Source organism: Lolium perenne, chromosome 5 (genome assembly GCF_019359855.2).
Source record: "Lolium perenne isolate Kyuss_39 chromosome 5, Kyuss_2.0, whole genome shotgun sequence".
NCBI lineage: Eukaryota > Viridiplantae > Streptophyta > Magnoliopsida > Poales > Poaceae > Lolium > Lolium perenne.
Genome location: NC_067248.2, coordinates 184,693,096 through 184,764,165, shown reverse-complemented (window position 1 = coordinate 184,764,165; position 71,070 = coordinate 184,693,096). Strand labels below are relative to the sequence as shown.

General features: G+C 46.9%; 4 protein-coding genes across 6 annotated transcripts; 2 read left to right on the top strand and 2 right to left on the bottom strand.

Moving 5' to 3' along the window:
* Positions 1-30,050: 30,050 nt before the first annotated feature.
* On the bottom strand, positions 30,051-31,707 carry LOC127301195 (xyloglucan O-acetyltransferase 2-like). The gene is made up of 2 exons (XM_051331418.2): positions 31,490-31,707; positions 30,051-31,372 (listed from the first exon to the last, which is right to left on the bottom strand). Exons 1-2 carry the CDS (start codon positions 31,656-31,658, stop codon positions 30,186-30,188), a joined length of 1,356 nt encoding a protein of 451 aa, XP_051187378.1. The 5' UTR covers positions 31,659-31,707; the 3' UTR covers positions 30,051-30,185.
* Positions 31,708-35,147: 3,440 nt separating this feature from the next.
* Positions 35,148-39,321, top strand: LOC127301194 (heat shock factor-binding protein-like). 2 transcript variants are annotated; one of them, XM_051331415.2, is made up of 5 exons: positions 35,148-35,292; positions 37,640-37,693; positions 38,014-38,037; positions 38,125-38,167; positions 38,886-39,321. In XM_051331415.2, the coding sequence occupies exons 2-5, from the start codon at positions 37,646-37,648 to the stop codon at positions 39,008-39,010; spliced, it is 240 nt and encodes a 79-aa protein (XP_051187375.1). In that variant the 5' UTR covers positions 35,148-35,292; positions 37,640-37,645; the 3' UTR covers positions 39,011-39,321. The 2 variants fall into 2 exon arrangements, with proteins under 2 accessions (XP_051187375.1, XP_051187376.1); XM_051331416.2 differs by lacking the exon at positions 35,148-35,292 and adding an exon at positions 35,326-36,536.
* Positions 39,322-39,770: 449 nt separating this feature from the next.
* LOC127301192 (enolase 1, chloroplastic) lies at positions 39,771-45,091 on the top strand. Its single transcript, XM_051331411.2, has 7 exons — positions 39,771-40,286; positions 42,468-42,775; positions 42,979-43,133; positions 43,226-43,543; positions 44,327-44,473; positions 44,555-44,605; positions 44,777-45,091. Exons 1-7 carry the CDS (start codon positions 39,910-39,912, stop codon positions 44,840-44,842), a joined length of 1,422 nt encoding a protein of 473 aa, XP_051187371.1. The 5' UTR covers positions 39,771-39,909; the 3' UTR covers positions 44,843-45,091.
* A 42-nt stretch (positions 45,092-45,133) lies between these two features.
* On the bottom strand, positions 45,134-50,572 carry LOC127301193 (protein STRICTOSIDINE SYNTHASE-LIKE 10). Of its 2 annotated transcripts, none has more exons than XM_051331414.1 (3): positions 50,103-50,572; positions 49,747-50,019; positions 45,134-45,770 (listed from the first exon to the last, which is right to left on the bottom strand). In XM_051331414.1, the coding sequence occupies exons 1-3, from the start codon at positions 50,555-50,557 to the stop codon at positions 45,368-45,370; spliced, it is 1,131 nt and encodes a 376-aa protein (XP_051187374.1). In that variant the 5' UTR covers positions 50,558-50,572; the 3' UTR covers positions 45,134-45,367. The 2 variants fall into 2 exon arrangements, with proteins under 2 accessions (XP_051187374.1, XP_051187373.1); XM_051331413.1 differs by lacking the exon at positions 45,134-45,770 and adding an exon at positions 47,274-48,028.
* Positions 50,573-71,070: the final 20,498 nt, after the last annotated feature.

Below are 71,070 nucleotides of genomic sequence, written 5' to 3'. Positions count from 1 at the left end.
GAATCATCCAACGCCAACGCCATAGTCTCCGGTCTGAAGGTAATCCTCAACCGCCTCTTCGCCAATCGAATCAATGTTAGGATTAAACAGCAAACACCTGAATTAATGTCCTATTCCGTTATTAATTTTAGGTTTCAGACATCCTGCTGCCGCATCCTTCTCTCCCAAATTCTATGTGTCTTGGCCCCCGTTCTTCCGAGAGTCCCGCTCACTTAATCTCATGCGAGGCCAATAGAATCCCCTTCGTGAACCAGAATCTAGATCTAACTTCCTGGGCCGACTGCCTGCGAGCCTGGCCTAATCCCCCTGAAGGTTGGGTGGCATGGTACAGTAGAGTGTCTAAAACTCATTACGCCACCTGGGAAACGATAGGGATAGCCGATGCTTTGTCATTATCATTGTCTCCCCTTGGAAAGAATGAGAACATCCTGAAAACCATCGGCTACTTTTGGTCTGATGCACTGAATTGCTTCATGTTCGGCCATGGCCCCATGACACCAACTCTGCTGGACGTGGCCATGATCACAGGCCTGGACATTGCATCTTCAAGCCCCTCTGCCTTTAAGTTGCCAAAGGTCCCTTTCACCCTTTCCTCTAAAACAGAGTGTACAAGCTGGGGCGCCTACCTCAGGCGTTATATGAAAACCAAAGGCCCTGTGACAGAGAGAGAGCACACGGCCTTCTTAAACTTCTGGCTGGAGCACTTCATATTCTGTGGTCCTTCACTCGCCCCAACCAAGAATTACCTTTCCCTGGCCTATGAACTTGCCAAAGGCACTCAGCTTGGTCTTGGCAAACTGTTCCTTGGAGAGGTCTATCGATCTCTTCAACTGATGTATGTCAAACTGTTCTCCCAAAAGACAGTTAAAACAGGAGGCCCCTGGTGGTTTATTCAGTTATGGGCTCAGTTGTACTTTCAGAACCAGATCCCAAATTTCCCACCTTTCGCCACCTGCACCTTCCCAGATGCTAATGGGAGGGAGATCCGATGCACTAGCTATGGCCAAGCTCTGTATGGCCTCCCAGGCAGTAGGCTGGTCCCTAAGGAAGCAGCAGAGTGGTTCAAGATTTTCTTCCAAGGCTTGGGCAACCCCCTGTTCTTTCCTTATACTGAATCGGAGAACTTTGAGAATCCAGTCTCCTTCCGGTTAGACAGCTTTGCCGATGACGCTAGCACCCGGCACTTGTACTCCATCATGATCCGTCCTTGCTTTCTCCCAGTTGGCATGAGTACTTCAAACAGGATCATCAAGCCTGGTTATGAGTCTTACCAACCGGTGGTAGTAGCCCGGCAGTTTGGCCTCGGGCAAGTACCCCCACACTTCTTTCTTCACCACCTGACAGTAAGCAGAGCTGAACTGCCTGACATTCTTACTGGCCAGAGGTGTTATACCTTCTTTGACACTCTGGCCATTCCAATTCCTCACAACCTCTGTTTCACCATCACTACCGATGGTTTCGAGACTTGGTGGTCCATGTGGAAGACCCATGCCTACAGAAGAGCTCTAGGACCGTTGCTGAGGCAACTTGATGCCGAATATGACGTTCCTGCACACCAGGTACCATTACATATAAATTTCTTGCAATGGCTCATGATGATTGTCTGTAACTTGGCTCTATCTCTTGGCAGCAACAAGATGGTCCAGAGCCCACGCAAGCCGATGGCTCCCCCTTCAAATTCCTTCCACCAGCCCCGGTGGTTCTCTTCTGCCAGAACTCGCCTCCTCTGAAGAAGGTCATAATGCAGAACCAGCCGATTTCACCGAAATCGGCTCCCAAAAGTAAAGCATCCTCGGGGCCAGTCGCCCCCCGAGCCTCAACCCAGGCGAGGAAGGCAGTGAGGAAAGTAGCTGCCCGAAAGACCCTGAAGCGCAAAGCTCCTGCCCAAGAAAGCTTGCATGTAAGCCGTCTCGTGCCTTGACTAAACTTATCCGTCCTCCCAGCCTTTGCAACATGCTTGTACTTCTCTTTACAGACTTCCACCGAAGAGAACTCCAGCGGGGAGGCACAGTCCAGCCAAAGGGACTCGAACCCGGGCAACTCCGGGAAATCCACCACACAGAGTCAGACGGACTCGCCAGCGTCGGCTTCCAGGAAAAGGTCTACTCCCGAGCCTGTTGCCCCTCAAGCTCCGATCAAAACAGGGTCACGCGTGAAGCGTCGATGCGTCAAAAGGGCTTGCAAAGACCCACGAGTCTCCTCGCCAAGCCAGGAGGTTTCAAATGTAATTACTTCACCAGTCCATGCCGTCCCATTGCTACTTGGATCAGCTCATCGTTTCTTTTGCAGACTAAGGAGACCTCTAGCGGGGACGTTGAAGAGGTACTGATGCCATCCGCCACGCTAGACCTAACCACCTCGATGAGCATGGCTGACCAAGTGGCTAACCTAGCCAAGTCCACGGAAAAGCCGATTATCACAACAACGGCTGCTCCTCCTACTTTGGGAGAGGTACACTCCACTCCCTTGGCTCTACCCTTTACTTTGTTGTATACTAATACTGCTCTTGTCCGTCTGTCAGGGTTGTGATCTTTCAAGCTTGCTGACGTTCGATCCTGAATCCATCGAACCAGCTACCTCCAAGGCAGGTGAAGAGCCAAGTCCTAGCACGGTCCATGGTCCACTCCAGCGTCTCAAGGCTTTGCTCTCCTCCTCAGTTGAGACCCTGGTTGAAAACCCTGAGGCAGTCAAGGGCATCCTCGAAGACATCCAGCCCCACCTCCCGGTAACACTGCAGGTGAAGCTTTGGCCAGCTGTGACTCTGTCGGTCTTCAGGTCAAGGGTGCAGTCGGCTCGTCAAAGAATCATTCTTCGTCCAGAGTTCGCTGAATTTTCGCGGCCAGGTCAGGCCGCGCTTTTCTTAACGTGTGCAGGTATAACCTTTCAGCTTCCTCCAAACCACGTAGTCGCCGAACCCTACGCTTTTGGGAACGGCTGAGTCCATCAGGGCACCACCTTGGCCGGTGGTACTTATCTTCTTCTTCTTCATCGTCGTCTTCTAACTCCTCGAGATCTTCCACCCGAGAGGACTCAGCGTACTTGTTCCGAGATGGGAGTGGCCCTAGACGTTTGAATACTGACACGTCTCCTGCACCCTTCTTCTTCTCTCTACATTCTGGGCAGTTGCCAATTGTAGGCAATCGGCTCATTCCTGAATCCCAACAGTGTCTGAAGAAGGGACAGTCCCAGTGCCTATCCACGTCGTCTTGTTCTCTCGACTTTTCCTTGGCATGGCGCTCATATCTCTCCTCGTCGCAATCATGCCGATGATGTCTCCTGGCGTCCCTGCTAGCCAGACGATCTCTTTCGTCATCGTCGTCATATCGTTGGCGTTGGTCGTATTGACTCACGTATTTGTTGAGGAGGAGATCAGAGAGAGGTCGCTGATACCGCACATTCTTCACTTCTCCCTCTGTGATGTAGCGCTTGCCATCATGCCGGAGCCGATCGCGTGGAACGGCTTCCTCTTTGTCCTTGTTATGAGAGCGGCTGCCCTCGTCTCTGTCCTTACCAGAGTGGTGTCCAGGTCCTACCATGTTGACGCTGAATGAGAAACCTGGCTGGCACCTCCCAGGTAAAGTGCACTCCACCATGTTAACGGTGGGGAAAGGGTGTGTGTCGACTTTCATGGCGTACTGGCTGAAAATTAGGCGCCCTTGTTCTATCGCCATTTGGATCTGCTGACGCCACACCCTGCAGTCGTTGGTGGTATGGGTGAACGTGTTATGCCACTTGCAGTATGGCTTTCCGTTCAGCTCCTGTGCCGTGGGGATTTTGTGGCCTTCGGGTAACTTTAGCTGCTTCTCCTTAAGTAAGAGGTCGAAAATTTGCTCAGCTTTGGCCACGTTGAATTCAAACCCTCTTGGAGGACCTTGTGGCTTAACCCACTTGCAGGACACGGGGCTTGCCCCCCGAGTCCATTCAGCCACTGCTACCTCTTGATCTCCCGCAGAGCCTTCATCTTCATCTGCCTCAACCAGGACCACCGCACGCTTGAACTTATCCTGGTACAACTCTGGGTGGCGCTGTTCATATAATGACAGCCTCTGGACCATATGCGCCAGTGAAGGGTAGTCTGCTTGGGAAGCCATATCCTTGATCGGTGATGCGAGACCCACCACCGCCAACTCGACTGCTTCTTTTTCAGTCAAACGAGCCGAATAGCATCGGTTCCTAACGGTCCTGAAGCGCTGGATGTATTCTGACACTGTTTCTCCACGCTTCTGTCGCACTTGTGCTAGATCGGCGATGCCAGCCTCGGAAGCCTCTGAGTGATACTGCATGTGGAACTGTTCTTCCAACTGCTTCCAAGTCCGGATTGAGTCTGGTGGCAGCGATGTGTACCACCCGAAAGCTGATCCTGTGAGGGACTGTGCGAAGAACCTCACACGTAGTTCATCTGATGATGAGATCGTGCCCAGCTGCGCCAAATATCGGCTCACATGCTCGATTGAACTAGAGCCATCTGACCCACTAAACTTGGAGAATTCAGGGAGCCGATATTTGGGTGGTAGTGGGATCAAATCGTACTCGTTGGGGTACGGCTTGAAATAGCCGATTGCCCTCCTTTTCGGCACCATGCCGAACTGGTCTCTCAAGATCGTACTGATCTGATCCACGGTGTTGGCTGCAGGAGTCGAGCTCTGAAGATTCGCTGGAGTGGCGTACTTAGCCAGCCATGCTTGCTTCTCAGGCTCTGAGCTAGCTGCAGGAGTTGAGCTCTGGAGGTTCGTCGGAGTGGCATACTTAGCTAGCCACGTCTGCTTCTCAAGATCTGATCCAGAAGCTCCTCCTGCTGTTCCAAGTCCCCTGTTGCGATGCGGTTCGTGAGTGCCCAATTACTGCAATCTGGCACGTATGTGCACGTGTACCCGTGAGGGATCTCCTTAGGCGCCTCATACAAGAACTGGTAATCACTAGGGTCACCACCGATCTTGTAGACGACGAATGCCGGTGAATTCGGCACTTCTAGTGCTGCCAACGCGAATGGCAGCGGTGGTCGGGACTGGAGTGGTATCTCTCCTTGGTGAGTCCCTAGAGCAGGTCCTGATGGAGAGTACTGATGCCTCATGATTTCCTGGATCACCCGCAGGGCGACGCGCTCCAAAGTGTTCACCAGGCTCTCAGAATGGCGGTGCAGCGAATGAGCTACCATGAAATTAATCTCCTGACGCAGAGACCTGGTGCGTTCTTCTGAAGGGGTAGACAGGTCCACTCCATCGAGCGCGCCTTCAGGTGAGAACCCTTTCCACCTAATGCCGTGTGAGCGGGTCCTCTGGAAAGAGCCGATGAGGTTGGCTTCGAGGATAGCCTTGACCTCGTCATATTTCTTCTTGAGCTCCTCAGTCAGATCTTCGTACGTGACTGGAGTACCTTCCGCCATCTCAGATGTAGATGGCGATGCAGTTGATGTCGAAGATCGTCCCACCGGGCGTGCCAGAATGTGTTGCGTTCAGAAACCCACCGGCGAGCAACGACGGGCAACACAGTAGAGCCGGGAGGCTTCCAGAACTGCGGCTGGCCCTGGTCCCTCGAGCGACAGCCCGCAAAGCCTCGGCACGCACGTCCGATGCTGGTGCAAGGGTGTGCCACCTGACCTATACCTGATCAGGAAGGTGATGGATTTGCTTCGCTTAGTTTCCTGCATGGCATACACGTAAACATTAAATACGAGCCTCGATCGGCTCTCAGGTTGTCCCGTGAATCGGCTCAAGGAGCCGATCCACCCATGGTTCGTATGAGGTCTACGATCACATGGTGGTCCTGCTTGATCAATATGAAGCTAAAACGACCTACGACGATTTAGGGTTTTCACCACATAATCGGAACATCCTACGCGTGATTGAGCCTGGCAGCCACGCACGGTGAATAATAAACCAACCCTAGATAAGGCCTAAAAACCAACATGAAGTTGATCCCCGGAACATCCTATTTAGGGCCAGCAGATTACACCCTACGTGCTACTGGATCCTTCAACCCGTTTGCAAGGCCTAACTATGCAGATGTTAAACTAATCCTTGAGGAACAAGGAGCAATCATAACAGATCGGATCTACTAAACAATGATCAAGCGAGGTGTCGCCCTTACACCTGAAATAGGTGTAAGGGCGGCTAGACGTCTAAGGGTTGCAAGGATAAAAGCATGTGATACGATGAAACAATGCTAACCCTAACACATCTATGATAACTACGTTGCTCGCCATCAACAAGGCTTCAGCACGAGCAATGCATGAACAGCGAATAAACGTATACTGCCTAGATCGCAAGATGCGATCTAGGCAGCATGGTGCTTACCCGGAAGAAACCCTCGAAACAAGGGGTTGGCGATGCGCCTAGATTGGTTTGTGATGAACGTGATTGTTGTTTTTCTCAATAACCCTAGATACATATTTATAGTCCGTAGACTTTCTAACGTGGGAATAATCCCAACCGTGCACGAGCCCAATTCTATCTAACCGGCACGTATCCTACTATATTTACAGATACACGGGCAAACTAGCCCAAACTTTGTACACAAGGCCGATTCATGTATATCTTCCGTGTATATCCTTCAAGCCCATCTTAATCGCGGCCCACCTCTGATCCGGTCAAAATCTGGTGATAACAGTTTCTGACCGCAACACATTCTGGCATGCCCGGTGGGACAATCTTCGACATCAACTACATCACCATCTACACCTGAGATGGCGGAAGGTACTCCAGTCACATACGAAGATCTGACCGAGGAGCTCAAGAAGAAATATGACGAGGTCAAGGCTATCCTCGAAGCCGACCTCATCGGCTCTTTCCAGAGGACCCGCTCACACGGCATTAGGTGGAAAGGGTTCTCACCTGAAGGCGCGCTCGATGGAGTGGACCTGTCTACCCCTTCAGAAGAACGCACCAGGTCTCTGCGTCAGGAGATTAATTTCATGGTAGCTCATTCACTGCACCGCCATTCTGAGAGCCTGGTGAACACTTTGGAGCGTGTCGCCCTGCGGGTGATCCAGGAAATCATGAGGCATCAGTACTCTCCATCAGGACCTGCTCTAGGGACTCACCAAGGAGAGATACCACTCCAGTCCCGACCACCGCTGCCGTTCGCGTTGGCAGCACCAGAAGTGCCGAATTCACCGGCATTCGTCGTCTACAAGATCGGTGGTGACCCTAGTGATTACCAGTTCTTGTATGAGGCGCCTAAGGAGATCCCTCACGGGTACATGTGCACATACGTGCCAGATTGCAGTAATTGGGCACTCACGAACCAGACTGCAACAGCAGGGACTTCTGGAACAGCAGGAGGAGCTTCTGGATCAGATCTTGAGAAGCAGACGTGGCTAGCTAAGTATGCCACTCCGACGAACCTCCAGAGCTCAACTCCTGCAGCTAGCTCAGAGCCTGAGAAGCAAGCATGGCTGGCTAAGTACGCCACTCCAGCGAATCTTCAGAGCTCGACTCCTGCAGCCAACACCGCGGATCAGATCAGTACGATCTTGAGAGACCAGTTCGGCATGGTGCCGAAAAGGAGGGCAATCGGCTATTTCAAGCCGTACCCCAACGAGTACGATTTGATCCCACTACCACCCAAATATCGGCTCCCTGAATTCTCCAAGTTTAGTGGGTCAGATGGCTCCAGTTCAATCGAGCATGTGAGCCGATATTTGGCGCAGCTGGGCACGATCTCAGCATCAGATGAACTACGTGTGAGGTTCTTCGCACAGTCCCTCACAGGATCGGCTTTCGGGTGGTACACATCGCTGCCACCGCACTCAATCCGGACTTGGAAGCAGTTGGAAGAACAGTTCCACATGCAGTATCACTCAGAGGCTTCCGAGGCTGGCATCGCCGATCTAGCACAAGTGCGACAGAAGCGCGGAGAAACAGTGTCAGAATACATCCAGCGCTTCAGGACCGTTAGGAACCGATGCTATTCGGCTCGTTTGACTGAAAAAGAAGCAGTCGAGTTGGCGGTGGTGGGTCTCGCATCACCGATCAAGGATATGGCTTCCCAAGCAGACTACCCTTCACTGGCGCATATGGTCCAGAGGCTGTCATTATATGAACAGCGCCACCCAGAGTTGTACCAGGATAAGTTCAAGCGTGCGGTGGTCCTGGTTGAGGCAGATGAAGATGAAGGCTCTGCGGGAGATCAAGAGGTAGCAGTGGCTGAATGGACTCGGGGGGCAAGCCCCGTGTCCTGCAAGTGGGTTAAGCCACAAGGTCCTCCAAGAGGGTTTGAATTCAACGTGGCCAAAGCTGAGCAAATTTTCGACCTCTTACTTAAGGAGAAGCAGCTAAAGTTACCCGAAGGCCACAAAATCCCCACGGCACAGGAGCTGAACGGAAAGCCATACTGCAAGTGGCATAACACGTTCACCCATACCACCAACGACTGCAGGGTGTGGCGTCAGCAAATCCAAATGGCGATAGAACAAGGGCGCCTAATTTTCAGCCAGTACGCCATGAAAGTCGACACACACCCTTTCCCCACCATTAACATGGTGGAGTGCACTTTACCTGGGAGGTGCCAGCCAGGTTTCTCATTCAGCGTCAACATGGTAGGACCTGGACACCACTCTGGTAAGGACAGAGACGAGGGCAGCCGCTCTCATAACAAGGACAAAGAGGAAGCCGTTCCACGCGATCGGCTCCGGCATGATGGCAAGCGCTACATCACAGAGGGAGAAGTGAAGAATGTGCGGTATCAGCGACCTCTCTCTGATCACCTCCTCAACAAATACGTGAGTCAATACGACCAACGCCGACGATATGACGACGATGACGAAAGAGATCGTCTGGCTAGCAGGGACGCCAGGAGACATCGTCGGCATGATTGCGACGAGGAGAGATATGAGCGCCATGCCAAGGAAAAGTCGAGAGAACAAGACGACGTGGATAGGCACTGGGACTGTCCCTTCTTCAGACACTGCTGGGATTCAGGAATGAGCCGATTGCCTACAATTGGCAACTGCCCAGAATGTAGAGAGAAGAAGAAGGGTGCAGGAGACGTGTCAGTATTCAAACGTCTAGGGCCACTCCCATCTCGGAACAAGTACGCTGAGTCCTCTCGGGTGGAAGATCTCGAGGAGTTAGAAGACGACGATGAAGAAGAAGAAGATAAGTACCACCGGCCAAGGTGGTGCCCTGATGGACTCAGCCGTTCCCAAAAGCGTAGGGTTCAACGACTACGTGGTTTGGAGGAAGCTGAAAGGTTATACCTGCACACGTTAAGGAAGGCGCGGCCTGACCTGGCCGCGAAAATTCAGCGAACTCTGGACGAAGAAGGTCGACCACAAAAGAAAGAGTGGCGCCCCAAACAAAGGAAAGCCGATGATGAGACATCGGCTGGCACAAACATGGTGTTCATCCTTCCAGCGGAGTTTTGTGCTCCAGGATTGGACGAAGCACCTGTGGCACAACTTGACTGCGGCCCACGGCCAGTTATCTTCGAGAAGCCACGAGAAAGAAGCTACAGACACCTGAAGGCCCTGTACCTACGAGGTTATATCAATAGGCAGCCTGTCAATAAGATGCTGGTGGACACCGGAGCGGCAGTCAACATTATGCCATACTCCATGCTACGTCGGTTGGGACGCTCTAGCTCGGATCTAATCAAGACCAACGTTACACTGAGCGATTTCAACGGCCAAGCATCTGAAGCACAATTTGTTCTGAACGTGGATCTGACCGTAGGAAGAAAAACCATCCCTACGACGTTCTTTATTGTCGATAGCAAGAGCACCTATGCTGTCCTGCTAGGGAGAGATTGGATCCACGCCAACTGTTGCATTCCATCCACGATGCACCAATGTTTAATACAGTGGGGTGGAGACGAAGTAGAGGTCGTCCACGCAGATGACTCAGTCGAGATTTCAACGGCTGGCATGAATGTTTGGGAGACGGCAGGCCAAGAGCCACTCTCAGGCATCACTTTGGACGACTGCGAGCGCATCGACGTGACAAAAAATGGGGTGAGGTTGGTCTTATCCACCGGCTTGACCGTGTAACAAGAGCAAAATCTATGGACATACGTGGCAAGGCCGATCCTTGTGATTGGCCCCAAAAAATAAAAAAAGGATAATCTTGTCTCAAGCATGTCGCGTAGTTATAGTAAAGCAAGACCAAGATGTAAACCTTCATTGAGCAATACAATCAAAATGGAGGCCGATTCCAGTAATCGGCCCAATATTATCCTTTACTGTACGTTGATGAGTTAGGATATGGGTTTACATCGACTGATGAGCTGGAAGAAGGCAACATTGGTCCGGACAGAGCCGATGTTCAAGTACAGAGCCGATATCTGCAGTTACCTGACAGATTCGGCTCGGGGGGCACCTAATCAGATGAACACGTGCGATACATGGGCAGTGAAATATGGGGGGCCGATAGAAAAATCGGCCAGTAAAAAAAAGTGTACATGCAAGTCACAGCCGATGCACGGACATCGACTTGAGAAGATATGCGAAGACAACAGTATACAAGTACAGCCGAACCAAAGACATCGACTTTAGAACTGAGAAACAAAGCCGATGCACAGCCATCGACTCTAGTACAAATTACACGGGGAGACCCTACTAAAGGAACATTTCGAGGGCATGGAGGGCACCAGCACGAACATGATTCACCTTCGCGATCTCGGCCTCATCATCTTCGTCTTTGCCTGCTACCAGCTGTGTGTTCAAGGCGCGGATTTCGGCCAAGTCGGTCTTCAGTTCAACTTTGAGGCCTTCTGCTTCTTCGAGGGAGTGAACGATGAGAGCTTCCTCAACTTCCTTGCGAACTCTCTTGATGCATCGGCTCTTTGTGCGTAGGCTGCCGGTGCCCCGCTTTGATGGGAGTTTGGGAAACGGCAGGTTCAAGGACTGACCTTTTCTTGGGAGCCGATGGTGGCAAGTCTGGCTGGCTCTGCGTGGTGGTTTTCTGCACTGCCAGGGCTCGAGTCCCTTCGACTGGACTGTGTGTCCTCACTAGAGTTTCTTCAGGGGAGGTTTGTAGAAGGAATACAAGTATGCTGCAGAAGCCTGAAGGGTGAATGGAATCAGCCAAAGCATGGGCGAAACTTACGTGCGAGCCTTCTTCAGCTGGAGTAGGGCTTGGGCGCTTCAGAAGTCTTCATGGCAGCTACTTCCCTCAACGCTGTTCTCGCCTTGACTGAGGCTCGGGGGGCAGTTGACCTAGTGCCGCTTTTTGAAGCCGACTTGGGTGTCATCGGCTGGCTCTGCGTCACAACCTTCTTCAAGGGTGGTGGGTTTTTGTAGAAGGGGACCACCGGAGCTACTGGGAGGAATCTGAAAGGGGAGCCGTCATCATCTACAGGGTCAGGACCGTCCTGTTGCTGCAAGGAGACTGAGCAAGGTTATGAAGGGAAATCATCGCAAAACACTTCAAAATAAATTGCGAGTAGTGGTACCTGCTATGCAAGGATGTCATATTCAGCATCAAGCTGTTTCAGCAATGGTCTCAGAGCTCTCCTGAAGGCGTGAGTTTTCCACATTGACCACCAAGTCTCAAAACCATCGGTTGACGGGGTAAAAGAGAGGTTTTGGGGAATTGGGCGGCTAGAGCGTTGAAGAAGGCATAACACCTCTGGCTGGTGAAGGCAGCAGGAAGATCAGTTCTGCTCTCCGTCAAGATGGTGTAGAAAGAAGTGAGGAGATACCTATCCGAGGCCAAGTTGCTGGGATGCTACTACCGGCCGTTAAGACTCATAACCAGGTGTGATGATCCTGTTTAAAGTGCTCATGCCAACTGGAAGGAAGCAGGGACAGATCATGATGGAATACAATTGCCGAGTATCAGCATCATCGGCAAAACTATCCAACCTGAAGGGGATTGGATTTTCAAAACAACCGATGAACAGCCATCGACTTTAGAGTTGCAAAGTATTATGGTCAGACATTAAATAACAGTCTGAATTGAAGGAGTGCTTGGATGACTGTCTAAATTTGATATTTGAGTCTGGCCTTATGGGCGTTGGAGGGGGAAAGTCCGATACATTGCTATCGGTTCTTGGTACGGCAAATGGAAGACTTGAAACCGGATAAATGGAGAGTCAAATTAGAAGAACAGTTCTTATTGATTCAAAGGAATGACTTTACAAGAAAGAGCCGATGGCTCTCAAAAGGATCATCCAATGCCTAATGCACTACTGCTAGTAGCCCCTAATCTAAGGACCGTTGCTGCCCTCGTCATCGGCATCACTGTCGCCGGCGCAGCTGCTGGTAGGCTCCTCATCGCTACTTCCGTAGTCTGCTACGGGAGCCTCGTCTTCTTCGTCGTCGTCGTCGCTATCATCGTCCCACCAGGCGCGGAGGCGCTTTGCTGGCGGATATTCGTCGGAGGAGGTATCATCCTCCTTTTCCTCCTCCTCGTCGGAGGAGGTGAAGTCGTCCCAGGAGAAGCGGTCGTCTTCGCTCTCCGCCTCCTCCTCCCCGTCGACGAGGAATTGGAGGTCGTCCTCTCCGTCGGTCAAGGATTTGTCATCCTCGGACCATACGGAGGAATCGTGATCCTCCTTGTCCCACGTCGTTGGGGCGAGGATGTCGTGCGCCACCAACGAGCCCCACTCTGGCGTCGGCTCACGAAAGGGAGACGACACGTAGGAGAGACCTGATGTGGCCGAGGAGGAGGAGGAGGAAGAAGACATGGTTACAGAGGAAGGGGGTTTTTTGCCGATGGCTAGAACAGAACAAGGGGATATAGTGGAGGTTCAATGCCACTACGGTTTCCGAGGAAGTGATGTTAAAGCTATCAAATCTTGCGGAAAAGTTGAGAAGGCAAGGCGTCATGATGAAGGATACTGCGACGGTTCTGCTCTGCCACGACATGACCCGACGAAGAAAGAGCAGAGTGATTTTGGAATTAACATTTCCAAAACCAGGGGGGGCATGTGTGTTATCACTAGAATTTGACCGGATCAGAGGTGGGCCGCGATTAAGATGGGCTTGAAGGATATACACGGAAGATATACATGAATCGGCCTTGTGTACAAAGTTTGGGCTAGTTTGCCCGTGTATCTGTAAATATAGTAGGATACGTGTCGGTTAGATAGAACTGGGCTCGTGCACGGTTGGGATTATTCCCGCGTTAGAAAGTCTACGGACTATAAATATGTATCTAGGGTTATTGAGAAAAACAACAATCACGTTCATCACAAACCAATCTAGGCGCATCGCCAACCCCTTGTTTCGAGGGTTTCTTCCGGGTAAGCACCATGCTGCCTAGATCGTGTCTTGCGATCTAGGCAGTATACATTTATTCGCTGTTCATGCGTTGCTCGTGCTGAAGCCTTGTTGATGGCGAGCAACGTATTTATCATAGATGTGTGATGGCGTGTATTTCACACGTTCGTTGGGCAACCCCAAGAGGAAGGTATGATGCGCACAGCAGCAAGTTTTCCCTCAGAAAGAAACCAAGGTTTATCGAACCAGGAGGAGCCAAGAAGCACGTTGAAGGTTGATGGCGGCGGGATGTAGTGCGGCGCAACACCAGGGATTCCGGCGCCAACGTGGAACCTGCACAACACAACCAAAGTACTTTGCCCCAACGAAACAGTGAGGTTGTCAATCTCACCGGCTTGCTGTAACAAAGGATTAACCATATTGTGTGGAAGATGATTGTTTGCAGAAAACAGTAGAACAAGTATTGCAGTAGATTGTATTTCAGTAAAGAGAATTGGACCGGGGTCCACAGTTCACTAGAGGTGTCTCTCCCATAAGACGAACAGCATGTTGGGTGAACAAATTACAGTTGGGCAATTGACAAATAAAGAGAGCATGACCATGCACATACATATCATGATGAGTATAGTGAGATTTAATTGGGCATTACGACAAAGTACATAGACCGCCATCCAACTGCATCTATGCCTAAAAAGTCCACCTTCAGGTTATCATCCGAACCCCCTCCGCATTAAGTTGCAAACAACAGACAATTGCATTAAGTATGGGGCGTAATGTAACTAGTGACTACATCCTTGAACAAATCACAAAAGTTTTAACCCTAGTGGCAACAACACAACACAACCTTAGAACTTTCTGTCACATCGTCCTGTGTCAATGCGAGGCATGAACCCACTATCGAGCATAAGTATTCTGTTTTGGATTTACAAGCATCTACTTGGCCGTAGCATCTACTAGTAACGGAGAGCATGCAAGATCATAAACAACACATAAGCATAACTTTGATAATCAACATAACAAGTATTCTCTATTCATCGGATCCCAACAAACGCAACATATAGAATTACAGATAGATGATCTTGATCATGTTAGGCAGCTCACAAGATCCGACAATGATAGCACAATGGGGAGAAGACAACCATCTAGCTACCGCTATGGACCCATAGTCCAGGGGTAGACTACTCACACATCACACCGGAGGCGACCATGGCGGCGTAGAGTCCTCCGGGAGATGATTCCCCTCTCCGGCAGGTGCCGGAGGCGATCTCTGGATCCCCCGAGATGGGATCGGCGGCGGCGGCGTCTCGGAAGGTTTTCCGTATCGTGGTTCTCGTGCGGGGGTTTCGTCACGGAGACTTTTTATAGGCGGAAGGGCAGGTCAAGAGGCGGCACGGGGCCCCACACTACGTGCCGGCGCGGCCAAGGGGGCCGCGCCGCCTATAGTGTGGCCCCTCCGTGGCCCCTCTTCGTCTCTCCTTCGGACTTCGGAAGCTTCGTGAGAAAATAGGCCCCCGGGCTTTGATTTCGTCCAATTCCGAGAATATTTCCTTACTAGGATTTCGAAACCAAAAGCAATGAAACAAAGAATCGGCACTTCGGCATCTTGTTAATAGGTTAGTTCCAGAAAATGCATGAATATGACATAAAGTGTGCATAAAACATGTAGATAACATCAATAATGTGGCATGGAACATAAGAAATTATCGATACGTCGGAGACGTATCAGCATCCCCAAGCTTAGTTCTGCTCGTCCGAAGCGAGGTAAAATGATAACACAGATAATTTCTGGAGTGACATGCCATCATAATCTTGATCATACTATTTGTAAAGCATATGTAGTGAATGCAGCGATCAAAACAATGTATATGACATGAGTAAACAAGTGAATCATATAGCAAAGACTTTTCATGAATAGCACTTCAAGACAAGCATCAATAAGTCTTGCATAAGAGTTAACTCATAAAGCAATAATTCAAAGTAGAGATATTGAAGCAACACAAAAGAAGACTAAGTTTCAGCGGTTGCTTTCAACTTGTAACATGTATATCTCATGGATATTGTCAACATAGAGTAATATAATAAGTGCAAGGAGTGGATTTGGTGACCGGGTGTATACGTGAGCACGCGCCCATTACCGTTGGATTCACTTTGAGATTCTGGCCTCACACACGGACACCAAACGGCGTTAACCTGCTTTTTCAACTGGAAAACGCTGTCCTCGCTCGCTAGCAACACAGCTGCCCAGCACACGACGATTGAGTGTGCCCCGCACGTCTTATTCTCTTCCTCACCTACACCGCTTCTTTATTCCAACGAGAGGATAAGATATGGGGGTAGCCATAGCGTGAGCTTGAGGTCGAGCGCTTGCCAGCGGCAGGAAATTGCTCCGCATTGTTCCCAAAAATTTGCTAACTTCTGTAACGATTCTTCCCCAGATTGTTTTGTACTCCGTATTACCTAGCTGCCCCGCGAGCAGCCGCCGTCGCGGGTATCGTCCGGGCCGTGCTAACTGTTGATTTCGTCGGAGGGAGACAAGGCCACAGGGGAGGCCGAATTGGAGGCTAAATTGGAAGCAGGGGCGCCCAATCTTCGCCGGATTCCATCTCCACCGCCGCTCCTCCAGCCGCCAGCGCGGTTCTTCCCCACCCAATTCGGCGTGCGGCGGGCGATTTTGGGGAAGGCGGGGCGGGGCAGTGGGCGTGCGGCACGGATGACTCGGTGAAACGGGGTCGGGCCGGCGGATGCGTCCCCTCGCGCTCGTCGGCGGCGGCCTCCGCGTACTACCCGGCGAACGGCAGCCTCAATCTGGTGAGTGCTCGACGGCGGCGAACTCCCTTACGTGTGTGCGCGTGGCGGCGGTCTCCTCTGCGACCGCATGGTTGAAGGAGGTGTACTGCCCTCCCAGAGCATGCCCGACGGCAGCATAGCCTGCAGTCGCGTGCTCGCATACCCGGTGGCGGCCTCTCCGGCGGCTGCTGCTCGCGTGCCCGACGGCGGCCTCGCCTGCGGCCGCGTGCTCCCGTGCCCGGCGGCTGCGTGCTCCCGTGCCCTGTGACAGCAGCATGGGCGCGGTGGTGATGACGAAGTACAGAGCCAGAGTTGATGCAGAGTTGGTCACGAGCGAGGAGTGGATGCAGAGTTGGTCACGCGCCACAAACGGCTTCTGCGGCGCGGCGTGCGTGCCCGAGGTCACCGCGCTGCTCTCCTTCCTCGCCGACGTCGGCTTCCCGCAGCGGCTCGCCGAGTCCTGGGCCGTGAACGACCCCTGCAAGGACTGGCTCGGCGTCTCCTGCTACCAGGGGAAGGTCACCCTGCTCAACCTCACCGGGTACGGCCTCAACGGCACCATGATTGCTGTCAAGAGGATGGAGTCCTCCGTCATCAGCAACAAGGCCCTCGACGAGTTCCAGGCAGAGATCGCCATCCTCGACGAGTGGAGAATTTTTTTGGTTTTTCTTTTGCTCTGTGATTTTTTAGTTCTAGTTCTTTTGCTCTGTGATTTTTTTGCGCAGATGTGGCAGTTTCTTGATCGATCGTTTTGTTTGATCGGACGGAGCGCGATCCGGAGGTTGGATGCAAGGCAGCCTCCGGCTGATTAGATCATTTCCTTTTTCAAAGTGGGCCACATGGGCACATGCTGCTGTCGTCTGGTAGCAAAGCACAGGACAAACGAAAAGTTAGATCGGTTTTCATCTCACGGACAAACTAACGTCCGTTGGACACATGGCAGTCACTCACCGCGTGCTCACGTATACACCCGGTCACCAGGCTTCTTTTGATAAGTGCAATAAGCAAGTATGTAGGAATCAATGCACAGTTCACACAAGTGTTTGCTTCTTGAGGTGGAGAAAGATAGGTGAACTGACTCAACATTGAAAGTAAAAGAATAGTCCTCCATAGAGGAAAAGCATCGATTGCTATATTTGTGCTAGAGCTTTGATTTTGAAAACATGAAACAATTTTGTCAACGGTAGTAATAAAGCATATGCATCATGTAAATTATATCTTATAAGTTGCAAGCCTCATGCATAGCGTACTAATAGTGCCCGCACCTTGTCCTAATTAGCTTGGACTACCGGGTCATCACAATGCATTGTTTTTACCAAGTGTCACAAAGGGGTACCTCTATGCCGCCTGTACAAAGGTCTAAGGAGAAAGCTCGCATTGGATTTCTCGCTATTGATTATTCTTCAACTTAGACATCCATACCGGGACAACATAGACAACAGATAATGGACTCCTCTTTTATGCATAAGCATATACCAACAATTAATAATTTTCTCATTTGAGATTTGAGGATTGTTGTCCAAAACTGAAACTTCCACCATGGAGCATGGCTTTAGTTAGCGGCCCGATGTTCTTCTCTAACATATGCATGCTTAACCATATGGTGGTAGATCTCTCTTGCTTCAGACAAGACGAACATGCATAGCAACTCACATGAAATTCAACAATGAAAAGTTGATGGCGTCCCCAGTGAACATGGTTATCGCACAACAAGCAACTTAATAAGAGATAAAGTGCATAATTACATATTCAATACCACAATAGTTTTTAAGCTATTTGTCCCATGAGCTATATATTGCAAAGGTGAATGATGGAATTTTAAAGGTAGCACTCAAGCAATTTACTTTGGAATGGCGGAAAATACCATGTAGTATAGGTAGGTATGGTGGACACAAATGGCATAGTGGTTGGCTCAAGTATTTTGGATGCATGAGAAGTATTCCCTCTCGATACAAGGTTTAGGCTAGCAAGGCTTATTTGAAACAAACACAAGGATGAACCTGCAAAGAAACTCACATAAAAGACATATTGAAAACATTATAAGACTCTACACCGTCTTCCTTGTTGTTCAAACTCAAAACTAGAAATTATCTAGACCTTAGAGAAACCAAATATGCAAACCAAATTTTAGCATGCTCTATGTATTTCTTCATTAATGGGTGCAAAGCATATGATGCAAGAGCTTAAACATGAGCACAACAATTGCCAAGTATCACATTACCCAAAACATTTATAGCAATTACTACATGTATCATTTTCCAATTCCAACCATATAACAATTTAACGAAGGAGAAACTTCGCCATGAATACTATGAGTAGAAACCAAGGACATACTTGTCCATATGCTACAGCGGAGCGTGTCTCTCTCCCATAAAGTGAATGCTAGGATCCATTTTATTCAAACAAAACAAAAAACAAAAACAAACCGACGCTCCAAGAAAAAGCACATAAGATGTGATGGAATAAAAATATAGTTTCAGGGGAGGAACCTGATAATGTTGTCGATGAAGAAGGGGATGCCTTGGGCATCCCCAAGCTTAGACGCTTGAGTCTTCTTGATATATGCAGGGGTGAACCACCGGGTGCATCCCCAAGCTTAGAGCTTTCACTCTCCTTGATCATGTTGCATCATACTCCTCTCTTGATCCTTGAAAACTTCTCCACACCAAACTCGAAACAACTCATTAGAGGGTTAGTGCACAATATAAATTGACATATTCAGAGGTGACACAATCATTCTTAACACTTCTGGACATTGCATAATGCTACTGGACATTAATGGATCAAAGAAATTCATCCAACATAGCAAAAGAGGCAATGCGAAATAAAAGGCAGAATCTGTCAAAACAGAACAGTTCGTATTGACGAATTTTAAAATGGCACCAGACTTGCTCAAATGAAAATGCCCAAATTGAATGAAAGTTGCGTACATATCTGAGGATCATGCACGTAAATTGGCTTAATTTTCTGAGCTACCTACAGGGAGGTAGACCCAGATTCGTGACAGCAAAGAAATCTGGAACTGTGCAGTAATCCAAATCTAGTACTTACTTTTCTATCAAAGACTTTACTTGGCACAATAAAACACAAAACTAAGATAAGGAGAGGTTGCTACAGTAGTAAACAACTTCCAAGACACAAAATAAAAACAAAGTACTGTAGGTAAAATAACACATGGGTTATCTCCCAAGAAGTTCTTTCTTTATAGCCATTAAGATGGGCTCGGCTTTAATGATGCACTCGCAAGAAATAGTATTTGAAGCAAAAGAGAGCATCAAGAGGCAAATTCAAAACAAATTTAAGCCTAACATGCTTCCTATGAAAAGGAATCTTGTACACAAATAAATTCATGAAGAGCAAAGTAACAAGCATAGGAAGATAAAACAAGTGTAGCTTCAAAAATTTCAGCACATAGAGAGGTGTTTTAGTAACATGAAAATTTTTGCAACCATATTTTCCTCTCTCATAATAATTTTCAGAGGCATCATGAACAAACTCAACAATATAAGTATCACATAAAGCATTCTTATTCACATGCATAAAAGTATCATTACTCTCCACATAAGCATAATCAATTTTATTAGTTGTAGTGGGAGCAAATTCAACAAAGTAGCTATCATTATTATTCTCATCATCAAATATAGGAGGCATATTGTAATCATAATCAAATTTATCCTCCATAACAGGTGGTACTAAAAGACCAATATCATTATCATAAATAGGAGGCAAAGTATCATCAAACAAAATTTTCTCCTCAATGCTTGGGGGACTAAAAAGATCATGAAAACCAGCTTCCCCAAGCTTAGAACTTTCTATATTATTATCAACAATGGTGTTCAAAGCGTTCATACTAATATTACTACCAGCATGCAAATAAGATTCCATAGGTTTTTTAATTTTCGCATCAAACAATCCATGTTTTAAATCAGGAAATAGAATAAGAAGATCATTCTTGTCCATCATGCCAAACTAGTGAAATAAAAACATGCATGATATTAAGTAAAGTAAAACAAGTAACTAATTTTTTTGTGTTTTTGATATAGCAAACAAGATAGCAAATAAAGTAAAACTAGCAACTAATTTTTTGTATTTTGATTTAGTGCAGCAAACAAAGTAGTAAATAAAACTAAGCAAGACAAAAACAAAGTAAAGAGATTGAGAAGTGGAGACTCCCCTTGCAGCGTGTCTTGATCTTCACGGCAAGAACGGCGCCAGAAAAAGAGCTTGATGGCGTGTATTTCACACGTTCGTTGGGCAACCCCAAGAGGAAGGTATGATGCGCACAGCAGCAAGTTTTCCCTCAGAAAGAAACCAAGGTTTATCAAACCAGGAGGAGCCAAGAAGCACGTTGAAGGTTGATGGCGGCGGGATGTAGTGCGGCGCAACACCAGGGATTCCGGCGCCAACGTGGAACCTGCACAACACAACCAAAGTACTTTGCCCCAACGAAACAGTGAGGTTGTCAATCTCACCGGCTTGCTGTAACAAAGGATTAACCGTATTGTGTGGAAGATGATTGTTTGCAGAAAACAGTAGAACAAGTATTGCAGTAGATTGTATTTCAGTAAAGAGAATTGGACCGGGGTCCACAGTTCACTAGAGGTGTCTCTCCCATAAGACGAACAGCATGTTGGGTGAACAAATTACAGTTGGGCAATTGACAAATAAAGAGAGCATGACCATGCACATACATATCATGATGAGTATAGTGAGATTTAATTGGGCATTACGACAAAGTACATAGACCGCCATCCAACTGCATCTATGCCTAAAAAGTCCACCTTCGGGTTATCATCCGAACCCTCCGGTATTAAGTTGCAAACAACAGACAATTGCATTAAGTATGGTGCGTAATGTAACTAGTGACTACATCCTTGAACATAGCACTAATGTTTTATCCCTAGTGGCAACAAAGACAACACAACCTTAGAACTTTCTGTCATCGTCCCAGTGTCAATGCGAGCATGAACCCACTATCGAGCATAAGTACTCCCTCTTGGAGTTACAAGCATCTACTTGGCCAGAGCATCTACTAGTAACGGAGAGCATGCAAGTTCATAAACAACACATAAGCATAACTTTGATAATCAACATAACAAGTATTCTCTATTCATCGGATCCCAACAAACGCAACATATAGAATTACAGATAGATGATCTTGATCATGTTAGGCAGCTCACAAGATCCGACAATGATAGCACAATGGGGAGAAGACAACCATCTAGCTACTGCTATGGACCCATAGTCCAGGGGTAGACTACTCACACATCACACCGGAGGCGACCATGGCGGCGTAGAGTCCTCCGGGAGATGATTCCCCTCTCCGGCAGGGTGCCGGAGGCGATCTCCTGGATCCCCCGAGATGGGATCGGCGGCGGCGGCGTCTCTGGAAGGTTTTCCGTATCGTGGTTCTCGGATCGGGGTTTCGTCACGGAGACTTTTTATAGGCGGAAGGGCAGGTCAAGAGGCGGCACGGGGGCCCCACACTACAGGCCGGCGCGGCCAAGGGGGGGGCCGCGCCGCCCTATAGTGTGGCCCCTCCGTGGCCCCTCTTCGTCTGTCCTTCGGACTTCTGGAAGCTTCGTGAGAAAATAGGCCCCTGGGCTTTGATTTCGTCCAATTCCGAGAATATTTCCTTACTAGGATTTCTGAAACCAAAAACAGCAGAAAACAAAGAATCGGCACTTCGGCATCTTGTTAATAGGTTAGTTCCAGAAAATGCACGAATATGACATAAAGTGTGCATAAAACATGTAGATAACATCAATAATGTGGCATGGAACATAAGAAATTATCGATACGTCGGAGACGTATCAATGTGTTAGGGTTAGCATTGTTTCATCGTGTCACATGCTTTTATCCTTGCAACCCTTAGACGTCTAGCCGCCCTTACACCTATTTCAGGTGTAAGGGCGGCACCTCGCTTGATCATTGTTTAGTAGATCCGGTCTGTTATGTTTGGTCCTTGTTCCTCAAGGATTAGTTTAACATCTGCATAGTTAGGCCTTGCAAACGGGTTGAAGGATCCAGTAGCACGTAGGGTGTAATCTGCTGGCCCTATATAGGATGTTCTGGGGATCAACTTCATGTTGGTTTTTAGGCCTTATCTAGGGTTGGTTTATTATTTACCGTGCATGGCTGCTAGGCTCAATCACGCGTAGGATGTTCCGATTATGTGGTGAAAACCCTAAATCGTCGTAGGTCGTTTTAGCTTCATATTGATCAAGCAGGACCACCATGTGATCGTAGACCTCATACGAAACATGGGTGGATCGGCTCCTTGAGCCGATTCACGGGACAACCTGAGAGCCGATCGAGGCTCGTATTTAATGTTTACATGTATGCCATGCAGGAAACTAAGCGAAGCAAATCCATCACCTTCCTGATCAGGTATAGGTCAGGTGGCACGCCCTTGTGATGTCTACGCCCCCCTCCTTTTCCTGTAGACAGTGTTGGGCCTCCAAGAGCAGAGGTTTGTAGAACAGCAGCAAGTTTCCCTTAAGTGGATCACCCAAGGTTTATCGAACTCAGGGAGGAAGAGGTCAAAGATATCCCTCTCATGCAACCCTGCAACCACAAAGCAAGAAGTCTCTTGTGTCCCCAACACACCTAATAGGTGCACTAGTTCGGCGAAGAGATAGTGAAATACAGGTGGTATAAATAAGTAGCAACGGCACCAGAAAAGTGCTTTGCTCAGGACAAGAACAAGCGATAGTAACGCAGCGGTAGTAACACAAAGAAACGAGAAACAAGCAGCGATAGCAGTATTTAGGAACAAGGCCTAGGGATCATACTTTCACTAGTGGACACTCTCAACATTGATCACATAACAGAATAGATAAATGCATACTCTACACTCTTGTTGGATGATGAACACCATTGCATAGGATTACACGAACCCTCAATGCCGGAGTTAACAAGCTCCACAATTCAATGTTCATATTTAAATAACCTTAGAGTGCATGAAAGATCAACACAACTAAACCAAGTACTAACATAGCATGCACACTGTCACCTTCACACTATGTAGGAGGAATAGATCACATCAATACCATCATAGCAATAGTTAACTTCATAATCTACAAGAGATCATAATCATAGCCTACGCCAAGTACTAACACGGATGCACACACTGTCACCATTACACCGTGCAGGAGGAATAAAACTACTTTAATAACATCACTAGAGTAGCACATAGATAAATTGTGATACAAAACACATTGCAATCATAAAGAGATATAAATAAGCACTTCACTATGCCACTCATAACAGTGAATAAGTATTCTGTGAAATATAGCCTAAGAGACCCACACGGTGCACACACTGTCACCTTTACACACGTGGGACAAGGAGTCTCCGGAGATCACATAAGTAAAATTCACTTGACTAGCATAACGACATCTAGATTACAAGCATCATCATATGAATCTCAATCATGTAAGGCAGCTCATGAGATTATTGTATTGAAGTACATAGGAGAGAGATGAACCACATAGCTACCGGTACAGCCCCGAGCCTCGATGGAGAACTACTCCCTCCTCATGGGAGACAGCAACGTTGATGGAGATGGCTGTGGTGTCGATGGAGGAGCCTTCCGGGGACACTTCCCCGTCCCGGCGGCGTGCCGGAACAAAGACTCCTGTCCCCCAGATCTTGGCTTCGCGATGGCGGCGGCTCTGGAAGGTTTCTCGTACCGTGGCTTTTCCGTATCGAGGTTTTAGGTCCAGGGGCTTTATATAGGCGAAGAGGCGGCGTCAGAAGGTCGAAGGGGCGCCGACACTATAGGGGGGCGCGACCCCCCCTTGGCCGCGTCGGCCTAGGGTTTGGTGGGCCTGTGCCCCCTCTCTGGCGGTTCTCGTGTGTTCTGGATGCTTCCGGGCAAAATAGGAACCTGGGCGTTGATTTCGTCCAATTCCGAGAATATTTCTTTACTAGGATTTCTGAAACCAAAAACAGCAGAAACAAAGAATCGACACTTCGGCATCTTGTTAATAGGTTAGTTCCAGAAAATGCACGAATATGACATAAAGTGTGCATAAAACATGTAGATATCATCAATAATGTGGCATGGAACATAAGAAATTATCGATACGTCGGAGACGTATCAGCATCCCCAAGCTTAGTTTCTGCTCGTCCCGAGCAGGTAAACGATAACAAAGATAATTTCTGGAGTGACATGCCATCATAAACTTGATCATATTGTAAACATATGTAATGAATGCAGCGATCAAAACAATGTATATGACATGAGTAAACAAGTGAATCATACAGCAAAGACTTTTCATGAATAGTACTTAAAGACAAGCATCAATAAGTCTTGCATAAGAGTTAACTCATAAAGCAATAATTCATAGTAAAGCATTGAAGCAACACAATGGAAGATTAAGTTTCGGCGGTTGCTTTCAACTTGTAACAAGTATATCTCATGGATAGTTGTCAACATAGAGTAATATAACAAATGCAATATGCAAGAATGTAGGAATCAATGCACAGTTCACACAAGTGTTTGCTTCTTGAGATGGAGAGAAATAGGTGAACTGACTCAACATAAAAGTAAAAGAATGGTCCTTCAAAGAGGAAAGCATCGATTGCTATATTTGTGCTAGAGCTTTGATTTTGAAAACAAGAAACAATTTTGTCAACGGTAGTAATAAAGCATATGTATCATGTAAATTATATCTTACAAGTTGCAAGCCTCATGCATAGTATACTAATAGTGCCCGCACCTTGTCCTAATTAGCTTGGGTTAACACTGATCATCATTGCATAACATATGTTTCAACCAAGTGTCACAAAGGGGTACCTCCCTGCCGCCTGTACAAGGGTCTAAGGAGAAAGTTCGCATTGGATTTCTCGCTTTTGATCATTCTTCAACTTAGACACCCATACCGGGACAACATAGACAACAGATAATGGACTCCTCTTTTAATGCTTAAGCATTCAACAGTTAATATTCCCATAAGAGATTGAGGTTTTATGTCCAAACTGAAACTTCCACCATGATTCATGGCTTTAGTTAGCGGCCCAATGTTCTTCTCTAGTACAAATTACACAGGGAGACCCTACTAAAGGAACATTTCGAGGGCATGGAGGGCACCAGCACGAACATGATTCACCTTCGCGATCTCGGCCTCATCATCTTCGTCTTTGCCTGCTACCAGCTGTGTGTTCAAGGCGCGGATTTCGGCCAAGTCGGTCTTCAGTTCAACTTTGAGGCCTTCTGCTTCTTCGAGGGAGTGAACGATGAGAGCTTCCTCAACTTCCTTGCGAACTCTCTTGATGCATCGGCTCTTTGTGCGTAGGCTGCCGGTGCCCCGCTTTGATGGGAGTTTGGGAAACGGCAGGTTCAAGGACTGACCTTTTCTTGGGAGCCGACGGTGGCAAGTCTGGCTGGCTCTGCGTGGTGGTTTTCTCAGAATTGCCCGGGCTCGAGTCCCTTCGACTGGACTGTGTGTCCTCACTAGAGTTTCTTCAGGGGAGGTTTGTAGAAGGAATACAAGTATGCTGCAGAAGCCTGAAGGGTGAATGGAATCAGCCAAAGCATGGGCGAAACTTACGTGCGAGCCTTCTTCAGCTGGAGTAGGGCTTGGGCGCTTCAGAAGTCTTCATGGCAGCTACTTCCCTCACCGCTGTTCTCGCCTTGACTGAGGCTCGGGGGGCAGTTGACCTAGTGCCGCTTTTTGAAGCCGACTTGGGTGTCATCGGCTGGCTCTGCGTCACAACCTTCTTCAAGGGTGGTGGGTTTTTGTAGAAGGGGACCACCGGAGCTACTGGGAGGAATCTGAAAGGGGAGCCGTCATCATCTACAGGGTCAGGACCGTCCTGTTGCTGCAAGGAGACTGAGCAAGGTTATGAAGGGAAATCATTGCAAAACACTTCAAAATAAATTGCGAGTAGTGGTACCTGCTCTGCATTGATGTCATATTCAGCATCAAGCTGTTTCAGCAATGGTCTCAGAGCTCTCCTGAAGGCGTGAGTTTTCCACATTGACCACCAAGTCTCAAAACCATCGGTTGACGGGGTAAAAGAGAGGTTTTGAGGAATTGGGGCGGCTAGAGCATTGAAGAAGGTATAACACCTCTGGCTGGTGAAGGCAGCAGGAAGATCAGTTCTGCTCTCCGTCAAGATGGTGTAGAAAGAAGTGAGGAGATACCTATCTGAGGCCAAGTTGCTGGGCTGCTACGACCGGCCGTTAAGACTCATAACCAGGTGTGATGATCCTGTTTAAAGTGCTCATGCCAACTGGAAGGAAGCAGGGACAGATCATGATGGAATACAATTGCCTAGAATCAGCATCATCGGCAAAACTATCCAACCTGAAGGGGATTGGATTTTCAAAACAACCGATGAACAGCCATCGACTTTAGAGTTGCAAAGTATTATGGTCAGACATTAAATAACAGTCTGAATTGAAGGAGTGCTTGGATGACTGTCTAAATTTGATATTTGAGTCTGGCCTTATGGGCGTTGGAGGGGGAAAGTCCGATACATTGCTATCGGTTCTTGGTACGGCAAATGGAAGACTTGAAACCGGATAAATGGAGAGTCAAATTGGAAGAACAGTTCTTATTGATTCAAAGGAACGACTTTACAAGAAAGAGCCGATGGCTCTCAAAAGGATCATCCAATGCCTAATGCACTACTGCTAGTAGCCCCTAATCTAAGGACCGTTGCTGCCCTCGTCATCGGCATCACTATCGCCGGCGCAGCTGCTGGTAGGCTCCTCGTCGCTACTTCCGTAGTCTGCTACGGGAGCCTCGTCTTCCTCGTCGTCGTCGTCGCTATCGTCGTCCTACCAGGCGTGGAGGCGCTTTGCTGGCGGATATTCGTCGGAGGAGGTATCATCCTCCTTTTCCTCCTCCTCGTCGGAGGAGGTGAAGTCGTCCCAGGAGAAGCGGTCGTCTTCGCTCTCCGCCTCCTCCTCCCCGTCGACGAGGAATTGGAGGTCGTCCTCTCCGTCGGTCAAGGATTTGGCATCCTCGGACCATACGGAGGAATCGTGATCCTCCTTGTCCCACGTCGTTGGGGCGAGGATGTCGTGCGCCGCCAACGAGCCCCACTCTGGCGTCGGCTCACGAAAGGGAGACGACACGTAGGAGAGACCTGATGTGGCCGAGGAGGAGGAGGAGGAAGAAGACATGGTTACAGAGGAAGGGGGTTTTTTGCCGATGGCTAGAACAGAACAAGGGGATATAGTGGAGGTTCAATGCCACTACGGTTTCCGAGGAAGTGATGTTAAAGCTATCAAATCTTGCGGAGAAGTTGAGAAGGCAAGGCATCATGATGAAGGATACTGCGACGGTTCTGCTCTGCCACGACATGACCCGACGAAGGAAAAGCAGAGTGATTTTGGAATTAACATTTCCAAAACCAGGGAGGCATGTGTTATCACCAGAATTTGACCGGATCAGAGGTGGGCCGCGATTAAGATGGGCTTGAAGGATATATACGGAAGATATACATGAATCGGCCTTGTGTACAAAGTTTGGGCTAGTTTGCCCGTGTATCTGTAAATATAGTAGGATACGTGTCGGTTAGATAGAACTGGGCTCGTGCACGGTTGGGATTATTCCCACGTTAGAAAGTCTACGGACTATAAATATGTATCTAGGGTTATTGAGAAAAACAACAATCACGTTCATCACAAACCAATCTAGGCGCATCGCCAACCCCTTGTTTCGAGGGTTTCTTCCGGGTAAGCACCATGCTGATCTAGGCAGTATACGTTTATTCGCTGTTCATGCGTTGCTCGTGCTGAAGCCTTGTTGATGGCGAGCAACGTAGTTATCATAGATGTGTTAGGGTTAGCATTGTTTCATCGTGTCGCATGCTTTTATCCTTGCAACCCTTAGACGTCTAGCCGCCCTTACACCTATTTCAGGTGTAAGGGCCGCACCTCGCTTGATCATTGTTTAGTAGATCCGATCTGTTATGATTGCTCCTTGTTCCTCAAGGATTAGTTTAACATCTGCATAGTTAGGCCTTGCAAACGGGTTGAAGGATCCAGTAGCACGTAGGGTGTAATCTGCTGGCCCTAAATAGGATGTTCCGGGGATCAACTTCATGTTGGTTTTTAGGCCTTATCTAGGGTTGGTTTATTATTTACCGTGCGTGGCTGCTAGGCTCAATCACGCGTAGGATGTTCCGATTATGTGGTGAAAACCCTAAATCGTCGTAGGTCGTTTTAGCTTCATATTGATCAAGCAGGACCACCATGTGATCGTAGACCTCATACGAACCATGGGTGGATCGGCTCCTTGAGCCGATTCATGGGACAACCCGAGAGCCGATCGAGGCTCGTATTTAATGTTTACGTGTATGCCATGCAGGAAACTAAGCGAAGCAAATCCATCACCTTCCTGATCAGGTATAGGTCAGGTGGCACGCCCTTGCACCAGCATCGGACGTGCGTGCCGAGGCTTTGCGGGCCGTCGCTCGAGGGACCAGGGCCAGCCGCAGTTCTGGAAGCCTCCCGGCTCTACTGTGTTGCCCGTCGTTGCTCGCCGGTGGGTTTCTGACCGCAACAGGATGACAGTGATATACTTTCAGATCTATGAAGGAACTCAATGAAGCCTACTACATGAATGTACTCATGCACCGTCTCTTCATCAGCAGCATAGAAGCAGCAACCATCTTCGTTACAGTCTAGAGTGCGATCGGATTTCATCTTGAGTACGACACTTCACTTGGTCCTCTAGTTTCTGATGTGGTTGTAGATCTGAATAGTGGTCACATGTATGTCAGCGAATGCAAGAACATCTACAGCTACTTTCTTCATTTGCTCCTCTTTGAATCACAGGTTAAAACATACGCCGTTATGGACAACCCTGAATCAATCGGTTGAGCACAAACTCTAAAATCTCAGGTCTCCAAACCATGGCAAATTTGTTTGAAAATAGACAATGATGAGCATTGACATTAGGAATAGAAAGATCAGGGGAGCCCAATGGTATGATCGCCTACATGACAAACACTAGCACATCAATGAACTACCACCACCACATCCTTAAGCACTACCACACCAATGAACTACGAGAAAAAAGCGGCCTTACAGTCAGAGGAGTCACACGCAACACCGAGGTCGGGAAAGCATGGAACCCTGTTGAATATGCAGGCAACACAACCGTCCCAGTGGAAGAGTCAGATGCAGCGACGACAACCGTCCCCGTGGAAGAGTTAGATGCAGCGGCGACAACCGTCCCCGTGGAAGAGTCGGATGCAACATCGACCGGCGATGAAGAAATGACCTACCATGGATTCTTTTAGACCCCCCTGTGTACCCAAAAAGATCTAGATCTAAGGCTAAGGTTTGCATGTGGTTACCACAACCAAAGTGATCGACGCAGAGGAAGAAGACGACCATCCGCGACTAGTAGCTGTTGCCACAGCCGCTGTTAGCCTCACGGACCGTGCGGGTGACGAAGAATCGGCCATGTCGATAGATCGGGAAAGGGTGGATGAACTCGAAATGGGGGAAAATGGGGTATTTGGATTTGGCAGTGATAGAGCCGCCCCTATATACTGTGGCGAAATTTGGAGCACGGTGACCGAATTCCCACCAAGATTTTACCGTTCCGCGCCAGCTCGCGCCATCTCTCGCCGTGGCTCTACGGGAACACAGCGTTGTCGATTTTTGCGGAGACGAGGGAGACTTGTTAGAAACGGTCGATTTGAACGTTTTTCCAACACGTAGCCCAAGGGTGCTTTAAGAATCGTGGCATGCCACAGAACGGATAAGCTCAGGCCAAAAATTGCGTGACAAAGAGAGCTCAGGCTGTTCTACGAGTCGCTCGGCAAGACTCGGCCGCCAGAGTGCATGCCACGATGAGCACGTCCGAGCGCCCACCGACCTGAGCTGGATGTACGTGCTTCCTGCTGCTGTGCCACTAGTCGGATGCCAGGTAACGCCCATCGTAGTGCGGCCGATCGGTAACTGTAGTAACGGATTATTGAATGTGGTCGACCTTGACCACGATCCGCGATTGACGCCGCCGGAGGAGGGAGGAGCCATGTCGCCCGGCGGAGCACCTACTGCCAAAAAAAAGTTAGAAATTCCAAACAAACTGAAAGGGTTGAGCACAAAGAACCCCTCAGGAACCATGCATGGATAAATCATTTTCGTGATTTCGTACAAATTCGTACGCAAAATTTCCCCTTCCCCTCGGTTTCAAATTACATGAAGATTGAAGAACAATCAGAGAATCAGTGACGAACTACTGTTAAAAGAAAGTTCAGTATATCATCTGGAGGAGGAAGAAGCTCTCCACCGCTTGACCATCTGCAGCAAGATCTCGTTCCAGGTGTCGATGGGTCCCGGGAGGCACCAGTGCACGCAGTCGTTCGGCACACGCTCCGTCTTCTTCTCGCCGCCGCCGTCGCCGAACGGGAAGGCGTGCATGTACGGCCCCGGGTGCCCGTCCGCGCGCATGTCCGCCAGCCTCGTCACCTCCAGCGCCTCCACCGTCACGCCCGACCCGCGCGCCCTGGCATCGTCGGCAGCCGCGGCGACCTCCTCCGCCTCCGCCCGCGACAGCTCCCTCTCCATGTACGGCAGCTCCTTCTCCCCCGGCGCGTACGGCTCCGTGCGCGAGCACGCGTCCGGGCTGTCCCACTCCCCGACGAAGTGCCCGGGCGAGAACGTCGTCACCACCGCCAGCTTCTCCCTCCCGGCGCCGGCAGCGCGGGCGATGACCTCGCGGAGGGCGTTCTTGACGGCGAGGCGGAACACGCCGAAGAAGCTCGTCTCCGTGCGGTTGGGCTCCGGGCAGTGGTGGCACCCGATCACCTCGCCGCCGTCGTAGTACATGGCCGGGTGCATGAACCACTGCCCGAAGGAGAGCACCACCACGTCGATGCCGGTTACCTCCGCCGCCCACCGCTCGTCGGGCTGGTCGAAGTACAGCCTGTTGTGGCCGAGCCCGCCCGGCGCCGACGACTTCTCGGTGCCGTTCACCAGGAACGGCGACCAGAACACCGACACCGTCGCGTCGTGCGACGGGAACGCCCACCGCCGGAACTTGCGCTCCTCGCCGCCGTCGAGGACCAGCTCGGCGGGGAACTCCGAGGCCAGGAGGCACACCAGGGACTCGCACTGGTTCCGGGCCAGCGAGTCGCCGACGAAGGCGACGTGCCGGCCGCGCACCTGCTCCAGGAACTCCGCGGGCGCGAACGGCGGGAGCGCGCACCCGCGCGGCTGCCACCGCCAGTGCAGGTACCCCGTGTCCGGCCGCCCATGCGCCATGCAGTTCTGCCCGTCCTTGATCGTCGCGCCGCAGCTCGTCCCGTTGTACCGCGGCCCCGCCGCGTTCCGCACCCATTCCCCCTCCGAGTAGTCGCATCGCGGCGCCGGAGACGCCTCCGACACCGGCTGCTTTCTTGCCGGCACCCCTGAAGCAGCATTCTGCACCCCTTGCTGCTCATTCTGGCCTACAGATCAAGAACAAAGAAGAGGGCGTCATTTCGCTGTGCCGCACCCACGACGGCGACGATGGACGCAGGGCGATCGATCAGCGCCAGCGGCTGGTCTCTGAGGTGGTTAATTACCGTTGAGCGGCGAGGTGGAGATGGAGGTGACGGCGACCGGAGTAGGGCGAAGGAGGTAGTGGAGGAGGCCGAGGGGGACAAGGGCGTAGAGCGACAAGGTGAGGATCTTCTTGACGAGCCGCGGAAGCGTGAGGGAGCTAGAATGGTGGCGAGGAGTGGAGGCGCCCATGGCAGCTGAGGAAGCCTGGCTATCTTTAGGGTAGTTCTTGCTTGATGAGAGGAATGGGTGCTCACAAACTCACAAGACTTGGCCACAGAGTAATAGAGTACTCCTGATTTATATTAGCCACAGAGTAGTTTTTTAGATTTTCTACATAAATTTGAGCATTAACGAAGGATGAATATCCAGTATTTAATTACTACAGTTGTTTTCATATTTATTATTATAGCTCTTTTGGATTTTCTAGCTTTTTGCTGAAGGAGCACTGTGGTATTTAGGCTTACAATGATACAATGCTCTTAATAAACTAAAAAAATATCTTATTGTCTAGCACCAAAATTCCAAATGCACAACAGACGCCGGGAGACGTGCCTGGCCGTACGTTTGTATGGGTATCAGCCGTCCATTGATAAGCATAGAGCATCATGGACCGCACTACTCTCGCACGTTCTGTCAGGTGCTGCATTCCACGTACCTGGTATTTCGAACCCGGAGACATGCTAGAATTCTTGCAGATTGGCCGTGAACGTCAGCAGGCTCAATTTTTTTTCGAGCCTAAGAGCATCTTTCCAAACCGTTATCCAAACGAATTTGGGGTACGCCGGATAAAAAAACGTTTCCAGCCGCGTGTTAAAGGACTTTTTTGACCGGCGCGGTCCAATACGGTGTCTGGCGTCCCGAGCCCGTCCTCGCTACACAGGGGACGCTCCGGGCACGCCGGACACAACGAAATGAGAGGCGAGGAGGCGCGGGCCCGACGCGTCAGCGGCTCGGATGCTCAACCGCCGCCTACGTAGCGACGGTGCAGTTGTCGAGAAGCGGAACCGTCGCATTGGCAACCGCGTCGACGACGCGCCAATCGCCAGAATGGAGCGCGGACTCCTCGGAAGAGCAACTGTCGCTCTCTTCGACTTCTGCGCCGCCGTTCATCCGCGCTCAATAAGACCCGTACGTCGGCGCTTTCGGATCTTCAACCGGCCGCCATTCATCCAAGCTTCCATCCGACACCTCCAGCGACGATGAGCTACATCTCCGAGCTTCCATCCGACACCTCCAGCGAGGGCAAGCCTGCTGGATGGTGTCTGGTGGGACAGAACCCGGACGCCCAGCAGCGGCGACGATTCCTCGCCGCCAGTTGACAGCGCAGAGGAATGACTGGGCGTGGAAGAGGACGCGGATGAGGAAGGGTCAGAGGAGGCGGCGGCGGCCCGTGCGAAGACGGAGGAGGACGCGAAAGCGAAGGCCAAGGCCTAGGCGCAGCCGGCGAGCACCGGCGACGACGAGGAGGACACTAGTTCCTTCGACGCGTCGGCCGACACCGCCTCTTCGGAAGAGGTGACGAGCGGGAAGCGCCACCGTGATGACGACGATGAGGCGGGACCATCATCGAAGAAGAAGAAGTAGTTTAAAATAATTTATATATAATTTAATTATGTTTTTTCGAAGTTTTATATGTAATTTGTTTATGTTGAACCGATTTGAATATTAGTAAAGATTTTTCTTCTATCTATTTAAATTATTTTTAATGTTTGGGGGCGGCATTTGGGGGACGCGACTGGGAAGCGACGTCCCCCAAACGCGGCACGAATAAAACACGTCTCCCAAACGCTCGATCTGACGCGGTTTGGGAGACGGTTTAGGGGACACGACTGAATATGCTCTAACAAGCTCAATATTGATACCGACTACAGAGTGCTCGCGGACTCGAGGGAAACTCCAACCGTGACTCTCAAATAGCGTTTGTTTTCGTCCAATTCTATCCATTTTGAAGAGGATGCATATGATCCGTGATCTTAAATTTATAGCAACGGATACAATTTGAGTTCAACGTAGTCCAAACTACTAGAAAATTCGAAAGCCATGACATTATACTACTATACTAGCACACCTACCTGTTATCATAAATTCAGAATTGGCGATGATAATGACCAAAGCCGGATTCGATGCCATCAACGGCGACGGTGGATTCGCCTCCTCCTCAACATCTTCCATGCGGAGAAGTCAACCACGACACCGCCCCCCCAAACCACCTCATATGTTTGTTTAGGTTGGGCAAGGCCCAATGGATGGCCTTTTATTAATTCGAACATTTCTATCCTGCATGGATGACTTCTCCCCTATAGCCTTTCATCTTTTGTAGCCTCTGGTCCCTCCCTCCCCCCCTTCCTAATATTCTTCTTCATCTACTTTCTTCCTCTTTCACATCCCCGATAGCTTTGGTAGCTGGTGATGCATGGGAGTGACTGCTATGTATCTTTCCCATCTATCTACTGAGCTTGTAGAGGTTTTCCTTTGTCCCCTACATAGATCATGTGGGCTAGGTTCTAGGGTTTCCTGGGGAAGCTCTGGGCATATTTATAGAGCTCGGCGAGGTCTGGTTCGTCCCTTCGTCGACGATGATGGACAGGATACTACGGGCGACAGTGTAATGATCACAACACTTGCCTCTCTTGGATTACTAGTAAAATATGTTCTTACTTACCATCAAGTGTTGCCTAGGTCAAGTAGGGTTTAGTACTTGACTTGTATTTTTTTTATAGAATTAGTTAGTATCAATGACTTACCTCACTTAGATAGGCTTTGAATATTAATCTAGAGTTCTACTCAATGGATGGTGTAAACATATATAGATAATCCTCTCCTTTCTCTGAGGTTTAATAGGAATGGGTTTGAATGGACAAGATTGAATAGTCAAGGGTTGATAAAGAATGAATACGCATGTCCTTGGCTTGGGTTCAATATTGTAGTTGAAGATATACCATGTGCATCATGTTAGAAATATTGATTAGGTAGAAAAGACGTAGAAAAGATAAGTAAAGAATAGTTTCTTAATTATTCATGTTCTTTGATTTATGGTTGAACAATTCTTCATGTGTTGTTGTAAGGAATGTCATGTTGAGATCTTTTATAAGATCTTGTAATTGATCCTTACTTAAGGTATTGTTATTGTAAAGCTAATTCCATTTGATGTAACCCATAGATCAAATCATCTTTACCCGAAACAAGGTTTTAGCAAAGATCATATTGAGATTTATAGCGCTTGACTTGATGAGCTACTTCAATTCCATCAAGTCAAGTGAAATTCCAGTTACTGTGACAAGTTTTATTTGAAAGCGCGAAAATTCTCCGAATTTTTTATACATGAATGCAATGCACACTTTGGTGTTCTCTCATTTTGTAGCTTCTAAACCTGGGATATTGGTTCTCAAGACACACAAACCTAGTCCTTCATGAAACATAAGTAACCATATCGGTTCATGATGGCAGGCATTGCGAAGGGAACAAAGGTTGTGCCCAAGGAGAAAAACCCTAGCCACCTTTGAACAAAGAAAAATACCTTGCAAGTAGGAAAAGTAAAAAAGAATATGAATATAAGAACATCTTTTAGACCGGCCCGCTATGCGAACCTACTATGCGAAAGCGAAACAACGTAAGATGGGCCATTCTTTGGAGCTCTTTTTCTTCAAAATTCAAAGCCCTTATTACAAGGAGCGTCCATGGACCCTACCTGTCAATCCTCGCAGATCCCTCTCTTCATTTCCACATTCCACCGGAGTCGCAAACCCCACGCCTCCACCGCGAGCTCCTCCGAATCCACCGGCCGGCGGTGACTCTCCCTCCTCCGGCGATCCGAACCTCCTCGGTAAGCCCTCTACACACCCTCCTACTGTCACATCCATTTCGTGCTCTCTAGCACGCGTGCATCCTTACGTTGCTCGCGGATCCGCTGGTACTACTACCACCGCCTCACACCCACCGATGCAATCCGCCGCGAGATCGCTCGCCGCGCCACTCCGCCGGCCGCCGCCGCGCAGAGCGCTCCCCGTCCCCCTCCCCCGCCTCTCCACCGCGTCGCCCCAGGAGGATCCGTGCCCGGATCCAGGCCCAGGCCCAAGCCCAGACATCGACCCGGGGCTCGTGAGCGCGCTCAGCCGCGTGCTCAGCGACTTCCGCGGCCCGCTCCACGACCTCCCCGCCGCGCTCCGCGGCTTCGCGCCGCGCCTCACCCCGGACGCGGCGGCCGCGGTGCTGCGCCGGTGCCGCCACCTCCCCGTGCCGTCGCTCCGGTTCTTCCTCTTCGCCGCGGCGCTGCCCGGGTTCTCCCACCTGCCCGACTCGCTCCTCGTCCTCGCCAACTCGCTGTCTAGCGCGCGGCTCTTCCCGCTGCTGCGCTCGCTGCTGTCCGACCTCCCGCCGGCTGCCCTCCCGCGAGGCCTCTTCCCGCGCCTGTTCCGCGCGTACTCACGCGCGCTCCTCCCGGATGACGCGATCCGGGCCTTCTCCTCCATGGCGGGGTTTGGGTTCCACCCGACCCTCGCCGATTATCACTCGCTGCTCTTTGCCCTGTCACATAACGGCCTTGTAGAGCACGCCGAGACCTTCTTCAGAGAATCCGCGACCAGTTTCGACGTCTCAGCGAAAACCTACACCATCCTGATCTCCGGATGGGCTGTTGTGGAGAAGCCGGAAAGCGCGCAAAAGCTATTCGATGAAATGGTCGAGAGAGGTGTCGAGCCTGATGTACCTGCCTACAATGCGTTGATTGGTGCCTTATGCCGCGGAGGTGATATTGCACGCGCAGAGGAGCATCTGAAAGATATGCAACAGAGCCGCGGTCTTGTTCCGGATGCTGCCACGTATGGTCCATTCATCCGTGCCGCCTGCGCATCAAAGGACGCCCGGGCCGCTCTTCGTGTGCTAGATAGGATGCGCATGCACGACCTCACACCCAATGTATTCACATACAATGCTATAATTCGTCTGCTGTGTGAGTTGGGAGAGATTGAGGAGGCTTACAATATCCTCGGCGAGATCATCGCACGAGGCGAGAAGCCTGATGTTTGGAGCTACAACACACTGCTTAACGCGCATTGTAAGAAGAACGAAGTCAACAAGGCCTTGAGGCTCATTGCGAGGATGGATAAAGGCTTGTGCGTACCAGACCGTCATTCTTACAACATGCTGCTGAAAATGTTGATTGGTATAGGAAGGATTGATAAGGCTGTTGAGATCTGGGATGGGATGGAAGAGCGTGGCTTTCACCCTGGTGCAGCAACTTATGCTGTCATGATCCATGGACTTTCTTGCAAGAAGGGAAGATTAGAGGAGGCCTGCAGCTATTTTGTGATGATGGTGGATGAAGGTATCCCACCTTACCAGGCCACGTGTGAGGTTTTGAGGGACAGGCTGACAAGGCATGGCCTGAGAGACCAACTTGAGGTCCTCACTGATAGGATGCGGCGGAGCACTTCCTGCACAATACAGGAAATGACAAGTATCATGTGCACTAGTAAGAAGGCAGATGAAACTAGAAGCGTGAGCATTGAACAAGAACTAACTGGGCATGTTCTTGATGAGAGTGAATGGAGGGGGAAATGGAAACTAGGAGACTGAACATTGGTGCCATTGGCCTTGTCTACAATACCATGTGATGTTTTCTTGTTTGTCTGCCTATTGTACAACTTATAAGGTAGTAAATTTTTTTGGTTTACCTCATATGAAAGTTCTACCACTACAATAGAATTAGTGCAGTGGCCAACTTAATGAAATTAAGGATAGGATGCTTGATTTCTGGTCAAGCAATTGGTGATGGAGTATTTTGAAGCCTGCCTACCTTTCCTTGTCACCTTTTTGTCTTTTGTGTACTTCTCCTTGATCAGTAGAATGCTATGAATAAATTCCAACATTACCACTGTTTCCCATTTTTGCTCAGATGATTTATTTTCCACTCTATGATTCTTACTATTCTTTCAAGTAAGTCGACTCTTACCTTTTCACACAATCATATGTACATCTGTCAATATACATAAAATAGTATAGACTTTGTTGGTATGAAATGTAATTACCATGCTGATAGTACTTAAAACTGAGATACATTTCACCCATTATGTGTTAAATTCTGACACAACAGTCATTTAGTTTCACTTATATGTAGTTCTTCTGTATATGTACCATTGCTGTTAATTCCTTCACTGGATTTGTTTTTGCAGGCAAATATGGATTCAGATCCCTCATCACAGAACCCAACAGACATGACAGCGTTTGTAAGTAGTGATGTTATCTACTTCTGTGCATCATTTTATCCTTTTTCTGGACCTAAATTTTCTTCAACGTGTTTGTATACATTTTGTGGATCATTTTGGAGTGTTTGTGTATTCTAGCAGTACTTTATTAAGTTGCTGTTTGAACTAATAATCTGGAAAACATTGCTGTATCATCAAGTTAGTAGATGGTGAGGGTAACAGTCAAATTATGCAGTTTTTTTACTGGTGAAGTCCTATTTCTCTTTTGAGTAACCAGAAGTGTATCCCTTTGTTTAACAGAAATAAATAGTTTTACTGACAGTTTTTGCCTTCTATTTCAGGTGCAAAACCTCCTTGGTCAGATGGTGAGTGCCTCTGAATATGTTTTTGTTAACATCTACACTTGAGTATTTGCAAATACTTAACGCTTGTTTAATGATGATGAATTGCAGCAAACAAGGTTTGAGTCTATGTCCCAGAACATCGTGTCAAAGAATATCCTTACCTGCGGATTATCATTATTCTTTTTGTTACCATCATTGTTTTCATGGCCATATTGGTTCATCATCTTACGGAATGCACAGTTAACTAGAGATATCGTTCTATTCTTGTTTACCTGTTTGCTGAAATTATTATGATGCTGATATATGTAGAAAATTATTCTTCAATGTTATGTGTTTCTTTCTTGTTTGTTTTTTTGGAAACTTTTAACATTCATCAACCTTTTAATATTGAAAAATGAGCCATCTATACATGCATGTATGATATATCAGTATGTCACACACCATTAACCAATAACCATGGCAATGGGAACATATTGTTGTTTTGAGAAGTCTATACTGCTGTTACAGTGCTCGTGAGCAAACTGGAAGCTGACAGTTTTACTTACTACTTTCCTTCATACAATTATACTCGAGTTTGTCTGATTGCTCAGCCATTCCTTTGTGTACCACAACTTTTATATATGTTAGCGTACCAAGATTCTTGCTACATTGAGATAAATCAAAAGATTGTTGCTAAATCAGTGCAAGGCTAATGAAACAATTTTCACAATCATACTCTAATTTTAACTACATATTTCTTTCTTGTTGACATCAGAAAGAGCTCTTTGCATCATCCATTTTTGTTATAGTAACTGCACAAAGTTGATTGCTGCATGAGTTTTACAATACCTCTGGGCTGCCATCCTCTGTTTTCCTTGACCACACTGCACTAGATGAAATGGGAACCAAGATCGACGAGCTGGAGCAGAGCGTGAACGACCTCAAAGCTGAGATGGGCACCACCGAGGCACCTGCCAAGAAGCCTGAAGAGGCAAAGCCGTCTGACTCCGCATAATTTGGCTTTAGGCCAGAGATTGGCTAGTAAAGATTTCGTGGCTACATGACTAAGATTTCGGCCTTTATATGCCTATCTGATGGTTCTCCACGGAGGACCATATCTCTTGTATGAGTGTACTACCGTAGACATCTCTATTGCTCCGACTGTAGCTTCTCTCCAGAGCCCAGACACTGTCGTCATTTGATAGTTTGTTTTCCTATGGCTATGGTCATTCTCGTACTGCTGGTTTGGCTTTTCTAAGCCGATGATGCTTCAAGACGATTTATTAGCTTGCACGCAATTTTATCAACCTTGCTGTTTCTGTTGAAGAGTTCTGCTGCACTGCCTGTAATCAGCGTGTGCTAATCCATTAAGCATTTCAATTTTTTTTTCTTCAGAAAATGTATTCCTTGAGTTACCTTGGCGTGCTAAGAAATTTCTCGGATGTCCAGGAAGATATGAAACCGAGAGCCGTTCGTGCAATTTCTATGACGGCCGTGTGAGTGCCTGGACATTTGCAGGGCCGCTCCGGTATGCGTCACCGGGCGGCAAGGACATCACGTGCCCCGCACATGCCAAGATGAACTCGCATGGTGGGAGTCCCACCGGCGAGCACGACCAACCCCCAAAGCCAAAAACGCCACCAGCCAGGAGGCAAAACACGAGCCACGGCCCACGGCGACCAGCTACAACCACTCACCGACACGTGGGCCCCACCCGCCACCTCCGCTTCGCCGCCTCCACCAACCCGCCTCCTTCAAAATTTTTATTCGCGAGAAAACACCCTCGACGTCCCACCTCGCCGCCTCCGCCCAACGAACCAACCAAACCCGGCGACCTCCTCCAAGAGCCGCCGCCGCTATATAGTGCCGGCCCCGGCCCCGCCATCTCGGCCTCCCCCCAGCCAGCCTCCCCAGATGGCCCACCAGCTCCTCCTCCCCTCCAAGCCCCTCCTGCCCGCCGCCACCCCGCGCCGCGCGGTCCGCTCCGTCGTCTCCGTCCGCGCGGCGGTCTCCGCTCCCGCCGCGAAGGCCGCCGGGGCGGAGGCCGTGCGCTCGATCCGCGCGCGCCAGATCGTGGACAGCCGCGGGAACCCCACCGTCGAGGTCGACCTCGTCGCCGGCGACGGCAGCCTCCACCGCTCCGCCGTGCCCAGCGGCGCCTCCACAGGGATCTACGAGGCCCTCGAGCTCCGCGACGGGGACAGGGCCGTCTACGGGGGCAAGGGCGTGCTCACCGCCGTACGCAACATCAACCACATCATCGCGCCAAAGCTCGTCGGCGTCGACGTCAGGTGAGCCTCAGCCTGCCTGGGCTACAAAAGCGAAATCTATATCAAGCCGGTCTCAGAAAATGTCGAATCCGTTCATCCGGTTAGTGTGTGGGCGGCGAACGCGTTGCTGCGCTCTTGCTGTAGATTCATGATCCAACTGCCAACTGCATAGTAGGTATCAGGGGTTCTAGCGAGTTGACCGGTTTGACTATTGGACGTATGGACCTTCTTCCCTCGATAATAACTACTGATTTCAAGTAAAATCTAACGTGTTCAAGTTGATGTGATGGATCATGTTTTTCTTGCTTAGTTCTGAATTGGGTTGCTCGTTATTGCCTAATAGTATTAGTGGTTGGGTAATGGAGCCAAACTGATGGTTTGATTTTGTGTGAATTAGCTGCTCTTGGCTTTGTATGCATTCCTTGCGAATTAAGAAAATGTGACTACTGCTCATGTTTATTGCCGAGCTTCTTATTCATGCTGATAAGAATATTTGGTTCAGAACAAAAATCATGCTGCCATTGCTGTTGATCATTTAGTACTTCATTAAGTGATAATTTTAGTCCGCTAGTGTTCCTTTTGTTGAACATACTTTCGGTAAGTCCCGGTAAAAGAAATAAAAGAATCTGCAAGTTAAGGTTCAAATGAGTGCAACTAGGAATAAGACCTGTATACAACTACAACGGTGAAAAGGAAAACAGCTGACAAAACTCCTGGGCAAGCAAAGCGGATAGAAATATAAATTCACAACACCAAGGGGCAAGAGCCATGATTACTTCTTAAAATAAGATATTGTTGTCCCGAAAATTAGTCTTCCTCTTTGCGACCAGTTGTTTAACACGGCTGTCATTTTGTTTGGAGCTCTCTCTTTTACAAAATTGATATCCAATTGTGATGTTGGCATGTCCTAGGCATATCATTGTGTGGACTCAGCAGTCAGTACATTTGTACTGACTTGGCTGTGATTGCTGGCTGACTAATTTCTTGCTCACGCAAACCCTATCTGCTTTTCTCACTATTGTAGTAACCCATGCACAATTATACGGAGTAGTTGTATTTACTGCTATTAGATTTAAATTTTTGCATTTGTAAACCTTAGTAGATTGAATTTTTCATGGGGTTGGTTTATTTCTAGCTTGAGCAATCTCACAATACTTTCCTAATGGATGGCATGGCACTAACGTCTATGTGGAGCATGCCTCAGCTGAAGCGGCACATAAGAACTACAATACAGACATTTGATGCAAATTACGAGATTGTATTTATATTGTGAAATTAGTAACATTCAGTTCAACTGTTGAACAATAAATGATTTTTGGATATTTGTACCACTGTTTATGGTTGGATTAATTCCCCAATTTTGTGGGAGTAGAGGATTCAATCACATGAATTGCTGCGCTCTTGCTGTAGATTTATGATCCAATTGCCAACTGCATAGTATTGGGGATTTTTGTGAGTTGACCAGTTCGACTATTGGATGGATGGATCTTCTTCCGGCGAGGATAACTATTGATTTCAAGTAATAGTAAAATATGTTCAAATTGATGCAATCAATTCTGTAAGTGTTCATTTCAGAATTGGGTTGCTGATTAGTTCTTAATACTAATGAATTAGGTAATAGAGCGAAACCTACGGTTTTCTTTGTAGGATTTAGTTGCTTGTGGGCTTTGTACTCATTCCTTGTAAACTTAAAATTCTGATGGTGCAGTGATGACTGATGACCAGTATGCAGGGATTGAAGTTAATTAAGCTCTTGGCCAAGCAAACTGTAGATGCCTTTCTGATTGTGGTACTAGGCTCTGCATGATGGTGCAGAGATAACCAGTATGCAGGGATTGAAGTTGACTAAGCACTTGCTCAAGCAAACTCTGGATAATTATAGTTGTATATTGCCTGTCCTGTTAGTAGTATGAATTTGTATGGGATTGGCTTATTTCTAGCTTGAGCAATTGCCTGTCCTGTTATTAGGAATTAATGTTACCGCGGAGGGAGCCATTCAATTATGCTACCACCAAAGGAAACCAACCCTGATTCCATTTCTAGGATTTCAAGGGGGGTTGCCAAGTAAAGTAAATGTGCTATTGCCTTTGTTAGTTTGGACCCAGATAACTGTTTGATATTTGGAGGTGATGTTGAATTATCGTCTGTGGTTCTGTGCCTGGAATTTGGTTGTGATGCAGAGTTTGTTTATGATTTTGCCAGGAACCAGAGTGATGTTGATGCGATCATGCTTGAAATCGATGGAACCCCAAACAAATCACAATTGGGCGCCAATGCTATTCTTGGAGTCTCTTTAAGCGTATGCAGGGCTGGTGCTAGCGCAAAGGGAGTTCCTCTGTATAAACATATTCAGGAGCTGTCAGGCACCAAGGAGCTTGTCATGCCTGTCCCAGCTTTCAATGTAATAAACGGAGGTAGCCATGCCGGTAACAACCTGGCCATGCAGGAATTCATGCTTTTACCAGTTGGGGCAACATCGTTTGCTGAGGCTCTTCGTATGGGCAGTGAAGGTACTTTATTTTATTCTTATCACTTACACCACTTAACCTCTTAGTGTGTTTCATCTAGCTTGAGATTAATCAGTTGTCACCATTATTCAGTAACCATAGATAGTTCTAGACTTCTGCTATTTTTTTGTTTGTTTTTGGTTGTTCCATCTTTAACCCTCACTGAGAGTATGTTGTTTTGTGTGCTTCACTTGTCCACGTTACAGTTTACCATGTTCTTAAGGGCATCATTAAGGCAAAATACGGTCAAGATGCCTGCAATGTTGGAGATGAGGGGGGCTTTGCTCCTAATGTTCAAGACAACAGGGAGGGCCTTGTGTTGCTTATGGATGCCATTGAGAAGGCAGGCTACACAGGAAAGGTGTGTTGCCACTTTTTCTTGTTGGACTGGCAACATGTTTGATCTCCTTTTTTTTTTCTATTTGTAAAACTGAGAAAAACACTGTGGTGCAGATTAAAATTGGAATGGATGTTGCGGCTTCAGAATTCCTTATGAAGGATGGAAGCTATGATTTGAACTTCAAGAACCAGCCTAATAATGGAGCTCATGTTCTTTCCGCCCCACGTCTCTGTGATCTTTACAAGGAGTTTGTCAAGGATTTCCCTATTGTATCCATTGAGGATCCTTTTGATCAAGATGACTGGAGCTCATGGACTTCGTTGCAATCCTCAGTTGATATCCAAATTGTTGGGGATGATTTGCTTGTCACAAACCCCAAACGGATAGTAGAGGCTATTGGCAAGAAAGCCTGCAATGCTCTGCTGCTGAAGGTAAACATTTCCTGTCTCATTTCTGGCATATGCTCCTTTTCTATTTCAGTGGACAAATGGTACTCATTCTTGTAGTTAAGCCTGACAATGGTCCCATAGTTAAACTAGAACTGAACCATACCCAAGCAACATGCAGTTTAGAACCAGAACTGAACCACACCAACACTGTGGTGCACAACTAAAACTAAACATTGTACACCGAAACCAAAACCAAACCACTTGCGGCGCGTAGTAGCAAAGGTTACTTTGCTAGATAGCTAGCCAGTTTGCGTTGATATTTATGGCAGCACAAATGATGCATGCAACATGCAGGGGGCTGGTAAGTCCAACTCAAACCAAATAAAGCTGCTGCTTTCGTGCCGAGGCGTTGAATTTTAAAGAAAACTGCTCAGGCCCATCTAAAAAACCGGGTCTTAACCTGAAGTTTTGGTCAGTTCCACCCGTAACTATTCAGACCCATAACTAACCATACCCAACTGTTTACATCAGGAAACCAAACTAACCCAAACTGTAGACAGGACACGGCCATCTCCAACCGAACTAAACAAACCTGGAATGAGAAACTTAAACCATCCAACCCGGTTATGCTAAAACCGTTCTCAGATTGACTTGTAGTGTATTTGTTAAAGATAGCTGATGTTGATTGCGACTAGCTGATAACAAATGAATTGGGAGGTCACCGACCACCAAATTCTTCTCCTTATAGTACTGAACACTAGTAAGCAAATTAAGCCTTGTGCTGCTGAACAGAACATGCTTGACTCAGTTTCGTTTGCCTTTCAGGTTAATCAGATTGGTACCATCACGGAATCAATCCAAGCTGCTCTTGATTCTAAAGCTGCTGGTTGGGGCGTGATGGTCAGCCACAGAAGTGGTGAAACAGAAGATAATTTCATTGCGGATCTAGCTGTTGGTTTAGCAAGCGGGCAGGTAAGGGCCACTAGAAATTGTAATCATGCTACTGTATTTCTTCGAGTGTTCATCAGGTGACCCCTCATTCGTACATTTCAGATAAAGACAGGAGCTCCATGCAGAAGCGAGAGATTGGCCAAGTACAATCAGGTAAAAGATGATAATACCTGCTCGGCCTTGATGTTTTTACTGCTCTATATGTAGCGAATGTCCTCCTGATTATGCTTCCCAGTTGTAATATTATAACTACTTTGGTATTTTTTTTTTGTTCTTTTGTCTGTTGTTTCCTCCCTAAATATATGCCTTTTCATTTCCATGCAGCTTGTGCGGATTGAAGAGGAGCTAGGCAACGTGAGGTACGCCGGGGAAGCGTTCAGGTCTCCATGATAAACCAGAATTGCAGAATACTGGTACTAGAGCCGTTAAAATTTCTACAGGGGCACCATTGGTGTGCACATCTGTCGACTAGAAATAAGGTATATGTAGGGCGTATCAATTCATGATATCTTGTACCCCAGCGCATCCCATTTTTTGCGGCTAAAATTTATCGCAGAAGATGCATGCTATTATTAACTGCATCTGTACCTTGAGCTACGATACATTTTCCTTGATGAACATGGATGATTAATTACTTTTTGGGAAGGGTAAAACATGTAGCAACACTGACACTGTACACAGTTTGAGCCCAGACTCGCGCTCAGGCGCAAGCACAGTACTATGTCTACTTCACAACATGGTTGACATTTTCTTTTGCCGGAACATGAACAGCAATCTTGCGGCGTTGTACCGGTGATGTAGCACAGGAGCATCTAGGCGTGTGTTAGAGATGCAAACTTGAAGAGGCCGACGTAGGGCGTCTCGACGGAGCCGATCCAGAGCGAGCCCTTCCGCTGCACGACCTCGCTCACCTTGTTATCGCGAAGAGCTGCGACCACCGTGCCATTGCTGCTGCTGCTGGCGGGGATGACGACGCTGATGGCGCTTATGGAGTTGGGCGTGTTCCTGGTGTAGGCCCAGTCCTTGTCCCGGTTGAGCCCCACCCAGTACGCGCCCTGGCCGGCTCCGTCGGGGCGTACGTTGTCCCGGCAGCTCGGCGAGCACCTCCGTCTTCCCTGCCACGGGGCCGCGCAGCCAGTGCCGGAGCAGCTTGCACGAGGACGTCTCGGCCACGACGAGGTGTGTGTTGTCGGCGCTGATGGCGACGCCGTTGGGGAAGGCGAGGCCGGAGCCGAGCATGGTGACGTTTCCTGTCCGCGGGTCGTAGCGCATCAGCCGCCCCGTCGCGTCACCGCTGAGAACCACCAGCAGGTAGTCACTGCAGAAGTGCATTCAGAGATCAACATAAGCCCTCCTGTAGAAGGACGACAAGAGAACAAAGGCTGCTGCAGCAGCTCTGACCAGTTACCAATGCGCGTCAATTCATTTCATCAAGGTCTGATGTACTACGTGCTCCATAGAAGTATTGCTGTAGCGTGTAGCGATGCTCTCGCTGCTCCAGGACAGACAGGGCCTTCATTGCTGCTGAGGACTAGCAGCTGGAGTATTTACGTTGCTGCAGCTACTGATGCTGTTGCAGTTCGATGGTTGATTGGGGGGAGTGAGCCGAGCTCGATCAGGCGAGGACTAACGAGCTGATGCTACCTCTAACCCACCCTATCATTTTCCTCAAATTGAAGGGATTAACAGTATGGCCTGGCCTAGCTTATTAATGTGAAATTTTCCCTGTGACTCTCAAGAATTTCTTACGAGCGTACGGCGAAGATAATGACTTGCCCAATGAATGTTGTGCGTGGCTATGGATAGTGGCAACCGACCGTGCTGCTTCGACCTGATTGGCAACAAATTGGATGTGCTCGTCAGCTTAAATTGGGGATAGCTAGAAATTAATGCCCCCCCCCCCCCCCCCCCCCCAAATATACTGGTAGATCCTTGGTCTTTCTTTGCTACTACAAGATTCTTCCAACTGCTATATACTGTAGTAAACACAAGATTATTCCAACTGCTATAGTTCCATACAAAGAACATACTACCTCTATCTATAAATATAAGTCGTAACTTTTTTTTATAAAATATAAGTCTTAGGTTTATCAAATTTTGTAATTTCTAAATGGAGGGAGTATTATACTTGCGATAACAAACAAGAACAAAAAGTATGCTTAGAGAAACCTTGGTCCTCACCTTTCCCCGTCTACAGTAGAGAAAGGAGATTTTCTGAACCCCCCCGACCTTTCCACCTCGCCGCCGTCGATCTGCTCGATTCCTCGCCCTCCGGCGGCCGCTCCGGCGGCGGGAGGACGGGGAATCGACGGATCTTGGCGTGTATATAGTGTAGGTTTAGGTTGGGTGCTAGCCGGCGGCGTTGAGAAGGTGGCGGCGCGGCCGGAGTGGCTTTTGCGGGCGGCGGTCCTCTTCTCCGTTGGTGGCGCTCCGGTGGAGTTCTGCCGCGGATCTGCCGGCCTCGTCGTGCTCGCGGCTCGCTGGAGTGGTGGAGCACGGCCGTCCCTCGCCGGAGTCCGTGAGACGGCGGATCCGGGTGTTGAAGTTCTTCAAGGTGTTGGTGATGTTGACCACGACGTCGGAGTTGACGGTGCAAGGTGGAGGCTCTTCGGAGTTCGAGGTTCGACGACTTCCCGTCTGCAGAGGGCCACCTCCGTTCCAAGGTCAAAGGGAGGTGCAGCAGCGGCGCGCCATCGGCACGGCTTGCTCGTCGTTGACGAAGACGAGATCCAGATGGACTTCTTTGTAATTTTGCTTTTCTTGCTGGGTCTTTCTGTAAGAATCGTGGTTTAATATTATCTACTCCTTTTCGCAAAAAAAAAGAACAAAAAGTATGCTTGCTCATTTTTCGCAGACCAGTTCAATTTCACTTTACCCCATTCTAAAATGGAGTATAAATACTTTTGTTGAGTATATAGCAACACAGAAAACACAAGTACTGTACACAAGTTGAGTCTACACACGCGCTCAGACGCACGGACTAGTCTCATACTGCTTCACAACATGAACTGACTGACATTTTCGTTGGCGGGAACATGAATAACAAGCTTGCGACGCTGCTAGGCGTGTGTTAGAGAGGCGAACTTGAAGAGGCCGACGTAGGGCGTCTCGACGGAGCCGATCCACAGCGACCCGTTCCGCTGCACCACCTCGCTCACCGTGACGTCGCCAAACCCCCGAAGCGCCGCGGCCACCGTGCCGTTCCCGCCGCCGGCGACGACTACCCTGACGGCGCTTATGGAGTTGGGCGTGGTCCCGGTGTCGGCCCAGTCCTTGTCCCGGTTGAGACCCACCCAGTACCCGCCCCGGCCGGCTCCGTCGGGGCGGACGTTGTCCGGGTAGCCCGGCAGCTCGGCGAGCACCTCCGTCTTACCAGCCGCGGGGCCGCGCAGCCAGTGCCGGAGCAGCTTGCACGATGACGTCTCGGCCACGACGAGGTGCGTGCGGTCGGCGCTGAGCGCCACGCCGTTGGGGAAGGTTAGGCCGGAGCTGAGCACGGTGACGTTGCCCGTCCGCGGGTCGTACCGCATCAGCCGCCCCGTCGCGTCGCCGCTCACCACCACCAGCAGGTAGTCGCTGCAGAAATTCAGAAATCAACATAAGTCTCCTGTAGATTGGTGACAAGAGAACAAGGCAGCTCTGACCAGTTTTCAATGCGCGTCGCGTCGTGTTAATTCATTCATTTCATTAAGCTTTATTATCGGCTGTACACGTGCTCCATAGGAGTAGTGCTGTAGCGATGCCGTCTCTGTTCCAGACAGGGCCTTCATTGTGCTGAGCAGGTGATAGGATTAGCAGCCGGAGTATTTACGTTGCTGCTGCTGCTACTGATGGTTGGCGCCTTGAGAAGTTGGGGGAGTGAGCTGAGCTCGATCAAGTGGGGACTGACGAGTTGATGCTACCTCTAATTTTCCTCAAATTCCAGGGACATAATATGGTCTAGCTTATTAATGTGCATTTTTTTCCTGTCACTCTCGAGAATTCGTTGCGAGCGTACGGGGAAAATAAATGACTTTTTGCCAAAAGAATGTTGTGCGTGGCTATGAATAGTGGGCAACCGACCGTGCTGCTTCGTCCAGATTGGCAACAGCTTGGGGATATGCTCGTCAGCTCAAATTGGGGATAGCTAGAAATTAATGTCTCCCACTATACTGGTAGATTCTTCCAACTGGTCCTTTTTTTTGCAACAAGATTCTACCAACTTCTATAATAGTAAGACAAGTGGCAGACTTAAGTTTTTTTGCTACGAGATCTTTCCAACTTCTGTAGTAGTAAAAACAAGTGACAAACTTAAGTTTCTTTGAAACAAAAGAGTCGCATCAACTTTGAATGTTGCACTGTTTGGACATGTCTTAAGGCGAACTTTATTAACTTTGGCCAATCCCCCCTAAAAAAAGTAATACTAGCATTCATGATATTAAACTAATATCGCTAGATTAATCTTGACATATAGTTAAAAAATATAGTAATTTCACATTCATATATGTTTTTTTTGTGTAAAAACTTAGTTGAATTTGAAAATGTTTGACTTTTCAAAATGGAAAACGTACACTTATTTAGGTGGAGGGAAGGAGCAGTTCATAGAGTACGGTTAAACCTTCAGTTTTTATGCATTTCCGTGTGCATTTAGTCCAGACAAATGGTGAAAAAAAACTGCATTTTAGTTACAGTCAAGCTGATCTGGTTGACTTGTTGTCTTTCCAGCATCAGTTCAGTTTCGCCTTCCTTTACCCATACAAGAACAGATTGTACTTGCTGTGACAACAAGAACAACGTATGCTTGCTCATTTCTCGCAGATCAGTTCACCTTCATTTTACCCCCTCACTTTAGGGTGCCTAGAGCTGTCGTCTCTAGAGAAGTTTACGACTTTCTCGCCACCTTACTTGTTGTCTAATCCGTAGTTAATTGATGGGTCCCCTCCAATGTCTCACTCGAATCGTCTTGTGGTCTCATGTGTTGGTAGAGTAGATGTGGCTTTGTTGTTCCCTTGGTGGTGGATGTGCGATTTGTGTGGGCTTGACTTTGTTGTTGCGGTAGATTTTCGCTTGATTTTCTTCTAAAAACGGTGCATTTTTCTCTTCTTAAGTAATCCATGAGCCAAATCTTTTACCTCCGTTAAAAAAACTTTACCCCCTTCCGGAATGGAGTGTAAATAAATAATTAATCGGAGAATGCGCGTGCCTGTACAAATAGACCAGCTAGTGTGCATCAAGTCCTGCCACATGCGTGTTTATTCCTGGCGGAGCAGCGATAAATCTGGTTATACCGTGCATAGTGCCATAGTAGTACGTACCTCCGTTGGTAGGCGGTGCTGCTGTCCGTGAAGTAGACGTCGCCGGTCTCCTGGTCGACGTCGACCCCGTTGAGGAAGTTGAAGGGCACGCCGGCGGCCTCAGTGGCCACCACCTCCGCCAGCCCGCCGCGCCGCCCCACCCGCATGAGCCCCAGGTAGGCGTCGGCGATGTACATGTCGCCGGTCTTGCGGTAGAACTGCAGGCCCAGCGGCCGCCCGCATGCGCTCTCCGTCTCCGCCAGCTTCTTCTTCGACGCGCACTCCGGCACCGTCCTGCATGAACGAACATCTCCGGTTAGCTCGCCGCCTCGTGTTCAATATATATGCATGGCCAATGGGCCGTCGAGATCACTCACTTGTGCTTGTAGTTGTGGGCGAACTCGGTCCAGCCGGGGCGGCGGCGGCCGCTGCCGCTCCAGCGGAGGATCCGGCCGTTGGAGACGCCCGTGTACGGGCCGACGCCGTGGTGGTCGAAGGCGAGGCTCTCCGGGCCGAACGCCGGGCGGTGCAGCCGCACCGGCACGACCCTCGGGCCGGCGTTGATGGACTTCATCTCCTGGGCGGCGGCCGCCATGGGAGGCGACCACACCCCACATAGTATCAGGGCGAGGGAGAGGAAGGACGTCGCGAGAAAGGTGGCAGAACGGCGGCAATGCCTGGCCTCCGCCATGTCCATTAGCTTGGGAAGCAGCGGCGGCGCCATGTGCCTTTTTATAGAAGTTGTCAGGGGTAGCTCCAGCTCTCCTGGTAGGCATGGTAATTGGTAACCATCCAACCAGTAGATGGATGTGGCGAGCTGCTCCCAGGTCATAACTACTCGTGTTGTAAGTGTAACTTCGCAGGGGTGTCACGAAAAGTTTCAACTCAGAACCATGAGGGCATCTCCAACCGCGCGCGCTGGACCGTCCGATTTTTGTTGTTTAGGTCAGCCTCCGGACAGGCGGATAGACTGGAACGTCCGCGACCCAATTTAGTCCCCAACGCTTCTACCCAAATAACTATTCCTCCTTCTTCCCTACTAGTAGTACTAGTTTAGAAACAGGAACGCGGAACAGTGGCGCTGGCCGTGGCCGACCTCAAGCTCCCGCGCCTCCATCCCTTTCGCTGGCCGTGGCCGCGCTGCAGGCGGGCGTAGGCGCCGCGGCGGCGACGGCAGCCACCCCACCACCGCCTGTGCCTGCCCTGCCCATGCCCGTGGAGCTTGTCGTAGAAGCTCCAGGCGGAGGGCCCGCCGCGGGCGCGCTCGGCCTTGTACTTCTTCTTGAGCGTGTCGACGCGGTTCTTGCACTGCACGTCGGTGCGCGGCGGTCGGCGCCGCGGCGCGTGTTGACGGCCTGGGCGACCTCCTTCCAGTCTTCCACTGCTTCTGGCGCAGGTCCTCGTAGCGGCTGCCCCAGGCGCCGACGAGCGCCGCCGTCACGCCCTCGCTCCAGCAGTCCTCGCGGTAGGGCAGGTTGGGGTTGGGCGGCGGGAGCCCGCCACCGCCCGTGCCTCGCGCGTGGCCGACGCCGCCGGCGACGAGCTCCGCCCCCGCCCAGCCACGGCTCGCCCGCGCCGGCAACCTCCTCCGCCCGCCACGGCTCGCCCTGCCCCGGCGACCTCCGCCCCGCCCGCCACGGCTCGCCCTGCCCCGGCGACCTCCGCCCCGCCCCGCCCCGCCATGGCGCGCCGCCCGTGTGCCCGCCCGTGGTCGTTCGCCCCTACCCCGGCGACCTCCGCCCGCCCCGCCTCGTGCCCGCCCGTGGCGCGCCCCGCCGTGCAAGCTCGTGCCCGTCCCCGTACGTGGCCGACGCGGCCGACCAGATTCCTCGCCGCGTGCACGGCCCCGTCCGCCGCCGTGGCCCCCGTTCGATGCCGCCGGCGTCGCTGCAAGCTCGCAGCGGGCGCTGCCCGTTCGACGTCGCCGGCGCGGCTCCAAGCTCGCCGGGGGCGCGGAGCTTGTTTCGCCTCCGGCGACTTCCGGCGGGTGTGAAAAAAGGGAGGCGGCGGCGACAGGTGCCTCCATGAGTAGGCGACGGCGGCAGTCCACGAGGCGAGCAAAACTTCGGCAGCTCCATCAACGATTTTCATGGAGAAAGGAGGACAGAGGAGAGAGAATGCTGCGGGGTCTACTGGCTTGCCTTTGTCTCTCTGTCAAATGGGCCAGAACGCGTGTCCAGCCGGACAGAACGACCACGGATGGACGCGCGCTCGCGTCCGGGTTGACCCAAATCGTTCCCAGATTTGCGTCAGTTTTGGGTCAAACCGGACGCTGAGAGTATCCGCTTTTAAGATGGGTTGCCCCGCTGACCCATCCGGACCAATCCGGAGTCCGTTTTTGGGTTTGGGTCCCCGCGTTGGAGATGCCCTGACTGCCTCAGCCGGCGATTTACACATAGAAGGGTGTGGCGCTCTTGCGAAAGGAGCCACACAAAAGGGTTAGAAACGTGAAATAGTTTGACTGGAGAGTCATTTTGTGCTATTCTTACGCAAAAGGGTTATTTATGTGTAAAGCCTGGCCTCAGCCCTCACGGCTCGTGCACGGGAGGAAGGACTGGGGACAAGCACATGCACGAATCTTGAGGCATGCATCAACGGTCCATTATACTACATCCGATCTCTTTTAATCGACATGGATACCACGTAAAACATGCCAGCTATCTCCGCAACCGCGCGCCGATTTAAACAGATCGGATGGAATATGGGAAACTTCAAATGGAGGCCGAGCTACACGTAGCTCTTTATTTTCAAACACTCAAAATTTGTATTTTAATATTTTAAAAAATGTAAATCAAAATTCTAGATATAGCCAACGATATATTCTACAATTGAGTAAAATCTCAATACAAACTGCTTTATATTCTAGATCACACAAAAATAAAAAATTCTGAGAAATTTTATAGTGAATAGTACACATTTCAAGACTATTAATTTTGTTAGATTTTGTCAATTTTGTGTAGCCTAGAATACAAATCAGTTTGCATTGAGATTTTACACCATTGTAGCATACATCATTGGCTACCTCCAGATTCTTTTATAGATTTTTTCAAAATTTTGAAATACAAATTTAAGTCTTTAAAAATAAAAAGCTCTCCAAAACCACATACTAAGTACTTGCGTGCTCGTAAATGCGCACGCACATGTACATGTACCACTCGGTAGTAGAGTGTTTGTAGTGTACAGTGTACACACGGTTCTAGCCGGCATGACATGCATGTGAAATGCGCAGCTAAGGGCATCTCCAACCGGCTGACCCAAACGGACGCGCTGGGCCGTTCGTTTTTGGCCGTTTGGGTGGCCAAGCGGACACCCGGACAGTGGCCCGCGTCTGCGTGTCCGTTTGTGTCGCGCGCTGCGCCCAACGCGCGGACGCAGCGCATTTGTAATAAAATAAAACAAAAATGAATATAAAAAAGGAAAAGAACAAAACATCAGCATTTGCTGTAGAAAATGACTTAATATCTTTATCTTCATTAGGCATAACTTTCAATTTCAAAAGATCAACATCAGCAACAAGACTATCGACTTTAGAAGCAAGTATATCAATTTTCCCAAGCTTTTCTTCAACAGATTTGTTAAAAGCAGTTTGTGTACTAATAAATTCTTTAAGCATGGCTTCAAGTCCAGGGGGTGTATTCCTATTATTGCTGTAAGAATTCCCATAAGAATTACCATAACCGTTACCATTATTATAAGGATATGGTCTATAGTTGTTACTAGAATTGTTTCGATAAGCATTGTTGTTGAAATTATTATTTTTAATGAAGTTCACATCAACACGTTCTTCTTGAGCAACCAATGAAGCTAACGGAACATTATTAGGATCAACATTAGTCCTACCATCCACAAGCATAGACATAATAGCATCAATCTTATCACTCAAGGAGGAGGTTTCTTCAACAGAATTTACCTTCTTACCTTGTGGAGCTCTTTCCGTGTGCCATTCAGAGTAATTAACCATCATATTATCAAGAAGCTTTGTTGCGGCGCCTAGAGTGATGGACATAAAGGTACCTCCAGCAGCTGAATCCAATAAGTTCCGCGAAGAAAAATTCAGTCCTGCATAAAAGGTTTGGATGATCATCCAAGTAGTCAGTCCATGGGTTGAGCAATTTTTAACCAAAGATTTCACTCTTTCCCATGCTTGGGCAACATGCTCAGTATCCAATTGCTTAAAATTCATTATGCTACTTCTCAAAGATATAATTTTAGCAGGAGGATAATATCTACCAATGAAAGCATCCTTACATTTAGTCCATGAATCAATACTATTCTTAGGCAGAGATAGCAACCAATCTTTAGCTCTTCCTCTTAATGAGAAAGGAAATAATTTTAATTTTATAATGTCACCATCTACATCCTTATACTTTTGCGTTTCACATAGTTCAACAAGATTATTAAGATGTGCAGCGGCATCATCAGAACTAACACCAGAAAATTGCTCTCTCATAACAAGATTTAGTAAAGCAGGTTTAATTTCAAAAAATTCTGCTGTAGTAGCAGGTGGAGCAATAGGTGTGCATAAAAAATCATTATTATTTGTGTTTGTGAAGTCACACAACTTAGTATTTTCAGGAGTACCCATTTTAGCAATAGTAAATAAAGCAAACTAGATAAAGTAAATACGAGTAACTAATTTTTTTGTGTTTTTAATATGGCAAACAAGATAGCAAATAAAGTAAAGCTAGCAACTAGTTTTTTTTGTGTTTTGATTTAGTGCAGCAAACAAAGTAGTAAATAAAGTAAAGAAAGACAAAAACAAAGTAAAGAGATTGGAAGTGGAGACTCCCCTTGCAGCGTGTCTTGATCTCCCCGGCAGCGGCGCCAGAAAAAGCTTTGCTGCTTGTGACGGTAAAGCACACGTCCGTTGGGAACCCCAAGAGGAAGGTATGATGCGTACAGCGGCAAGTTTTCCCTCAGTAAGAAACCAAGGTTATCGAACCAGTAGGAGCCAAGAAGCACGTTGAAGGTTGATGGCGGCGGAGTGTAGTGCGGCGCAACACCAGGGATTCCGGCGCCAACGTGGAACCTGCACAACACAACCAAGATACTTTGCCCCAACTTAACAGTGAGGTTGTCAATCTCACCGGCTTGCTGTAACAAAGGATTAGATGTATAGTGTGGATGATGATGTTTGCAGAAAACAGTAGAACGAGTATTGCAGTAGATTGTATTCGATGTAAAAGAATAGACCGGGGTCCACAGTTCACTAGTGGTGTCTCTCCCATAAGATAAATAGCATGTTTGGTGAACAAATTACAGTTGGGCAATTGACAAATAAAGAGGGCATGATCATGCACATACATGTTATGATGAGTAGTGTGAGATTTAATTGGGCATTACGACAAAGTACATAGACCGCTATCCAGCATGTATCTATGCCTAAAAAGTCCACCTTCAGGTTATCATCCGAACCCCCTCCAGTATTAAGTTGCAAACAATAGACAATTTCATTAAGTATGGTGCGTAATGTAATCAATAAATACATCCTTAGACATAGCATTGATGTTTTATCCCTGGTGGCAACAGCACATCCACAACCTTAGAACTTTCTGTCACTGTCCCAGATTTAATGGGGGCATGAACCCACTATCGAGCATAAATACTCCCTCTTGGAGTTACAAGTAACGACTTGGCCAGAGCCTCTACTAATAACGGAGAGCATGCAAGATCATAAACAACACATAGATAGATTGATAATCAACATATCATAGTATTCCATATTCATCGGATCCCAACAAACGCAACATGTAGCATTACAAATAGATGATCTTGATCATGTTAGGCAGCTCACAAGATCCAACGATGATAGCACAATTAGGAGAAGACGACCATCTAGCTACTGCTATGGACCCATAGTCCAGGGGTGAACTACTCACACATCACTCCGGAGGCGACCATGGCGGTGAAGAGTCCTCCGAGAGATGATTCCCCTCTCCGGCAGGGTGCCGGAGGCGATCTCCTGAATCCCCCGAGATGGGATTGGTGGCGGCGGCGTCTCTGTAAGGTTTTCCGTATCGTGGCTCTCGGTACTGGGGTATTCGCGACGAAGACTTTAAGTAGGCGGAAGGGCGGAGTCGGAGGGCTGACGAGGGGGGCACACACTAGGGCCACGCGGGCCCCCGCTGGGCCGCGCCACCCTAGTGTGGCGGCGCCTCGTCTCCCCACTTCGGTTCCCTTTCGGTGTTCTGGAAGCTTCGTGGAAAAATAGGCCCCTGGGCGTTGATTTCGTCCAATTCCGAGAATATCTCCTTACTACGATTTCTGAAACCAAAAACAGCAGAAAACAGCAACTGGCTCTTCGGCATCTCGTTAATAGGTTAGTGCCGGAAAATGCATAAATATGACATAAAGTATGTATAAAACATGTGAGTATCATCAATAAAGTAGCATGGAACATAAGAAATTATAGATACGTTTGAGACGTATCAACAACTCGTACAAATATAACTCAATGTAAACATTAGTCCATAGGGATTGTCATTAATTACCAAAACCACACATGGGGGCTCCATGCACTTTCAATCTCCCCCATTTTGGTAATTGATGACAATATCTTTGAGAGGGTTTATATAAGGAATTTAAGTAACAAACAAGTTGAATATATAGAGCAAACTCTCCCATAATATATGCATGTGTGAATGATCTTGACTTTCATTGCATATATTGGCATTCAAATCCTAGTGGAGTTTCCTCTAAATATTCAACAATGCAAAGCAACAAGATGCAATGCAATAAAGGCACATGCTTAAGCACAAAGCAAAGACATAACCAAATTCCCTTAAACCCTCCAAACTTCTCCCCCATTGGCACCAATTGCCGAAATGGGTGAAAAATTTAGAAGGCCAATATAGTGAGAGTTCCTCCATAGCTTGTGCATTTCTCATAATTTGAGTGGAATCAAATGCACGTATCCAATGACGAATATTCGGAAGGAATCACACTATAGATAGGATCAAAGATCGCAAAAAGATAACGAAGTCAAGAAGCTTCAACAAATGAAGCAAGCAACCAAATGAACCACAAAGAAGATACCAAAAGAAAGATAGATATTATGATAAGATCAAGAAGATTGCTCTAAATAATATGAGGAAGCTCCCCAAGGTTTGTGCACAAAACTAGACAATTTGCATTGGAGTATAAAGTGCACAAACATGGAATCATCACTCCCATAATATCATTCAAAAACAAAATATACCAAGTGAATCAAACTCTAATGATCACCACAAAATAGTGCCTTAAATAAAATGAGAAAGCTCCCCAAGGTACATGCATAAATTAAAATGTTGCATTTGAATACATATGCATAACATGGAGTCCTCACTCCCTCATTACCATTTAAAACACAAACATTTGCAATAGATTATAGATAGAAAATTAAGCTTAACACTTGCAATAAACAAATGGTTGAGCAACAAGTAACATGCACCATAATAATAGGCTCAACCAAGAGAATATGTGAAAGGCATGACAAAGCATATTATAAGACTATTATATGGATGAGCAAAAAGCATCATCATAGTCTTCAATGAATTATATTGCTTAGCATGACCAATCAACATGCAACAAATAAATAAGATATCAAATGGAGATGTATCATCTCTTATGTGTATAAGTTTCTCTAAGTGGATAAAATCACTAAGATATTTATCCACAAAGAAACATGCACACACAAAATAGACACACAAGACATATATCATGATATCCAAGACGAAGTCATGCAATATACCAATAAGAATTTTTGCTTAATAGCATGGCCAAAGGCTCAATTTTATCTTATTGTACATTCATGAACTTCAACCACAAACATCTAAAATACATCACAAATATCAACAAGGGATAGAAGATAGTTGGGATGCATTTGAGAAAGGCAACAAGTATCACAAACGAGGATACCAAAAGAAGTAACTAAATTTGCACTTTCTTCTATATTGCACATGTGAGAGCCTTGAGGAATTGATATGTGATGTCTACGCCCCCTCCTTTTCCTGTAGACAGTGTTGGGCCTCCAAGAGCAGAGGTTTGTAGAACAGCAGCAAGTTTCCCTTAAGTGGATCACCCAAGGTTTATCGAACTCAGGGAGGAAGAGGTCAAAGATATCCCTCTCATGCAACCCTGCAACCACAAAGCAAGAAGTCTCTTGTGTCCCCAACACACCTAATAGGTGCACTAGTTCGGCGAAGAGATAGTGAAATACAGGTGGTATGAATAAGTATGAGCAGTAGCAACGGTGCCAGAAAATAGCTTGCTGGCGTGTAGTTGATGGTGGTAGTATTGCAGCAGTAGTAACGCAGTAAAACAGTAAATAAGCAGCGATAGCAGTATTTAGGAACAAGGCCTAGGGATCATACTTTCACTAGTGGACACTCTCAACATTGATCGCATAATAAATAACTCTTTCTCATATGTGCTACATACACTCTTTTGTTGGATGATGAACACATTGCGTAGGATTACACGAACCCTCAATGCCGGAGTTAACAAGCTCCACAATAATGTTCATATTTAAATAACCTTAGAGCATAATAGATCATTGCAAAATAAACCAAGAACTAACATAGTGCACACACTGCCCACATTACACTATGAAGGAGGAATAGATCACATCAATACTATCATAATGATAATTAACTCCACAATCTACAAGAGATCGTGATCATAGCCTACGACAAGAACCACATGGTGCACACACTAGTCACCTTTACACCATGCAGGAGGAATAGATTACTTTAATAACATCACATGAGTAGCACACAACTAGTAGCGATACAAAGCTCATCATATGGATCTCAATCATGTAAAGCAGCTCATGAGATCATTGTATTGAAGTACATAGGAGAGAGATTAACCACATAGCTGCCGGTACAGCCCCGAGCCTCGATGGAGAACTACTCCCTCCTCATGGGAGCAGCAGCGGTGATGAAGATGGCGGTGGAGATGGCAGCGGTGTCGATGGAGAAGCCTTCCGGGGGCACTTCCCCGTTCCGGCGGCGTGCCGGAACAGAGACTCCTGTCCCCCAGATCTTGGCTTCGCGATGGCGGCGGCTCTGGAAGGTTTCTGTGGGTTTCGTCGAACGTATCAGGGTTTTCGCGACGGAGGCTTTAAATAGGCGGAAGGGCGGCGCAGGAGGGCTGACAGGGTGGCCACACTATAGGGGGGCGCGGGCCCCCCTTGGCCGCGCCGGCCTAGGGTTTGGTGGCCCTGTGCCCCCTCTCTGGCGGTTCTCGTGTGTTCTGGATGCTTCCGGGCAAAATAGGAACCTGGGCGTTGATTTCGTCCGATTCCGAGAATATTTCGTTACTAGGATTTCTGAAACCAAAAACAGCAGAAAACAGGAACTGGCACTTCGGCATCTCGTCAATAGGTTAGTTCCGGAAAACGCATAATAATGACATATAATGTGTATAAAACATGTAGGTATCATCAATAAAGTGGCATGGAACATAAGAAATTATCGATACGTCGGAGACGTATCAGCATCCCCAAGCTTAGTTCTGCTCGTCCCGAGCAGGTAAAACGATAACAAAGATAATTTCTGAAGTGACATGCCATCATAAACTTGATCATATGACATGCCATCATAAACTTGATCATATTGTAAACATATGTAATGAATGCAGCGATCAAAACAATGGTAAATGACATGAGTAAACAACTGAATCATAAAGCAAAGACTTTTCATGAATAGTACTTCAAGACAAGCATCAATAAGTCTTGCATAAGAGTTAACTCATAAAGCAATAATTCAAAGTAAAGGTATTGAAGCAACACAATGGAAGATTAAGTTTCAGCGGTTGCTTTCAACTTGTAACATGTATATCTCATGGATAGTTGTCAACATAGAGTAATATAATAAGTGCAATATGCAAATATGTAGGAATCAATGCACAGTTCACACAAGTGTTTGCTTCTTGAGGTGGAGAGAGATAGGTGAACTGACTCAATATTAAAAGTAAAAGAATGGTCCTTCGAAGAGGAAAGCATCGATTGCTATATTTGTGCTAGAGCTTTGATTTTGAAAACATGAAACAATTTTGTCAACGGTAGTAATAAAGCATATGTATCATGCAAATTATATCTTACAAGTTGCAAGCCTCATGCATAGTATACTAATAGTGCCCGCACCTTGTCCTAATTAGCTTGGACTACCGGGATCATCGCAATGCACATGTTTTAACCAAGTGTCACAAAAGGGGTACCTCTATGCCGCCTGTACAAAGGTCTAAGGAGAAAGCTCGCATCGGATTTCTCGCTATTGATTATTCTCAACTTAGACATCCATACCGGGACAACATAGACAACAGATAATGGACTCCTCTTTTATGCATAAGCATGTGGCAACAATTAATTTTCTCATTTGAGATTGAGGATATTGTCCAAAACTGAAACTTCCACCATGGATCATGGCTTTAGTTAGCGGCCCAATGTTCTTCTCTAACAATATGCATGCTCTAACCATAAGGTTGTAGATCGCTCTTACTTCAGACAAGACGAACATGCATAGCAACTCACATGAAATTCAACAAAAGGTAGTTGATGGCGTCCCCAGGAACATGGTTATCGCACAACAAGCAACTTAATAAGAGATAAAGTGCATAAGTACATATTCAATACCACAATAGTTTTTAAGCTATTTGTCCCATGAGCTATATATTGTAAAGGTGAAGAATGGAAATTTAAAGGTAGCACTCAAGCAATTTACTTTGGAATGGCGGAGAAATACCATGTAGTAGGTAGGTATGGTGGACACAAATGGCATAGTGGTTGGCTCAAGGATTTTGGATGCATGAGAAGTATTCCCTCTCGATACAAGGTTTAGGCTAGCAAGGTTATTTGAAACAAACACAAGGATGAACCGGTGCAGCAAAACTCACATAAAAGACATATTGAAAACATTATAAGACTCTACACCGTCTTCCTTGTTGTTCAAACTCAATACTAGAAATTATCTAGACTCTAGAGAGACCAAATATGCAAACCAAATTTTAGCATGCTCTATGTATTTGTTCATTAATGGGTGCAAAGTATATGATGCAAGAGCTTAAACATGAGCACAACAATTTCCAAGTATCAAATTATTCAAGACATTTTAGAATTACTACATGTAGCATTTCCCGATTCCAACCATATAACAATTTACGAAGCAGTTTCAACCTTCGCCATGAACATTAAAAGCTAAGAACACATGTGTTCATACGAACCAGCGGAGCGTGTCTCTCTCCCACACAAGGATGAACTTATTCAAACATAAACAAAAACAAAAGCAAACAGACGCTCCAAGTAAAGTACATAAGATGTGACTGAATAAAAATATAGTTTCAGGGGAGGAACCTGATAATTTGTCGATGAAGAAGGGGATGCCTTGGGCATCCCCAAGCTTAGACGCTTGAGTCTCCTTGAAATATGCAGGGGTGAACCACTGGAGCATCCCCAAGCTTAGACTTTTCACTCTTCTTGATCATAGTATATCATCCTCCTCTCTTGACCCTTGAAAACTTCCTCCACACCAAACTCGAAACAAACTCATTAGAGGGTTAGTGCATAATCAAAAACTCACATGTTCAGATGTGACACAATCATTCTTAACACTTCTGGACATTGCTCAAAGCTACTGGAAGTCAATGGAACAAAGAAATCCATCCCACATAGCAAAAGAGGCAATGCGAAATAAAAGGCAGAATCTGTCAAAACAGAACAGTCCGTAAAGACGAATTTTATTGAGGCACCAGACTTGCTCAAATGAAAATGCTCAAATTGAATGAAAGTTGCGTACATATCTGAGGATCACTCACGTAAATTGGCATAATTTTCTGAGTTACCTACAGAGAATTTTGCCCAGATTCGTGACAGCAAAGAAATCTGTTTCTGCGCAGTAATCCAAATCTAGTATGAACCTTACTATCAACGACTTTACTTGGCACAACAAAACACTAAACTAAGATAAGGAGAGGTTGCTACAGTAGTAAACAACTTCCAAGACACAAATATAAAACAAAGTACTGTAGCAAAATAACACATGGGTTATCTCCCAAGAAGTTCTTTCTTTATAGCCATTAAGATGGGCTCAGCAGTTTTAATGATGCACTTGCAAGAGATAGTATTTGAAGCAAAAGAGAGCATCAAGAGGCAAATTCAAAACACATTTAAGTCTAACATGCTTCCTATGCAAAGGAATCTTGTAAATAAACAAATTCAAGAAGCATAATGCAACAAGCATAGAAAAACTAGACAAGCTCAACTTCAAGATTTTAAGCATATAGAGAGGTGTTTTAGTAACATGAAAATTTCTACCACCATATTTTCCTCTCTCATAATAACTTTCAGTAGTGTCATGAGAAAACTCAACAATATAACCATCACATAAAGCATTCTTATCATGAGTCTCATGCATAAAATTATTACTCTCCACATAAGCATAATCAATTTTATTAGTACTAGTGGGAGCAAATTCAACAAAGTAGCTATCATTATTATTCTCATCATCAAATATAGGAGGCATATTGTAATCATAATCAAATTCATCCTCCATAACAGGTGGTAACAAAAGACTACTATCATTATAATCATCATAAATAGGAGGCAAAGTATCATCAAAGTAAATTTTCTCCTCAATTCTTGGGGGACTAAAAAGATCATGCTCATCAAAACCAGCTTCCCCAAGCTTAGAATTTTCCATAGCATTAGCAACAATAGTGTTCAAAGCATTCATATTAATAACATTCCCATTAGCATGCATATAAAGTTCCATGGGTTTTTTAATTCTCTCTTCAAACACATCATGTCCTAATTCAAGATAAAGTTCATAAAGATCTCTCATATTTTTGTTGTTTTCCATTATGCCTAACTAGTGTAAACAAGAAACAAAAAGATGCAATTGCAGGATCTAAAGGAAATAGCTTCGAGCACTCACACAACGGCAACAGAAAAGTACTTTACCTGGGACCGGAGTATGAGTGCCTTTTACCTTTCCTCCCCGGCAACGGCGCCAGAAAATAGCTTGATGTCTACGCCCCCTCCTTTTCCTGTAGACAGTGTTGGGCCTCCAAGAGCAGAGGTTTGTAGAACAGCAGCAAGTTTCCCTTAAGTGGATCACCCAAGGTTTATCGAACTCAGGGAGGAAGAGGTCAAAATATCCCTCTCATGCAACCCTGCAACCACAAAGCAAGAAGTCTCTTGTGTCCCCAACACACCTAATAGGTGCACTAGTTCGGCGAAGAGATAGTGAAATACAGGTGGTATGAATAAGTATGAGCAGTAGCAACGGTGCCAGAAAATAGCTTGCTGGCGTGTATTTGATGGTGGTAGTATTGCAGCAGTAGTAACGCAGTAAAACAGTAAACAAGCAGCGATAGCAGTATTTAGGAACAAGGCCTAGGGATCATACTTTCACTAGTGGACACTCTCAATATTGATCGCATAATAAATAACTCTTTCTCATATGTGCTACATACACTCTTTTGTTGTATGATGAACACATTGCGTAGGATTACACGAACCCTCAATGCCGGAGTTAACAAGCTCCACAATAATGTTCATATTTAAATAACCTTAGAGCATAATAGATCATTGCAAAATAAACCAAGAACTAACATAGTGCACACACTGCCCACATTACACTATGAAGGAGGAATAGATCACATCAATACTATCATAATGATAATTAACTCCACAATCTACAAGAGATCGTGATCATAGCCTACGACAAGAACCACATGGTGCACACACTAGTCACCTTTACACCATGCAGGAGGAATAGATTACTTTAATAACATCACATGAGTAGCACACAACTAGTAGCGATACAAAGCTCATCATATGGATCTCAATCATGTAAAGCAGCTCATGAGATCATTGTATTGAAGTACATAGGAGAGAGATTAACCACATAGCTGCCGGTACAGCCCCGAGCCTCGATGGAGAACTACTCCCTCCTCATGGGAGCAGCAGCGGTGATGAAGATGGCGGTGGAGATGGCAGCGGTGTCGATGGAGAAGCCTTCCGGGGGCACTTCCCCGTTCCGGCGGCGTGCCGGAACAGAGACTCCTGTCCCCCAGATCTTGGCTTCGCGATGGCGGCGGCTCTGGAAGGTTTCTGTGGGTTTCGTCGAACGTATCAGGGTTTTCGCGACGGAGGCTTTAAATAGGCGGAAGGGCGGCGCAGGAGGGCTGACAGGGTGGCCACACTATAGGGGGGCGCGGGCCCCCCCTTGGCCGCGCCGGCCTAGGGTTTGGTGGCCCTGTGCCCCCTCTCTGGCGGTTCTCGTGTGTTCTGGATGCTTCCGGGCAAAATAGGAACCTGGGCGTTGATTTCGTCCGATTCCGAGAATATTTCGTTACTAGGATTTCTGAAACCAAAAACAGCAGAAAACAGGAACTGGCACTTCGGCATCTCATCAATAGGTTAGTTCCGGAAAACGCATAATAATAACATATAATGTGTATAAAACATATAGGTATCATCAATAAAGTGGCATGGAACATAAGAAATTATCGATACGTCGGAGACGTATCAATATGCAATAAAATTTCTAGATAGGCATAGTTGGGATGGATGAATCATGAGCATGATTTAAAATACTTCCCAACAAATGCACTCATCTCAAATTACTCACATTCACAATAAAGAGGTTTCGTAAAAAACTTTTGCAAGAAGCACAATATTTGCAAATCAAGAGATTCATGCCAAGATGCAACCATAAGGTTGGATACAAGAAAAGTATGCATGAGAAGATACTTGTTACCAAGATAGCATTGGTGTGGATGTAGTAGATATGTGTTTGTTGACCATCCTAGCTTGCCTCAAGTTACCATTGAGTCACCACTTCTTTCCAAGAGTGAGACAAGCATCCAATGCATATCCATTGTACCTAACACAAAGGGAAGTACAAAATGGTCCCCAAACTAATTGGGTCCGAAGTAGTTAGACACACTACAACATATAGGACAAACTCCACAATTCTATGTGCATATAGATATGAAATAGAATTTCATGCACATCTTAGCCAAATTAGGATTTGATGGAGTTTACCCTATATATTAGATCAAAGAAAGTAACACATGCCATAAGATATACATATATTAAATATGTATGCACAATACTTTCAAGAAACAAATGGAGATACAATTTGGAAAAAAACACAAAATAAATCAAGAGACAATCAAATCAACAAAAGATTGAGTCCAAATACTTATCTCATTATAAGAAGCTAATTAAACCTAAACACAAGGAATGAGATAACCAACTCCCAAGAGAGCAAGGTTCCAACAAATAAACCAAAACCTCAACACTTTTTATGATGCCACAAAGTACCAAAAAGAAAATTTTATGTCTCCCAAAACCAAATTTTTGATAATGATTAAGAGATGTTAAGCATTCTAACAAATATAGAAGAGCTCCCCCAATATTAGTGCATTATCTAGGATTTTCATATGAATACAAAATGCACAAAACTAGGATCATCACACTACCTATATCTACTAAAATGCTAAGAAAGTTTGAATAGACAAACTAGATCCATAAGATGCAAGGAAGACACATGAGAGTCAAAGCAAAACAAATTCATGGCAATAAATAAGGCAATTTGAACACAATAGCCAATGTAAATATGATCAATAAAAACCTACCTCATAATAGATTACCAATTGTCCTTGGACAAGAGGTATTAGGAAATATTTCTAGGTTGTAGTTTGTAGGTATACGAAAGATCATATTTACAACAAATAAAGCATATGGTAAAATATAAGAGTTAACCATCATGCAAAGATAGTTTCTTGATAGCTTCATTTAGTCATACCAACATGCAAAGCAATTAATAGTATTCATACCAACATGCAAAGCAATTAATAGTATTCATACCAACATGCAAAGCAATTAATAGTATGACTTGAAGCACATGGTTTTCCAAAAATGTATTGAGGGACACGTTGTGAAAGACCATGCCAAGAACAACTTTCACAAATAAGATCCACAAAGATATTAGCAATGAAGCCATTTAAGCAAATTGGAACTTGTTTGAGCAAACATGCCACATAGGAGAGAGATAATTTACGGTATCAATTCTATGTGACACAACCTCAAATGTTCACATTTTCTAGGCTTGTAATATGCACAAAGATTATTACTCCCCCATAATGTGATAAGGAATTTATTTTCACAAGAGGCAAATAAGATCCAACTAGAGATATTAATGGACATTAGAATTTGAATTTCTCATGAAGATGACATACCACATAGAGACTAGATAATATTGCAATATAAATTCTAAGGGATATTACTCGTGTACACCGTTTAGGATCATGAAATTCCCAAAGGAATATCACTCCCCCAAAATGGGATAGTCCATTAATCGCTCATGAGAGCCATATAAGATACAACAAGATGCAAAGTGGCTCCAACACAAACACAAATACATGGTGTGCAACCCAATATTCATAGACTTGATTTCTCAAGAGAAGCAAGTAGGAAGCCCAACATATACAAACACATGTTAGGAACAAAACTAACACATGCAAAGGGGAGAGTAACTTTCAATATAAATGAGTTGAGCACATGTTACCGCAAGGAGGAACATTGAATATATGATAGAAGTAAGATAACTATAAGACTTGGCTTGAGATAATATAAATGATGAAGATCCCTTAATTCTTCATGATGTAGCCAAGTCTCCAATGCCCTCCAATGAGCACCTATAGATCAAGTTTTGGATTGTTGGTCCCCAACTAAGTTGGGTCCTAAGAGGTTAGTCACAATAGGCTTGCCAACCCAAATGGTCCTTTTCTTGACACCACTTTGAGCACCAATTTTTTTGGCAAACACATTGCCACCCTCATCCTTACGAAGAGAATAAACATCATCAATGGTGATAGAGTTGGATGAGGTACCAATAGTGCAAAAGGAATAGATGTGGCCCTTCTCACGGCATATGTAGCAAGTTCTTTTCTTCTCCTTCTTCTCACTAGATTTCTCCACAATGGGAGCATTGGCTTGATTCTTCTTGGGAAGTGGCATTTCTTCAACTTGAGGTTGAATACGAGTTTGAGCTTGAGGCCGCTTCCCTTTTTTGCTTCTTCTTCAAAGGGCAAGATCTAACATGATGCCCTTCAATTTTGCACTTGAAGCAAACAATCTTGGCCGGGTCTTTGACTTGTAATTGGCCCTTCTTAATGTTGTTGTTCTTGGGCTTGTTCTTGTTGTTGGAGTTGAATCCAAGTCCACTCTTGTCATTGGGGGATTGTTGCACACTCAACATCTTGTCAAGTTTGCATTTCCCTTCATGACTCTTTACCAAGTCGTTCTTCAAAGAAGAGACTTGGGCCTTGAGCTCTTTGATTTCCTCTACATGGTTAGTAACAACACAAGTACTAGATGAAGTAGAACCTTCATTGTTAGAGCAACAAGGCAAGGAAGATAATTCATCACCAGATTTAGAAATACTATGAATGGATGAATTACAAGGACTAGCACATGGCAATATAGCATTTTGAGTAGTAGTGCTAGTATCCACATGGGGCTCACAAGGTGTTGCCTTAGATATGATAGCCTCATGAGCTAACTTTAGCCTATCATGAGAGGCTAGAAGATCGTCATGGGAGCTAGAAAGCTTTCCATGATTTTCTTCCAATTTTCCATAATTTCTAGTTAGCAATTCAAGTTGAGCCCTTAGCTCAACATTCTCCTTCAAGATAGATGCTTCACAAGAAGTAGAGTTAGTAGCACAAGCATCATTATTAGTAGCAATGGGAGAAGGCAAGTTGGCATGATCTTTTAGATAAGATGCTTTAAGTTGTTCATGCGACTCGGTGAGTTTGGTGAGCGCACTCTCAATGACCCTTGAGCCCTTTTTGAGTTGCTCAAAATCCTCAAGGAGTTTAGCATTAACAAACATAAGCTTATCATTTTTTAGCTTTAGTTCATTTGCCACCTCAAGAGCTCTATCATGGTTTTCCTTTTCTCTAGACAATTCTAGAGCAAAGGTTTCCTCAAGAGCTTCCTTGGTGGTTTGTTCTTCTTCAAGTTCATCCTTTAGGGATGCCACATCATTGGCATACTCACGTTCAAGAGCACCCTTTTTATCAATGGTGTTCTCAAGCATCCAAATAAGTTTTTGACTCTCAATAGCGGTAGTCAAGATTTCAAAGAAGTGAGTGCTAGCAATTGTATCTTTGCAAAGAACCTTGAATACACTCTTACCCTTATCGCGTAGAGAGACAACCCAATCCTCTTCATCATATTCATCCTCATCCTTATCACCACGAGACATATTAGGTTCCATGGTAAGAGGTACCATGGAACCCTTGGCCATAAGGCATATTTGAGGACCGTGAGATAAAGATGAGGAGTTACTTGAGGCTCCTTTCAAGATCTTGTCTTGACCAATAGAATCTTTGGTTTCCTCTACATTGTTAGACACACAACAACTAGAGGAAATAGAAGCATTTTTATCATGGCCACAAGACAATGCAAGCATATCATTATTAGATTTATTCAAGCAACTTACACATGATATGCAAGGACTATCAACACAAGCATGTAAATCATTTCTAGTGCTAGATGTGTTTGAGTCCGTAGATGAAGCATTGCAATGAGATAGAGATGAATAATCATCAATAGTAAGCTCAATATCAACATTGCAATTTTCATCACCACTCACCATATCATTACCTTGTGTCTTGACACACTTTGGTGAAGTGGATGAAGATGAGAACTCATCACGGCCGGAAGTGGAAGCAATACAATCATCCTCAATAATATTGGACACATCATATTTATCTTGAAGCTTTGTCCATAATTCATGAGAGCTCCCAAAAGGCATGATTGATGAAGTAACTACATTGCTCACAACAATGGAAAACACATGAGAAGCAAGAGCATCGAGGCAAGAGTTTTTCTCCTCCTCAAGAGATAAATTTTGAGGATCCTTAGGAGAAGAAAAACCCATGCCAAGAAATCGCTCCATGTTCGGGGACATACCCCGTAAAATATTAAGCACATAAATTTTCCATAGATCATAATTTGTGCCATCAAATATAAACAAGTTATTGTGCACTAATCCCCTAACCGACATCTTTACTCTCAAGGCGGTGAAGCCTAAGAATGAGAGACCTTGCTCTGATACCAATTGAAAGGACACATATGTCGCCTAGAGGGGGGTGAATAGGCGATTTAAAACTTTTACGAGATGGGCTTAACAAATGCGGAATAAAACTAGCGTTTACTTTGTCAAGCCCAAAGCCTATATACTATGGTTCACCTATGTGCACCAACAACTTATTCTAAGCAATGGTTCACCTATGTGCACCAACAACTTATGCTAAGCAATACAAGCAACTAGGTGATAGCAAGATATATAACTTCAAGCACGATGGCTATCACAAAGTAAAGTGCATAAGTAAAGAGCTATGTGCACCAACAACTTATGCTAAGCAATATAAGCAACTAGGTGATAGCAAGATATATAACTTCAAGCACGATGGCTATCACAAAGTAAAGTGCATAAGTAAAGAGCTCGGGTATAGGAATAACCGAAGTGACGTGGAGACAACGATGTATCCCGAAGTTCACACTCTTGCGAGTGCTACTCTCCGTTGGAGCGGTGTGGAGGACAAGTCACTCCAAATGCACGAGGGCCACCGTATTCTCCTCGAGAATTCCCACCAAAAGGGATGTCCTCGTTCCACTATGGAACCTTAGGGAGGTTACCGAACCCGCACAAAGCTTGGGGCTATCTCCACAACTTAATTGGAGGCTCCCAACAAATTGCCACAAAGGCCTTTCCCTTGAAGAATCTCCACAACTTAATTGGAGTCCCCAAGAACACCACTAAGATGCCACAAAGGCCTTGCCCTTGAAGATTCTCCACAACTTAATTGGAGTCCCCAAGAACACCACAAAGATGCCACAAAGGCCACTAAGCCGTCTAGAGTCCAAAGACACAAGAGAAACAACCTTCTTGCTTTCACCACCACGAATCACCGTGGAGAACTCAAACCGATGCACCAAATGCAATGGCAAGAACACCAAAAAGATGCTCAAGTCCTTCTCTCTAAAATTCCAACAAAGCTACAAAAGCTATTGGGGGAATAAGAGAGGAAGAACAAAGGAATTCACAAGGAACACCAAGATCAAGATCTAGAGAGTTCCACTCACAAAGAGATGGATTTGATTGGTAGAAATGTAGATCTAGATCTCCTCTCTCTTTTCCCTCAAATGGGGGCAAGAATCATGGAGGGATTGAGAGATAGAGCAAGATTCTCTAGTTCAACAATGGAGGAGAGAGAGAGTGAGAGAAACCCAGCCCAAGGAGGAAGAAGGGGGGTATTTATACCCCCGAAGAAAATCGAGCAGTTGGGCAAATCCAGGGCTGGATAATCCGGCCCCCTCCAAAAAGTCCGGCCCTGGGGAAAATCCGGTCAAAAGTCCGGCCAAAAATCCGGCCTCATGCCAGGGTAGTACTGAGTCGAAACGTCTTGAGTCCTTAGCCAAATATTGGGGGCCGGATATTTTGCAAATATCCGGCCCGGATTATTCGGCCCAAAATCTCCGGCCTGGGGAATTTCCGGTCAAAAGTCTGGCAATATATCCGAGGCAGTACTGAGCCGAAAAAGCCACGAGTCCTTAGCCAAATTCCAGGGGCCAGATATTTGGGAAATATCCGGCCCGGAAAATCCGGCCTGCTGATATAAAACGACTACCTTGTAAAATCCAAAACTTAAGATTGGTAGCTCCGAATAGAGTGAAACCAATTTTGTTGGAAAGAGGACGACAAGAGCTTACCCAAAAAAATATGGAAACTAGTGGGGGTTGATTTTCTATTATATTTAGAGGTGCAACACCTCAACATGAGAAACCGATAAAATCACCAAACTCGAAAACGCAACAAGTGTTCTATGCAAAATCCGTTTTCGATGAACTAGAGCTTGTCATGAGAATAAGCACAAGCTCTAAAACATCACATGGTTAAGATCCAAATAACAACCAAGAAAGATGATGCAAGGATGCAAAGTTTTGAGCTCTCTCCGAACGATACGATCGAGTTACTCACTCGAGAGCCCTCTTGATAGTACGGCAACTAAACTATAAACCGGTCTCCAACTACACTATGAGACCGGTGAGAAAGAAACCCTATCAAGAGCAAACCTTATACTTGCGCATTCCACTTGAGCTCGATGACGACGATATTGACCTCAACAAGATGGAACGCCTTTCTTGATTGTGCTTGCTTGACGAAGTCTTGTGGATTGCTCCCCCATAATCCACCATGGGAGAGCTTCTTCTTCGGCGCATCTTCACATATCCATGATCACCATAAGGATGGCAAGACTCAAGCAAAGGATCTCTTCGAGATG

Bases quoted from the DNA above. Each gene is read 5' to 3' on its own strand.
- LOC127301195 (XM_051331418.2), bottom strand. From the start codon at position 31,658: ATGGGCGCCTCCACTCCTCGCCACCATTCTAGCTCCCTCACGCTTCCG. The intron at 31,373-31,489 runs GTAATTAACCAC...CTTGATCTGTAG, and splicing joins CTCCACCTCGCCGCTCAACG to GCCAGAATGAGCAGCAAGGG.
- LOC127301194 (XM_051331416.2), top strand. From the start codon at position 35,409: ATGCAATCCGCCGCGAGATCGCTCGCCGCGCCACTCCGCCGGCCGCCG. The intron at 36,537-37,639 runs GTCAACAAGGCC...TTGTTTTTGCAG, and splicing joins CGCATTGTAAGAAGAACGAA to GCAAATATGGATTCAGATCC. The intron at 38,038-38,124 runs GTGAGTGCCTCT...GATGAATTGCAG, and splicing joins AAAACCTCCTTGGTCAGATG to CAAACAAGGTTTGAGTCTAT.
- LOC127301192 (XM_051331411.2), top strand. From the start codon at position 39,910: ATGGCCCACCAGCTCCTCCTCCCCTCCAAGCCCCTCCTGCCCGCCGCC. The intron at 40,287-42,467 runs GTGAGCCTCAGC...TGATTTTGCCAG, and splicing joins CTCGTCGGCGTCGACGTCAG to GAACCAGAGTGATGTTGATG. The intron at 42,776-42,978 runs GTACTTTATTTT...TCCACGTTACAG, and splicing joins TCTTCGTATGGGCAGTGAAG to TTTACCATGTTCTTAAGGGC.
- LOC127301193 (XM_051331413.1), bottom strand. From the start codon at position 50,557: ATGACCTGGGAGCAGCTCGCCACATCCATCTACTGGTTGGATGGTTAC. The intron at 50,020-50,102 runs GTGAGTGATCTC...TCGTTCATGCAG, and splicing joins GCCCACAACTACAAGCACAA to GACGGTGCCGGAGTGCGCGT. The intron at 48,029-49,746 runs GTACGTACTACT...GAATTTCTGCAG, and splicing joins AGCACCGCCTACCAACGGAG to CGACTACCTGCTGGTGGTGG.